The sequence below is a fragment of the Equus przewalskii genome, chromosome 11, assembly GCF_037783145.1.
Source record: "Equus przewalskii isolate Varuska chromosome 11, EquPr2, whole genome shotgun sequence".
NCBI classification, from domain to species: Eukaryota; Metazoa; Chordata; class Mammalia; order Perissodactyla; family Equidae; genus Equus; species Equus przewalskii.
Window position 1 is genome coordinate 13,009,125 of NC_091841.1, and position 72,089 is coordinate 13,081,213.

Here is a 72,089-nt window from a genome sequence, read left to right on the forward strand (position 1 = left end):
TCCCAAGGAACTAGTAAGATTCCACTCTGAAACAAATTGTCTTCTTCATGCGGATTAAAATGTAAATAAGTAGTTACATAATTTTCTGTTCTGGGAGAATTTATGTCCCTAAAGTATGCCTTACCTTGGGAATTTTATTGTTGAGAAAGAAGTAAATTAAAATGTTCTTACTATCTTAAAACTCTTTTAAATATCCACTGGGATGAACTTATTTGTTTTCTGTGTTTGACTGGGTAAACTACTAATTTCTTACCTCCTCCTTAAACAAGGAAATATGTACAGTAAGCATTAGTGCAATAATGTAACAACTGCTGAGTTTCCCCCAAAAAACTACCACAAGATTTCTGCAACTGCTCAGCTAAAGTACATTGTCGTAGAGGATCCACTACAAGGAAACCTTATTTGGCATTGTGATAGTTTATCTTCTTTTTCTAATACTGACAGGAAAATCATTATCAGAATGTGTGAAGAATTTACATGATATTCATACAGGTTTTTTCATGAGAAATTGAGAGAGGTTTCACTGACAAATGCAAGCCTTACTCTACATTTTTAACCTTTTATTAACACAGAAGAGTGAACAAATCTTAAGTGTATTGCTCAGCGAATTATGACAAAGTGAATTCATGCATATAACCACCACCCAAATAAGGAAATAAAACATCTCTAGTCCATATGTTTTATTTCTGTTAGTAGCCCATTATATTGATATTCCACAAATGTTTACTTCATTCCTTTGTTGTTGGGCATTTGAGTTGTTCCCAGTTTTTAAATTTTTTGAGCTTTTCTCCAACAAACATTCAATAAACAGCATATCTTTTGGAGTTCATAGCACGCATTTCTCTTGGGAAGATATGTGACCATAAAATGTCTTTGTAATAGAGTACATATATGTTAATTTTGATTGGTAATTCAAGAAATGTGTCAAAACCCATTACTTACATTTCCATAGGTAGTGGTTGAGGGTCAATATTTTTCATTTTAACTGTCTTGGTGAATGTATAATGGTATCTCATTACACATTTAACTGCCATTCCCCTGATTTCTAGTGAGATAGAGAAGCTTTTCAGTATTACATGCTATTTGCATAACCACTTTCATGAATTGCCTGTTCAAGTGCCTTCCCACATTTTTTCAGTAGATTGCGTGTTTGTTTTTTTTATTACAATACTTATTCATATACTCTGGATGTCAGTTATATGCATTGTAAATACGTTTTCTCCAGCTGTGGTTTACACGTTTATGCTCTTAAGGGTAAACTTAAGTTCTCAACTTTAATGTGGTTCAGGGAATAAATACTTCCCTTCAGGTTTAGTAATTTTGTAGCCTATTTAAAAAAAATTCCAAACATAAGTCATAAAGATATTCTCCTATATTATCTTCCAGGTGCTTTAATTCCTTGACTTTCACATCTTGATCTCAAACTCATCTGGAGAAGATCTTAGTGTGTGTTGTGAGATGGAGGCAAAGTTCCATTTGTTTTCATGTGGACATCCAATGGATCCAACATTATTTTTTTAAATCCTTTCTTTCTCCACTACCAGCAGTATCAACCTTGTCATAAATGAAGGGTCCATGTATTGGATCTGTATATTCCTTAATAATAAAGCTATTATCATACATTGATTAATATACCTGGACTCTCTATTCTATATCATCGGGATATCTGTCTATTCCTGATCCTGTCTTAATTACTATACATTTGTAAGTCTATGTCCAGTAGAAGAAAACTTTCTTCTTGGATTGTCTTCTTCAAGTGTAACTTGAATACTTTTGTCACTTTGCATTTCAATATAAACTTCAGAATCATGACAATGTTTCAGGAAGGTTTGTCTGGATTCAATTCAGGGTTGCTGCTTTCATCCTATTTGACATACACTGACAGCTTCCTTTCCCACTGTAGGAGCATTATAAGATTCGAACAGACTTGAGTGATTTGCCATTCCCTCACAGACCCATATATCCTTCCTTCCTTTTACATCCCTTCTGACTTCCCCTTCTAACTGACTGAAATATTAGAAGTCAAAATTCCATCTGTTCTGAAAGGTATGGCTTAATTATAACCTTACGGGAATGCTTCCTCAATTCTTCATAGACAAAAATAATTACACTCTTTGCTCTTCAACTCTCTTGTCTCTCTCTGTCACTTAGAAATGCCAAAATACGGTATTCTTTGTTTGTGCATTATTTCTTTTGCTAAAAAACAAAACTGTAATAAGTCAAGGATTATACCTTAATGGATTGAACTGACATTATGAAAGGCCCCCTAAATATATCCTTCTGTTTCCTGCGTTGCTGAGAAATTGAGCATGCTAATTATACAGAAAGAACCTTGTTGTCAAACCAATTCATTCCAAGTGTATCAGTATTTCCAAATGGAAATACACTAAAATGGACAGAAGCTACTTATCAGAATCAATTTATCCATTTGCAAATACCCTCTTTCCAAAGTACACTGCATGAGAGAGCAGAAGTGATTACCTTTGATAACTTTACCCCAAACTCATTTTAGTTACATAGTTTTAGAAAATCTTATTGCAATTATCCTATTACGTAATAACTTTCTAAATCATTTGTCCTCATTTTTCTCTAGAAGAATAAACATATGTGAATCCAGAGAGATTAAAGAGAAAAAAAAGAATGATATGCTGTCCCTGCTAAGTGGCCTTACCCTGGCTACATGAAAAGAATCAGTATTTGGCGGAATCCGAGTGGGGTCAAACACCATCTCCTCCATTTAGCAGATGCCTGATCTGAGGTATGTGGCTCAAGTTCTCTGAAGCCTCAGTTTCCCCAGCTGTAAAGTGGATCTAATAAGTCATACCACAAATGGCAGCTAAAATATTAAATGAGATGTTTACAAAACACTTAGAGCAGTGTCTATGATTGAGTAGATCCTCAGCAAATATATGATAATAGCATTATTATAAAAGAATACATATTCTACACTAATCAGTGCTTTAAATAATTGTATTAACGTGGAAACAAACAGAAAAACACCCACAAAATATAAACAATACAGGCCCAGGAAAGAAAACACACACACAGTCACACACACATCATACATCAGCAAGAACAAGCTTGGATGTCAACACTTCCCTTTTCTGATTACTTGTCTTTGTGATAGCTGTATATGCTGTGAGCATCAGTGTGCTTGGCAGAATTTCTAAATTGGTCCTGCAAAGATCTCTAATCTTTACCCTAGTAGCTGGAATCTGTAAATTTGGGAGACATCCCTCATGTGATTATGTTATATTAAATGGTACAGTTAACCTTAGAAGAGGGAGATTACCCTGGATGACGTGTAAGCGTTCAGAGCTTCCTCCAGCTGAGAACAGAAGACTCAGAGAGGTTTGAAATGTGGGAACTAGATGTTTGTCTGCTGGTCTGAAGATGGAGGGGGCATATGAGAAGGAATGCCAACAGCCTTAAGGAACTGAGAGAGGCCTCTAGCTGATAGCCGGCAAGGAATGGTCACCACAGCCCTACAATCACAAGGAAGTGAATTTTGTTAAACACACAAATGAGCTTGGATAGGGAATCTTCCCTGGAGCCTCCAGAAAGGAGCCAAGACTGCTAACGTGTGGATTTCAGCCTCGTGAGATGCTGAGCAGATTCAGGCCATGATGGACGTGGACTCCTCACCCATGGAAACTGCGAGGTAGTAAATTTGTGTACTTTTAAGTTAGTAGCTTTGTGGTGATTTTTAATTCAATAGTAAAAAATGACTACAAGAGAACATGCATCTTTAAAATGGTTGTGATAATATACTAGTTGTGTGGAAATCTATAATACTATAGAGATCAGAGATAATAATTCTACAAAGCATATAACATGTTTCCTGGTACACTGTGGAAGTTTAGTGAGCATTAATTATTATCAGAATTATTCAGCAAATGGAATTCTGTTAACTGATCATCAAAATAGAATCATTTAAGAATGACTGAGATCCTAAACTAAACTTTAAGTAGAAATAATACCTGAATTTAATCTATTCCGCTCTCCTGGGGTATGCTAAAAAATCAATTCTAAACTGAGATTTTATTGAAGAAATTATTAAAGAACAAAATGAACACTGAATAATTTTGTAGGCAAAGAAAAATTGGACAATATATCAGAGTTCCTTGGTTGCAAGCAACAGAAATAGGAAATTCCTAGGAAGTATATTACATGGCTCACAGTACCAATGAGAGAACAGACTAAACTGGACAAGGATGAGGGCACCTGGGCGTCCTGGTGGCAGTGACTGTCCATCTACTCAGGGAACTTTAGCTGAAATGAAGGAGATTCAATCAGTTTTCTATCATTGTCATTCTTCTTACATCTCAAGATCCAGAGAGAAATATTTCAAGCTTACATCATAAACCGATACCTTGTTGTGGGAGGCAGGGACCTCAGTTACATCCATCCAAGACTGAAATCTGTACATGAGAGATAAGTCTCCAAAGGGAAATCAGGGTATTATTATAAACAGAAATAGAGTAAATCGGTGTCTATAACAGGAAAACTACATATCACAAGGAACAAATGCAAAACATGAGGCTTTACCAAAAAACTCATTCTGATATCTTATCACTAGAACTGCCAGATAGCGATATATGGAATAAAATTATAAAGAAAAAAAATCAATTCATTCTTTAAAAGTTATAATTTTTTATTATATATTGCAAGCCAAGCTCTATGTCTTTAGGTACCTATGCATGTTCATTCAATTCTGATGAATTTTTGCATTTTGCAGATACACCTTTCATCCAAGAAAACATAGCCAGAGTTGATCATTGAAACTATGTCTGTCAAACTATACTTTCCACGGAATAAAGAATGTAGCATTGACCATATATTAATTGTTCAATCAACAAATATATATTGAGCATGGATTACATGCATGACTGTGGTGCTAAGCACAAAGTAATGAACACAAGACGTCCTTCTCTCATACATCTCATCTTCTGTCCGGAGAGAAACACAATAAACAAGCAAGTAAAAATATTTGGGTGTTTCTAAGTGCAGCAAAAATAATAAAGAAAAAAGATAAATGGTTGAAATATGGAAAGACAGATAATTATTTTAGGTAAGGAGGTCCAGATGGCCTCTTTGATGATAGGACATTTGAGCAGTGACTTACATGAGGTAAACAGTGAACTGTAACATGGCTCCAGTTTGAGGAAACAGAAAATGTAAAAGCCAGATAAGACTGAAAGTATAACTGAACAAATTCCACAGAGGTAGCCTCTGGATTGTGTACACACCATTTCAGGGTAGTGCACCCTAAGCAGCGATTTTTTGTTTTTCTAAAGGAATCAGATAGCGCTGTTGAAGACTACCAAGATAATCTGCATTGGCTTTTTGTTTTGTTTTATTTTCATGGCGCATGGGGACTTGGAGTAACTAAGAAACAGATCACAATTATTCTAACATTCAGTGCCTAGGAAGGTCTTAATTTATGCAGCAGAGTCACTTGGTGAAAAAGCAATGAGTAGTTTAATCTGTTCAGAAGAAGAATCATTTTTATTAGTAGTCATATGGTTCATAGTAAATTCCTTCTCCCAATGAAACATTACATAATGTCCTCCTACTTTCAACATCCTCCAATTCCAAAACACTTACATCATATAAATGAATTAAAAAATTATCCTGAGAATCAGAAAAATTAGCTTCAAAACTTTTCCCTCTGTTTTGGAATATCCAGAAGTGCCTGTTACTATTCTGCAGGACCCTTTCTCCTTTTATGATCCAAATAGTGACATTCAGACTTCACGGAAAACCATACAATGAACAGAATTTCTTTATCTTTCATAATTTCTACCTTCTTTAAAGAGTTTTTTCTTTACTATCCTTGATAAAATATACTCCTTTACGCTGTATTTTGGTTCCTTGCTTATTTTTGTCACAGAAATTGCTATGGATTTACAAATTTTTTTTTTTTTTTGATGAAACTTAGCCCTGAGCTAACTACTGCACATCCTCCTCTTTTTGCTGAGGAAGACTGGGCCTGAGCTAACACCCATGCCCATCTCCCTCCACTTTATACGTGGGATGCCTACCACAGTATGGCTTTTGTCAAGCTGTGCCATGTCAGCACCCGGGATCCTAACCGGTGAACCCTGGGCTGCTGACAACCAGAACCGGCAAACTTAACTGCTGTGCCACCAGGCCAGCCCCTACAAACATTTTTTAATCTTTGTGTTTGTTTACTTGTCTTTCTATTCCACTAGCCTGTAAATTCCATGAGGGCTTTTCCTTTCAATGTGAATAACACACAGTAAATTATGTCAGGCACATAAAAGGCATATGTAAAAATCTTTTTGGTTTATTATTGGTTGTAGTATTCTTTGACTCTCATTTCCTTGGAATTGAATAGCATTTTGACCAAGAAACTATCCAACATACACACCAAAACTGGCAGAAAACATGGTGAAAAATAAGCAAAATAAAGAAAAACAAAATTCCAGGGCATTAGAGAATATTCACATCCTTAAAGTCAGTGGGCCAAAACTAAACACCTTTTAAATAATGCCTTCAAGATAAGACAAAATGTGGGTCTCAGTGAGTCTTACAATTGTACAAAAACATAGTTTATCCCTTTATTTCTTGGATTTGTTGATATGTTACAGAAAATAAAATGCAGATTCATGGTTGAAAGAATATTGTACCTGGAGAAAATAAAAGTATGAGACTAAATTAGGAGGTCATGGAAAATCCACTGATTCTTCATAGTTGTCAGGCTCATTAACTGTAAAAATAGAATTAATGTCCTGCCTATGACATAAAAATCGATAAATAACAATAGTAATAAGTAACATTTTATTAAAGAACTGCAATGTATTCCACATTTTACATGCATGAATCATGCACTTAGAGTGGCAAAATCCCAATGAATTATTGCTTTGAGCAGAGAGTACAGGGGATATTAAAGACATTTGTAAAATGTCTACTCCAAACACAAAGGTAATATTAGAGAATGCTGTTGTTGCATATTCCTTGAATAATGTACATTTTTTAAACGGGCACTTGAAAAGATGTTCAACACCACTAATTATTAGAGAAATGAAACTCAAAGCTACAATGAAATATTGCCTCATGCCTGACAGTGTGGCTATTACTAAAAAGACAATAAATAACTAGTATTGGAGAGCATGTGGAGAAAAGGGAACTCTCATACACTGCTGCTAGGAATGTAAACAGGTACAGACACTATAGAAAAGAGTATGGAGATTTCTCAAAAAATTAAGAATAAAAATACTATATGATCCAGCTATTCCATTTGTTGGTCTTTATCCAAAGAACACAAAAACACCAATTCAAATTGACATATGCACCCCTATGTTCATTGCAATTTTATTTAAAACAACCAAAAGATGGAAACAACCTAGGAGCTTATAGACAGATAAAGGGATAAGGAAGATGTTATACATATGCACAATGAAATACCACTCAACCATAAAAAAAAAAAAAAAAAACAGATGAAGACTTGCCATTTTTGACAACATGGAAGGACCATGAGGGTATTATGCTAAGTGAAATAAGATGAATGGAGAATGACGTATACCATATGATTTCACTAATATCTGGAAGATAGAAAACAACAACAAAAAACAAACACATAGAAACAGAGAACAGATTGGTAGATAGCAGAAGGGAAAGGAGTGAAGGGAGGGTGAAAGTGCTAAAGGGGGACTTTTGTACACTGATGGATGGCAACTAGACTTTTGGTGCTAAACACAATGTAGTATATAGAGAAGTTGAAATTTAATGATGTACACCTGAAATTTATGTTATAAACCAATATTACCTCAAAGAAAAAAGATAATTCAATTTTTACCAGTTGTATTAATACTATATAATTGACATAATACATTGTATTAGTCCAAGGTGACCAACAGAATGATTTGATGTATATGTAAATTACAAGATGATTACTACAAGTTTAGTTAACATTAACCAACTTACACCACTACATTTTTTTTTTTTTTGAGGAAGATTAGCCCTGAGCTAACATCTGCTGCCAATCCTCCTCTTTTGCTGAGGATTGCCAGCCCTGAGCTAACATCCGTGCCCATCTTCCTCTACTTTATATGTTGGATTCCTACCACATCATGGCTTGCCAAGCGGTGCCATGTCCACACCCAGGATCCGGACCGGCAAACCCCAGGCTGCGGAAACAGAACGTGCGCACTTAGCCGCTGCACCACCAGGTCGGCCCCTACACTTTTTTTGTGTGTGTGAGGTCATAACATTAATGTCTGTTTCTTGTGAAGAGTATTTTTAATATCTTCTCTTTTAGCAATTTAGAAATATACAATACAGTATTGTCAACTATAGTCACCGTGCTGTATATTACATCCCCAGAACTTATTTATCTTAAAACTAGAAATGTTTATCTTTGAACCATAATGCACTTTTTCACAGTTTATGTTTAAAGAGTGAGGGCCAAGATCACAGACAATTGAGGGATCTCAACACCTTGTACACAAAACCGAAGTAATGTTGTCAAAGGTTATAGCATTTATTTGGGATTTAACAAAGAACCTCTCAAATCCTAGTCACAAAACTTGAAAATATCTGTTAAAGTTTTGTGGTTCAATAATGTACTCATCTCAGTTTAGAGTTTTAAAACTCATTCCTGCTAAATGAGAAATGAGTAACCAAAAATGAAAGATTGTAACCTAAAGACATTGTGTGACTTTTCAATAACAGAGAGTAAGAAAAATTGAATCTTAGCATAAAAGTAGGACTCCCAACACAAAGCCCATATTCTTCTATGTTGCATATCTTTAAATATCAATCTTTAGTATGAAAGGCATCTGCATTTTCCTATGCATGAGAAATGTCTTCCTTGCAAATGCCCTTCTGAATGAATCCTTCACCTCTTTATTTCTCAGGCTTAGATGAGGGGTTTCAATATGGGAATCTTTGCCGTGTAGAACACAGAAACAAGTTCACTGATGTTGAGGGGGAAACTACAACTTGCACATGCATAGATAAATAAGAGTCTCCCATAAAGGATGGAGACAGCTCTCAGGTGTGAAGAGCAGGTAGAGAAGGCCTTGTGCTTCCCATCAGCAAAGTAGATTCTCAAGATACTGATAACAACGTAAAATGTAGGAGAACAAGATGACCACACCACTGAGAACTCCTAGACCCCCAGCCAAGGTGAAAAGTAAAACCTGTTTGGCTTGGGTGGCTGCAAATGCCAGGGAGAGAACAGGAAGAAGATCACAGAAGAAGTGATTGATGATATTGGGGCCAAAGTAAGGCAGGTGAAAAGAAAAAGATGTATTGGTCATGGCACTTAGAAGATCCACCCTGGGGTCAGCCCCATGGCTGAGTTTTTAGGTTTGTACACTCTCCTTAGGTGGCCCAGGGATTTGCCACTTCAGATTCTGGGTGTGGACTAGCACCACTCATTAAGCCATGCTGAAGTGGCATCCCACATAGCAGAACCAGAAGGATCTACAGCTAGAATATACAACTATGTACTGAGGGTGCTTTGGGGAGAAGACGAAGAAGAAGAAAAGACTGGCAACAGATGTTAGCTCAGGTGTAAATCTTAAAAAAAAAAAAAATGACCCATGGTAGAAAGCCCTACCACCAGCTGCACTCAGACCCACTGGGACAGAATGAGTGTAGACAACAGTGTCTTGCAGAAGACCATATACCGATCATATGCTATGGAAGCCAGGATGAAACATTCAGTCACAGCAAAGTGAACAAAAAACATAACTGGGAAGCACAACCAAAGAAAAAGAAAGTTTTTTTCTCCATAAATATGTCAGTCTACATCTTGGTACCAATAACAGAAGAGGAGCACACATCCACAAAGGATAAGTGATGAAGAAAAAAGTACATGAGTGTGTGGAGCCAGGAGTCCATCCAAATGAGAGTGATTAACCCCAAGTTTCCCAGAAGACAGATGAGGTAAATCAAGAGAAATACCACAAAGAGGACAGCTTGGCGCTAGAAGTGATGTGTCAAGCTCACAAAAAACAACCACAACAAAAATACTCAATCACCAAAGTTTGGCTTCAATAATTAATTTGTCTGATTTAATCTGTCATGAGAAAAAGAAAAAAAATGTTCTTTGCAACTAATTCATAAGTAAATGTTTCTTAATTCTAAATCTGCATTTAACTTCTATTTTTTTGGGTTAAATAGGATAGCCTGACACCTAATTCTCTTGAGTTCTATTCTTTGCATCATGCTGTCTATCTACAAACTATATGTGTGATCCTGAGTAAGTCACTAATCCTCATAGGGGTCTTCTGTTTCTTCCTTGGAAAGAGGATTTTTGAATAGAATAAGAGAACTTTAATCTAGTAGCGATCATTGGGGATTATCTAAAACAAGTTCTCTAATTGTGCCAGCTTATATTTCTGAAACTATTTACTTTTGAACAAAAAATATTTTAAGAAACACTTCATTGAAAAAGGTACTATGAGAATTCACTGAATTCAGACTGATACCTATTCTCACTGCAGATTAAGGGTAAACAGGTGTTCAAGATGTAACTTCCTCCTCAACTCCTTAGATTCTATAGGAATATTTAATTGAGTTGTCTAAAACATATTTTTGATGTCTGAAGAAGGAGAGAAAGCTGAGATAACACAAGGTAGCTTTGTAACAGGGTTCAAAATCCTCAAAAGTGCATATCCTCTGTGTATCCTTTCCCAAAATGCCTATGTTCCCTCTTATCCAGTCAAACTCCATTAAGCTAGTCAAACTCCATCAAAGTTTTAAGTCCATCAAAGAAGAGCCTAGTTCTTACATAATGAATAGGTGGGGTGACCCACTTAGTGTTTTTAGGTGCTTGAGAGAGAAATATAAATATTTTAAAGATGACAGGGTGCACCCCTGGGCAGTTATCCCAGAGAAATGAATATTTATGTCCACACAAATAAACCTGTACAATTTTGTTGAAACAAGCTTCATGTATAATGCCAAACATTTGAAGTAACCAAAATGTCCTACCATAGGTGAATGGTTAGACAAACTGTGGTATATCCATACTATGGAATACTATTCAGTAATAAAGAGAAACAAATTGATACATGCAACAACTTGGATGCATCCAAGGGTATTAGATTCAGTTGAAAAATGTCAATAAAAAATTTCAATATAAAAATACACTGTTTCCCTTACAGTCAGTGGACTAAATTTAAATACCTTTTAAAGAAGGCGTTCAAAATAAGACAGTGTGGATCTCAGTGAATCTTACAATTGTACAAAACATGGTTTGTCCTCTTATTTCCTGGATTTCTTGCTATCTTCCAGAAAATAAAACACCCAATTATGGTTGAAAGGATATTGTACCTGGGGAAAACAAAAGTGTGGGACACAAATATGAGGTCTTAGAAATCCATAAATTCCTCATGGCTGTCAGGGTCATTATGTATAAAAATAGTATTAATGTCCTATCTATGATATAAAAATCAATAAATAACAATGCTAATAACCAACACTTTATTAAAGAACTGAAATACATTTTTGTACTTCAAAAGCAAAAATCATATAATTACAGTGGCAAAATCCCAACAAATTATTACTCTGAGCAGAGAGTATAGGGGACAGAAAAGGCCTTTGTAAAATGTCTATTCCAAATGCAAAGGTAGTATCAGAGAGTGCTATGGTTACATGCTTCTTGAATAATTCACTTTTTTAACAAGAACATAAAAAGATGTTCAATATCACTAATTATTGGAGAAATGCAAATCAAAATCACAATGGGATAACACCTCACACAATAAGACTGTCTGTCACTATAAAGACAAGAAATAACAACAGTTGGAAAGGATTTGGAGATAGGAGAATTGTCATAGACTGCTGTTTGAGATGTAAATTGCTGCACTCACTACAGAAAAGAGTGTGGAAATTCCTCTAAAAATTAAGATGGAAATAGCATATAATCCAGCAATTCCATTTATGGATATTTATCCAAAGAATAGAAAAACACTAATGCAAAAAGATATAGGCACCCCTATACTGCAGCATTATTTACAGTAGCCAAGATATGGAAACAACCTAAGTGCCCATCATGTTGAATGGATAAAGCAGATGTGGTATATGCAAATAATGGAATACCACTCAGCCATAGAAAAGATGAAATCCTACTGTTTGTGACAACATGAATGGACCTTGAGGGTGTTATGTTAAGTGAAAAAGTCAGTTGGAGAAAGACAAATGCCTTAAGATTTCACTCATATGTGGAAGATAGAAAAACAATGACAACAAACAAAAACATAGATGTAGAGAACAGATTGGTGGTTAACAAAGGATAAGGGAACGGGAGGAGGGCAAAAGGGGAAAAGGGAGACATTGAACAGTGATGAATGGCAACTAGATTTGGTAGTGAACATGATGTAGTATACAGAAGTCAAAATATAATGGTACACACTTGAAACTTGCATAAAGTTATAAACCAATGTTACCTCAATAAAAAACTAAATAATAATTCACTTTTTCTCCAGTTTTATTAATACTATGTAATAGACACAGAACATTGCATTAGTCCAAGGTGTACAAAATAACGATTTGATACATGTATATATTGCAAAATGGTTACCACAAAAAGTTTAGTTAAGATGAACCACCTAAAGTAGCTACAATTTGTTTTCTCGTGAAGAAAACTTTTGAGATCTGCTCTTTTAACAACTTACAAATATAAAATAAAGTATTGTAAACAATAGCTACAATTCTGTACGTTACATTCCTAGAAATTATTTATCCTTTAACTGGAAGTTTTTGCCTTTGGGCCATACTAGATTTTTAATAGTTTATGTTTAAAGAGAAAAGATCATGTTCAAAGACAATTGAGATATCTCAACACCCTGTAAGCAGACCAGACGTACTATTAAATCACTGGTTCTAACACTCATTTAGGACTTTAAAAAGACCTCATATCCTAGTCATAAATCTTGAGAACATCCTTTAAAGTTTTGAGTTTCAATAATCCACTCATCTCAGTTTAAAATTCTAAAACTCATTCCTGCTAAATGAGAAATGAGAAAATCAAAATGAAAAAATCATAACCTAAATACAATGCATGACTTTTCAATGACACAGAGTAATAAAATATGTATCTCAACATAAAAGTAGGACTCCCAACACTCAACCCATATTCTTGCATCTTGAAAACCTATTAACTCTCAATTTGTTCTAACAATTGTATTCAAGTTTACTTACCAATAAGAAACTTCTTCCTTTCAAATGCCCTTCTGAATGAATCCTTGACCTCTTTGTTTCTCAGGCTATAGATGAGGGGGTTCAACATGGGAATCACTGATGTGTAGAACACTGAAACCACCTTATTGACGTCCAGGGAGAAACTAGAACTCGGACGTACATATATGAAGAAGAGTGTCCCATAAAGCATGGAGACAGCTGTCAGGTGTGAAGAGCAGGTGGAGAAGGCCTTGTGCCTCCCATCAGCTGAGTGGATCCTCAGGATAGCAATGACAATGTAAATGTAGGAGACCAGGATGATGGCACCACTGAGTACTCCTAGAACTCCAGCCAAGATGAAAAGTAGAAATTGATTGACCTGAGTATCTGCACATGCTAGGGAGAGAACTGGAAGAAGGTCACAGAAGAAGTGATTGATGATTTGGGGGCCACAGTAAGGCAGATGAAAGGCAAAAGTCGTATGGGTTGTGGCAATTAAAAGACCCATGGTATACGGTCCTACCACCAGCTCCACACAGACTGGCTGGGACATAATGAGCATATACAATAGTGGCTTACAGATGGCCATATATCGATCATATGCCATGGAAGCCAGGAGGAAACACTCAGTCACAAGAAACTGAAGAAAAAACCATAACTGGGCAGCACAACCACAGAAAGAGATTACCTTTTTCTCCACAGAGATGTCAGTCAACATCTTGGGACCAATGACTGAAGAGGAGCAGACATCCACAAACGACAAGTGGCTGAGAAAAAAGTACATGGGAGTGTGGAGTCGGGAGTCCATCCAAATGAGGGTGATCATTCCCAAGTTTCCAAGAAGACTGATGAGATAAATCAAGAGAAATACCACAAAGAGAACAACCTGGTGCTGGAAGTGATTTGTTAAACCCACGAAAAAAAACTCAATCACCAAAGTTTGATTTCCACAATCCATTTCTTTGATTTAATCTGTCATGAGAAAGAAAAAGAAGTTTCTTTGCAGTCTAATCGTAATTAAAGACCTCTTAATTTTAAATCTGTATTTAACTTTTATTTTTTTAAGTTAAATAGGATAGCCTGAGACTTAACTCTCCTGAGTTCTACCCCTGGCAGTCATGCTATCTATCTGAAAAATATTTGTGTGATCCTCAGCAGGCCACTATACCTCACAGGGCCCTTCACTTTCTTCCTTGGAAATGGGATTTTGGAATAGAATCATAGAATTTTAACCTAGAAGTTAACATTGGAGATTATCTAAGGCAAGTCTTCTAACTGCACCAGATTATATTTCTAAAAATATTTACCTTTGAACCAAGGATATTTTAAAAAGCACGTCATTGAAAAAGGCACTGTGATAATTCAATGAATTCAGACTAATACCTATTCTCACAGCAGATTAAGGGCAAACAGGTGTTAGGGATGTGACTTGCTTCTGATAACATTGGGTTCTATAGCAATAAGTAATTGAGCTGTCTAAGGAGTAAGTTCTGATATCTAAAGAAAGAGGGCAAGTGGAGACAAGAAAAGTTAGAAGTTAGCAAAATCCTCAACAGTATAACCTCTGTGACTCCTTTTCCAAAATGCCTATGTTCCCTCTTATCCATGGTGTATATTCTCATGTATTTCATTGAACTACATTGAAGTTTAAGTCCATCAAAGAATAGATCAGGTCTTAAATATTGAGTAAGTGTTGTGATTCATTTAGAGTTATTAGGTACTTATGAGAGAAATATAAATATTTTAAGGATGATAGGAGCACTCCTGGGCAATTATACCAGAAAAATGAATATTTATATGCACACGGAATCCTATATAATATCGTTAATAGAAGTTATTTTTAATGCAAAACGTTTAAAATAATCAAATGTCTTACCACAGGTGAATGGTTAAACAAACTGTGGTGTATCCACACTGTGAAATACTACTCAGTAATAAAGAAGAACAAAACATCATACATACAATGACTTGGATGTATCTAAGGGTATTCGGCTGAGTTAAAAAAAGTCTCAAAAGTTGACAACTCTATGATTCTGCTTATATAACACTCTCAAAATGGCAAAATTATAGATTGGAGAACAAGTGAGTGGTCCCTGGTAATTAGGAATGGTGGGAAGGAGGTCGTGTTGACTCTATAAAGGGGTAGCACAATGGAGATTTTTGTAGAGACTGAATAGCTCCGTCTACTGATTGAGGCATTAGTTAAACAAAGCTAAACATTAAAGAGAAGAATATGAACTTATCATCCAAATGTCAGTTTCCTGGATTTGATGTTATAGTATAGCTCCGTAAGACGTAACCATTGGGGAAAATGTGGTGAAGGATGTGTGGGGCTTCTAAGTATGATCTTTGAAGCTTCTTGTGAATCTTAATTTCAAAATGAAAAGTATTTTTAGGAAAAAAGTGAGTGAGAAGGGAGAGGAAAGGATAGTGAGAACAATGCGAAAGAAGCAGAAGCAGAAGCAGAAGCAGAGGAAGAGGAAGGAGAAGGTGAAGGACAAGAAGAAGAAGGGGGAGGGAGGCATCCACTTTGGATCTTGAAATAATCATCCTGATTCCAGTAGCACAATCACACAAAAACGTGAATGGATGTGCCATAGAGAAGCATTGACTGAAATCCAACAACATTCTTTCCTGGAAAGAAAGCTTGAAAACAGTTTTACTTAACAGGACATTAGTGAAAAAGCCACTCACCTGCTACAGTCTCAGAGGCAATGGAGCTTGGAAAAAAAAGACAGAATGGTGAAATTTAAGATGAGTCAGAAAAAACTACACATTAGTAGTGAAATGTTTCAAGAATTTCATACTATCTAAACTCAGAAATACATTACAGATCATATATATTTGTATTATCTATTACTCAGGGAAGACGTAAACAAAGCATTTTATGTGTCATAAACTAAGGATATGAAAAAATTTTATAAGGGTTAAACTAGAATATAGACATCTATCATCTCAACTAACTGCCTCTGTAAACAAAAGTGATGAAGTATATCCATCAGTGATAATTATTATATATTTCAAATTTTGTATTCAACTTGAAAGGCTGTGTGAAAACAATAGTTTCTGACTATGGAAATACATATTACACTAATTTTCCCCAGCTGTACTCAAAACAAAGATTCTAATACAGAAAAATCATGATCTCAGGTATTGATGTGACTATGGGCATGAAAGGTATGACAATTTCAGTCAGTTCTTTTCTGCTTATACTATCCAATTTAGAAAAAGTGAAGAAATTTACCCACAGAAGTCAATGGTTCTTAATTGGAACATTCTCTGAGCCTATAAATCTCATAGTACAGCTCAGTATCTCTTTTCCAAATACAGAATTCCACCAAAATGTACATTGAAGTTGTGTCATTTAAACCAAAAGACACAGACTGAATATTATGTCTTCCAAATCATTCTTCATCATAATCTTAGAGATAATATTTTCCCAGGTTTCTAACTCATTTTCCATATCTGGCCTCCTAAAGGCAATTGAGGAAGTCACTTAACTCACCTGTCTGAAGAAATATTCCCTAGATTGTTTGCCTGCTTATGGCAAAGTGAATTGCAAAATTAATTTGCCCTGAATGAAAATGAATTACTCTGCAAATGATGACTTGTCATTCTTCTCATCTTCTTCTGATATCCAGAAAGATAAACAACATATTGTACCATCCTGAAACATATGCATTTCAATAGCAATTTCAAAAGGATTTCATTGACTCAATTCTGCATTCATACAGCAGAGGTTTTCCTAAAAGCCTGTTGTGTAAATTGGAGCTAACTCCCTCAAGGAACCAGAAGCTCAGGAGACCAGTCCCAAAGAGAAGATATTAAAGTTATTTTATGAGAAATAATTTGGAGACTTTGAGTCAAGTGTAATGCAAAAATAAATCTCTCTCTCCCTTTGGGATTACCCACACACAATTTGAAATACCAGTTTTTTTCAATTACTGCGTAATGAGCACCACTCCATAGCACTGTGCAGATTTGAGATTCTAAAACAGAGCCTGCTTCAGAGAGATTACAATCAGACAGGGAGCCTGGGTACAAAACTGCACTAGAGACTCAGTGATTTGCCCATGAGTTACTAGGAGAGAGGGATCATTGTAGCCAGTGTTGGAAATAGTCTCTTGGACATGATGAATCTCAAAGAGAGGCTAAGTTATAAGTTAGTAAAAATGACATGGACTGGAGTGTCTATGCTGCAATAGAGAGCTATAAATTTGGACAGCATCTTTGAGAGACAAAGGTAATCCACATTGATGGTTGAAAATTTCAAATTATAAGATTAGAAAAATAGATTTTGACCCAAACTTCATAAATATTTTAACATTAGGCAAAGGAGTCTGAACTTCTTTCTGTAACCAACAAGGAATCTTTCAAGGTATTTCAGAAAAGAGGTGACATTTATCCATATAAAAGTTGCCACAGGACATTAATCTAGTCACTGGAGATCTATACTATATATAGGCATTCTTCAAAGTGCTTTAAGAGTATTAACTCATTTAAGCTTCATAAGAGCACAATGAAATGGATTAATAGAAAGATCTGGATTCTTCTACCGCTCACCACCTCACTCAGTCCACTTTCTATTCTTGGAACAAGAAAAGCAGGATTCTACCTCAGAAGCTTTCTCTTTTCCTTTCTCATTTTCTCTTCATTTCTCATCTCTCTTCTCATCCAGTTTCTCTCTGTAGCCTGCTTTTTCTTCAAAGCAATTACCATTACCTAACATTGAGTTAGTTTACCTCCTATGACTATGACAACTAGAAATAGCAAGCAGTAAGGTATATTGGAGTATAAAAGGAAGCCATTTGGTGTAAACATAGTTCGGCCTGACTTTGTTTTTCCAAAAGGGCCACACATGGTCATTGAGCATGCATTGTATATCTGCTTTAAACATTTACTATGGCAAGAACAAATGCCCTTAAGATAAAGGTACAACTTCCCACCACATTGGCATTTCCTTAAGGATAAGCATCTTTCCTTAGGCTAGGAACTGATTGCTGTGTTCACCTGTGACAACCCAGCTTGGGACAACAGAACTGCCACCCCGCTGTGTCCAGCAAGACAGCAGACCTACTACCTCCTGTGTCCATCAATTGCTGTGCTGACAGAGCAGTCTTGTGACTATTATAAAAGGGGCATTTCAATTATATGTGAAACATCCTCTATAGGGGTATATAACCACTCTGTACACCCCACTACTTTGGTGCCCCTTCTTCCTTCGGGAAGAAAAGCCCCGGGCCATGGTCCTCACATTTTAGTTCAGAATAAACTCACCAAAATTTTCACTTATGGATGGTTATGGATTATTTTCATCCACAACTATAAAAATGGGAATGCTTTTTGTTGTTTTTTCCACACTATATCCCTAGGTTTCAGAATAGTGCCTTGAAGAGTAAATGCTCAATGAATATTTTTAAACAAATGAATAAATGGACAAATAATTCTAAGAGTGTGGCTGTAGGTAGAAAAGCTAGGAGAGTAAGTTCTTTCAGGTGCTGAGTAATTAGAACTTTCTTCTAGAATGGAAAGGAATTAAGGGTATTTCTTTGCGAAAGAGTCATAGGAATATCAAACTTGAATGGACGGTATTTTATTCCTGGGATGTGAGAGAGATGAATTGAGGCAAGGGTGAATACTAAATGACAGATTGAGTGTCTGAGAAAATGTTCTTATATCTTCCTAGACCTCAGTTGGCTGGCTGCCCTTTGACTTCTGCTCTTACATACCCTCTGTAATTCATTTCCACCAAGGTCATAAGTGACCCGACGACTGAAACTTGGACTCACCACACAGATCATTGGGTTTTCCAGATACGAGTCGATTTCTATTACCATTTCTACTATAACTTTAGAGAACACATAAATTTCCTTTTTTTGTATTTGTACTTGGCTCCAATTATTCACTGCTAGTCTCGCCCTGAGAAATCTGGTTGTTCCAGGAAGGTAGAAACAGAGATGGGTCACCCAGATCTCATAAAGGAAGAATGTTCAGCCTAAAAACAAGGAATTCAGTCAGCAGACAGACTTCAGCTGTTAGCTATTTCAGGGTCAGCCACAGCTGCAGAGCGCCACCCTACCCAGGGTCATGCTATTCCCGGAACAGACCCCATCAGGTGACAGAGTAGGCAGGAATATAAATGCCTGGACATTTTGCCTTAGTATGGGACAACTCTAACAGTACTTTCTCTAGAATTTCATCACATTGGTGTGGGTTCTGTCAAGCTGGATTCACAGTTTTACTTCTTTCTTTCCCAATCTAACTTTTTTCTCCTTCCATTCACAGGTTTTGATCCCTGATAAACATCTTGCAATTCAAACTCTGTCAGAAGTTTGTTTCAGGAGAAGCCAACCTGCAATTGCTGTTAGTATCAGTAATCTGAAGGAGCAGGCAAAAAGTTAGAATTGGAGCTGAATCAGTCACTACCAAAGTGATAATGAGAGCCCCATAACTGGTGACAGATGAGAGTTCAGCCATCCTCAGCAGAAGATAGTGGTCCAATGTTATAATTTTCAATAGGCTGAACTGGGAAGGATATACTAGTGGAGGGGTTGCACTAATAGTGAAAGTATTATGTGGTAGGTATTTGAAACATATGAATGGAATAGTAGCTAACGGGAGAATAGAGTTTGATGGCTACTGATAAGCCATTGATCATCTATAATAGAGGGAGAGCAACTAGCAACTGAAGCCAAGTGTGAAAGTGAGGGGGCCTCTTTGGTTACAGACTATGGTATACTCATCTTCATTGTATGTAGGGTCAGGAGAGACCAAGGACCAAGCTCGAGATTTAATAATAATAGAGCCTGAAACTCAAAGATAGTTAAGTTGTCAAACAAGGCAAGTCTGTTATGACAAGGTTTAGTCCCGGGACCACTTGAGTTGGAGATATCTGGGTGGATGCAGCTGAAGATATTGACACCTCCGAAGCATCTAAGCCTGCAGGCATGGCGAGCCCCTCTCTCCTAAAAGCTATAATTCATCCAAGCTGTAAGAAATTGCAGCGATGTCTCTCCCTAGGGCAACACGGCCTCTCTTCAGAGAAATCTGCCTCCTCAGGATACTCACCCTATAATTGAGGTTAAGTCTTGGTAAACCCAAATAGAAGGTCCTGGATTTGACAATGGTGTCAAAACCCAAACTCCCAAAGGATTTTCAATTACTAGATAGATGTATTAGCAGGAGAAGAGGGTGTATGTGCAGGGCTAGGTTCTGACACTGCTTTGTCAAGGGGATCAGAATATAAAATTGGAAAAGGAAAATTTTTTTACTTGGGAATCCTCTTCCAAGATAAGGGCTTTAACACCCAGACAAGGGCCCTAGGAAATGGTGTTAATTCTCTGCTTGAATGGATGCATGAAAATACTGATGACTTATGTTGACTAAATCACAATGGTAGAGAGTGTAGAAATAGATTAAGAGGTTCGGGACATGGGAAATATATAACTTACAGCTGGAAGGTCTTTAAGATGACTATTTTCCAAGGGATGGCCCAGAGGATAAACATTTATAAAAACCATGGGAATATGATGGTCAGAAGGGTACAGATATCTCTAGCAATGATTAGTGGCAGCTCTCCTCTCTAAACTAGAACTGGCCATAGGAGACAGTGTTTCAGAATGACAAACTTGCTGCGTATGATAAGGATAATAGGACCCCAGACAAGAGATGCCAGTGGGTTTTGCTGAACCACCAGAAGATAGGAATGGATGATTGAACTGAAAGAACAAAATATTTTATTCTTCCATTTTTTCCTAGAATTTACTTGATATATGACAATATCATTCACCATTTTTCTGCCACCACAGTTCATAATAAGGAATTCAGTCACATTTCTAATTACTAAAATGTTATGCTATATTTGATATCTGATAGGGTGATTCTCCCTTCATAGTTATCAACCCAATAGTTCATGACTGGTGTCAATTTTCTATACAAGAATACTGAAAACATTTGAAGAGCCAAATTTATCATATACAAATTCCCAAAATACTCATCTATCTGTTTCTAGATATCCCCTTCCATTACATTGATTTTTTTGTTGTTGTTCTACTGGCATGATAACTACTGACATGATAAGAAATTTATTTTTATGGTATAGAATATCATCTCTCACCACACTTTTGCAACTCTTGTCTTTGAAATTTGAGTGAGATCACTGGAACTTAACAGGTATGAAGTATGAGGCCTAGAATTCAAAAAGTCAGAGAATTAAAGTAGCACAATATCAGGGATATAAAGTCTGAAAATTCCAGAGATTTCTTGGTCTAAATGAGCATTCAAGTGCTGGACACAATAAGTTATTTATGAAAAGGTAGATAATTTTGGAAGAAAAACTTTCCCTTTTGTCACCTTTGTTTTCACAGCAATGAAGGGGACATAAATGAAAGGAGATTGCATGTTGGCTTAAGAGGAGAATGGTAGACTATATTTGAGTCCATGTCATATTTCTATTCATTCATTCATTGCATAAATACTTACTGATTATCCACGGCATATCAGGCAGTGTTCTATTTGCTTGGGATGCATCACTGAATAAAAAACTAAAGGAAAAAAACCCTTCAATATAATTAAAATCTCAGCATCACTTCCAGGGAAATATTTTAGGCTTTCATGTGTGTCCAATGTGTTAGCCTGTATAGCAGGGTCTAGAAAAGCCTCTTCAAATTACTCTATCAGCCTCCTAAGAAATAGGTCAGCTAAACTATTCATTAACAATCACATGAACTTGTTTGGGCCCAAGTCAAAGGGCTGGATTAGACACATGTTGTAGCCTGGGTCCTCCTGTTACGTCACTTAGAATATGCCCCACTCCACTTCCCTGAAAACTTATTATCTGTCTCAATAAATTAAAGAGTCTACAAATAAGCCTATAAAAAAGTTTTATTCTTTTTTTTTTCTTTTTTGAGAAAGATTAGCCCTGAGCTAACTACTGCCAGTCCTCCTCTTTTTGATGAGGAAGCCTGGCCCTGAGCTAACATCCATGCCCATCTTCCTCTACTTTGTATGTGGGGCACCTACCACAGCATGGCATGTCAAGTGGTGCCATGTCCGCATCCGGGATCCCAACTGACAAACCCCGGCCCGGAGAAGCAGAACGTGTGAACTTAACCTCTGCACCACCGGGCCAGCCCCTTATAAGTTTTAATATTCTACATTTATTACCTTTCTTAACTGTAAGAAAATAGCAAGCAAGAAAATAAGCATGCCCCTGATACAGAAGAAACCAAAAATCTGAGTTAAAAGATGGATAAAAGTATTAACCAGTTCTTCCCAAACATAGGCAGCCTACAAATCAACATGCACTAAAGCAAACAGCCATAGGATGCAAGTGAATTTCCTGGGAAGGAGGCCGGCTTCAATGAAGAAGGAACACATTATAAAAATGAGGGAATTGACATTTAATAATGGACCATTTAGTAAGAAACCAGGGGCCCCACAAAGTAGACAGGAAATGAAAAAAAAATTCCTTTATAGAAAGATTTTGGTAGTGTAACATGAAGAAGGAACATGGGGCCAATTATTTCTCCTATTTGAGGAGGACTCAACTTAGATGTGATACATCCCCTCCAAAATCAAGGAGAATTTACATGATCTCTCATATATTGATCTCATGAGAAAAAAAAAGAAAACAGTAAAGAAGGGAAGGGAACAGGAAGGAATAGAGGGAAAGAGTAGGGGCAGAGGAAAGGAATGAAAAGAAATCAGAAAAGAATAAACAGTATTTTGGGGAGGAGGATGGTCATGGCCAGCATTTTGAAAAGTGGAAGAAAGAGCAAATATATTTAGTTTCAAAGTTTCATGTAGTAACTGCATAACCAATTAGCACCAACCATATCTAGAGAAGTAGAAATAAAAATTGTCAGAAATATGTGTAGACTCTAAAGTAAAAGCAATTACAGACAGAGAGAATGAGAATTGAGAATCCTAGGAAGTGATCATTTCTGTGAGGAATGATGCGGGTCTTAAATCAGTTTGCATTGAAAAATATCAGTGAGCAGAAGACTGATGAAAGGAATTTATCCATAGAAAACTAGAAGAGAGAAACATCCCTAAAGCACATCTGTTTTCCGTTTGTTAGGAGAGATGGTATTTATGACTTAAGGTCACTGCATGTATTATATTTGTTTTATTTACTCACTCGCTTAAATTTTCTTTCCTGAAAATATACCATGTGTCAGATGCTGTTTTAACATTATGTATTAATTTGTGTACAAAACAAACATGATGTTTACGCCCTGCAATTTTCCATGTAGGGCTTCTAATTTATTGTTTATAAAGGGTTAAAATTTCATTCCACCTTTTGTGCTCAATCAATTTTATCAAAATTTGTATTATTATAAAGTACTGAGTTGAAAAGCCTTCCAGGTAATTGAACTCAAGGGGGAAAGTTCCTAGAAGGGAAAACTGGAAGACTGGTGATATCATTGCTAGGAAGATCTTTTTTGTTTTTCGTTTTTTGTTTTGTTTTGTTTTGTTTTGGCCACTATATGAAAAGATAGCATTCATACGAGTTTGGACACTGTGTAAAATCATAGAATTCTAGAGGAGAAACTAATTTTGATGGCATTGAATTCATTACACTGATTTTACAAATTAAGACATTCAGAACCAGAAATGGTATAGGATTTATATGCTTTTAATCCTCTTGATAATTGGAGGAGGCAATGTTTAAACTATCGCTTTAGACCAAGTCCAGTTCTCTTCTTAATACACACTTTAGCTGCTCTACCTGCACAATGGCAAAAGCTGTCCTCTGAATTACCTAGCCAGCAGGAAATTATTCCTAACAAATGTCCCCTTAGACATATCTTTTACATCTGTGTTCCTCAGACTGTAAATGAGAGGGTTCAACATGGGAATCAATGCAGTATAGAATGCAGAAGTCACTTCATTAATGTCTTGACATGAACTTGAATTGGGCTGAAGGTAAATGAATAAAAGTGTACCATACAAGATGGCCACAGTAGACAAGTGTGAAGAGCAGGCAGAGAAAGCTTTTTGACCTCCCATCAGCAGACTGGGTATTCAATATGGTTTTGAGGATACAAATAAAGGAGACAAGGATGATCAGGGTACTGAGTATTCCTATTAATCCAGCCATGATGAAAAGAACCAACTTATTTCTCTGAGTGTCAGCGCATGCCAAGGAGAGAACATGGAGAATGTCACAGAAAAAGTGGTTGACTACACTTGGACCACAGAAGGACAAGCAAAAAGTGAAGGTTTCATGGGTAATGGCACTTAGAATGCCCATATCATAGGGTCCTACTACCAGCTGCACACAGACCCACTGGGGCATGATAACTGCATACAGTAAAGTGTTGTAGCTGGCTGGGTACCCATGATATGCCATGGCAGCCAAGAGGAAACAGTCACTACAAACTCACCAAAAAAACACATCTGTACAGTACAACTCACAAGGGAGATGAGTTTTCTCTCCAGAAAGGTATCATGTAACATTTTTGGAGCAAAAGAAGAAGAGGAACAGACATCCACAAGGTAAAAGTGGCTGAGAAAAAAACCTACATGGGGAGGTGGAGTCAGGAATCCATCCAAATGAGAGTTATCATCCTCAAGTTTCCCCCCATTGTGACAATATAAACAAAGAGAAATATCAAGAAGAGAATAATCTTCTGTGAAAGATTATCTGTTAAGCCCACAAAAAGAAATTGAGTCACTGCTGTTTGATTATTATCGTCCATTGCTGCGTTTAAAATCTGTAATGAGAACAAGAAAAATATTTTTACAGATTAATAATTACAAAGTCTTCTAGCCTTTTAATCCATTAGCTGTAATTAAAATCCATATTCTTCAGAAATTTAAATATTTACTTTCACAGCTCAATTTTAGTTTTCTTTTAATGCTAAACAGTTCAAACATATAAAAGCAATACAGATGTATATTAAGAACACCCTTATATTTGCTACTCAGTATAGTACGTTATAAATAACTTTTTTAAAAATCATGATAAGTGCAGCAAACATTCATGGAATTAGTCAAAATCCTTGGTTCTAGGGATGGCGATTTTGGTGGTTATCTGTATAATCTAGGGCATTTTATACTGAATATCTGTTGATATTAGTTATTTATTTAACATATATGGAGGTCTAACAATGCCTTCCATTTCTTAATTTCATGATTTTAGACAACGATATCTAGTTTCCATTTTCTCTCAGTTAAATGGAAGAATAATGATTAGCTCTGAATCCACATCCCAGGAAAACTGTGAAAATAAATAAAATGCACAAATTCTTAGTGTATTCAGTTTGGGCTGGTAACTCACTGAGATGGTAGAACCCTTCTACTCCACATCTATTGTCAGTTCCTTCTTCACCCTAACAACATGCTAATAAAAACTCTTGAACTGCTGGTTTTCATCGTATGCAACATACAGAGAGGGAAACAAATCTTAATAGAGAAGGAAAGAAAATACTAAAAATCTTGGATTCATATATTTGTGCACTTATTTCTTTATTCAACAAACTTTTCTTTTTTGAGGAAGATTATCCATGAGCTAACATCTGCCACCAATCCTCCTCTTTTTGCTGAGGAAAATTGGCCCTGAGCTAACATCCTTGCCCATCTTCCTCTATTTTACATGCGGGACATCTGCCACAACAGGGCTTGATAATCGGTGCATAGATCTGCACCTGGGATGTGAACCAGTGAACCGTGGGCCACCAAAGCAGGACACATGAACTTAACTGCTCTGCCCCCAGGCAGACCCCTCAATGAACATTTTTGACTATCCACTGAACCCCACATGTAGTCATAGACACAGCAGCTATATCTGTGCAAATAACAGTATTTGTGAAGTAAGTAGACTTTTTTTCCATTCAGATACAAAACTATCAACAAACACATGAATGTGTAATTAATACATTTGTATATTCATTTTCTAGGGCCTTCTAAAGCTGCCACAACAAGTAATGTTTGGTGTCTTAAAAGAACAAAAATCTATTCTCTTACAGGTCTGAAGGCCAGAAATCTGAAATCAAAGCATCAGCAGGGCCACCTGCTTCCCAAGGCTCTAGGGAAGAATCCTTCCTTGTTTCTTCCAGGTTCTGGGGCCCTCTGGTGTTCCTTGCCTTGTGATAGATTAACCATCTTCCCATGGCCTTCCTCTCTGTGAGTCTCAGTGTCCTCACTTCTTTTTATAGGAACACTAGACATTGGTGGCTCATAAATAGTCCGGTGATTTGGGGCTCACTCTAATTCAGCATGACCTCAACTTAATTACATATGCAAAGTGAGTATTTGCAAACAGGGTCACATTCTGCAGTTCTGGGTGGACATGAATATTTGAGGGACGTTATTTAACCCACTACAATGTGTAAACATATAACATCTCAAGGAGCAAGAAGTATTACGAAGAAAAGAAGGATTCTCAGCTCAAAACCCAACGTATATGAGAGGCAGCACAGTAGAGAGGAAACAGCACAAAGTTAGAACCAAGTGAACCTGGAATTCAACACTGGCTCTGCTTCTTTCTACACTTATGGCTTTGCATTATTAATGCATGTTGAAAAGAAATGAAGAATACTTATCTCACAGATCTCTTTGAAAGAGTGGATTAAATGAAATATGCAAAATACTTGTTATACAGTAATTGCTCCCTAAAAATTAATTCCCTGCTTCTTTTCTTCTCCCTTCTTCTAACTTTTTCTATAACTTCAAGTCATCATTTGTTTCCCCTTCATCACAATTCCACACACCATACCATCCCTTTAATACAGCATTTATCAAGTATATTACATTATTTCTTGGTATAAACAACTTGAACAAAGCAGATCTGCTTTACTAATATCTGTATCCCTGGTGCTTATCAGAATGCATCGGGTGGAGGAATATGTTAGATACTTGAGTAAATGAATGAGAGGGAATGAAAATTATCATTATAATTTCAAGTATATTTTCTCCAACTGCATATCATCCCTAAACTGTATCATTGTATAATTATGAAGACAACGTATATGTCAGTCTGATTCTCAGCACAGAAACATTAAGAGAGCAAGTATACTAACAAACACACAAAGTCAGTGATACATGTGATGCTGGGATCTCATTTGAGAATATGAGTTTTAGGCTAGAGACAAGATCAGGGAACATGCAATCTTGTCTTCAAATACTGAAAGAGCTATTATGGCAGAAAGCTATTGTGAACAATTGTGGTTTTACCTTTTTCTCTGAGTAGCCACAGAAGACAGATGGTGTCCTAGAGTATTTCAGTTGTAAGATCATAAATTTAAGCTCAAGAATGTGAGGAAATGTTCAACAATTAGAAAATTCCAAGACTGAATAGCTGACTTTAGAGCTGCAAAAATCCGCAGCATTTTAGGAGACACATTCAGACAGTGATTGACAGCAATTTGTCAGGAATATTGCAGAACAAATTAAGTGAACGTTGAGAAATTCATCTGTAAAACATTTATACACCTGAGCTTCTGTTATCTTAAGTGTGTTGTTCTAATTCAGAGTAATGGAATTGTTTTGTTATTTTCTCATATCCCCTATAAACAAAATTCAAGACATCATAATGAATATATACACCATTAATATTGATAAATTCCTGATCATTATTGCTGACTCATAGGAATATGAAATGAGGAATACACTATTTCAAAGGATCAAAAGAAATTCATAGAGTAGAACACTGTGGAACAGTCAGCTGAACACTCTTTAGCCTCACTATTCAATATGTGATCCATGAATCAGCAGCAACAGCCTCACCTGGGAGCTTATTAGAAATGCATAATCTGAAGCCCCTCTGCAGTTCAACTGAATCAAAATCTGCATTTTAAGAAGATCCCCAGATGACACATGCACACACTAAATTTTCTAAGCACTAATTTAGAGTCACTTACATTTCTCTACATGTGAACTTCCTAGTGAATCACCTGTGTAAATAAGGACAATATAAAATATCTTTGTCCTATGATGTCTAATAATTTTAAATATGAAATTTAATTGCCCTTATAGCACAACAGTAGTTGGCTAAAGTAGTGGTAGCTGCATATTTTACCTCTGCAATAAATTACTTATGGAAGCTCCCTAGAGATTCATCAATGGGATGAATGTCACCTAATTATATTGCTTACACAAATCTAAGCTTCCAGTAGAAGCACGATCCATTACAGATAGTATTTTTATTTGTCAGTGAGTGGGCTCATATAATGGTAGGAAAAATAATAAAATATTACTTAAATAGAATTCATTTTGAAGGAGTATATATAAAAGAAACACCAGTAGTGGATTACTGGCCATGTTATATCACTGGATTCTCATTAAAATGGAGAGATTGAATGAATATTTTGGTAACTTGAAAAGACCAAATTAACTTGTTATTTAGATTTAAGAATCATGCAAGTTTTCTGTGTAGTATGAAGCATGCACAAGAATATTTGACCCAAGCTATACTGTTTGGAAAGTTTGAAAAACTAATTTCGGCCATATAATCATGATAATATAATTTTGTAAATGTGTCTTATCCAAAATTCAACAAACTCACCTCTTTGGTAAAATCTGTTATTCATATCTTTTAATTACTTCAAAATTTTACCAAAATGTGTAGACTTCTGGCGTCAGACAAAAATAATTAAGAGACTCTAATGTGTTCTTCTTGAAGTATCATGAATTCTTATTATCTTCTGGAGAAAATGAGTTAGTTTGTCCTGATTAACCTGGGGTATCCTACTACACATGAAATAATTCCTTACCCTTTTCTGACTCTCATATGGCACAGGATGAAGTACTTATTTTTCTTGAAAGTTTTGAGTCTATTAGAATCTGGTCCCTGAAGTACCTTGAACCTTAAGAGTATGAATCCATGGAGAAGAAATTAAAGTAAAATATATGTTATGGAGTTTAAGCAAATATTACCTCACATTGGGATTTTATTTTTCTCAAAGGAAGGCTTTAGAAGAAAAAATACTCTCATCTTGGAATGACCTTTGAATAATAGAGAAGAGTTCTATTAAACAAGAACTATATACTAAGAGACAGAAATTCACAATTTGAAGACTATCCCTGAAAGTTGGTACAGGTTGTTTTGGGAGGCTGGACATAAACATGGAAAAATCAAATATGTAATAAAAACCTAACTGCACACTTACTTAGAAATATCTTGTTTTAAGTTTATTTGGAATGACTAGGGAAAGCCCTTAACTAGGGAAAGGTCTCAGAGACCACTTGCAGGTACACCTTTCTACAACCAATATACTCAAGTTAAAAAACTCCATACCAATATTTCTAGTTATCAGCAAAGTATACTACATGTTTAACTTTTAAATAATTTGTGTTAGATTATGCCCAAGAACAGCTTTACAAACTAAATTCCATCTAAGTTCTAATCTATATGCAATTAGAAATTAAAACACCTGAGAAATTTGACGACAGCCACAATTCTGTTTCGCATAATAATTTTTATGAGATTTTAAGAGGAGGAGTTCATTTTGGTTTGGAATGATTAGTTTTGGGCCATAGGTTGTTTAATGAGAGGGGAAAACTTTTACGTGTTAGATGTTTGAAGTTTAAAAAATATCCTCTATAATTGGTGTTATGGACTTAATTATGTTCCCCCAAAATTCATATGGAGAAGCCCTAACACTTAACGTGACTATATTTGGAGACAGGGCCTTAAACTATGTCATTAGGCTAAATGAGGTGATAAGGATGGAAGTCCAGAGTTGTAAAAAATTCATTTCTGTTGTTTATGCCACCTAGTCTATGGCATTTTGTTATGGCAGCACTAGCAGATTAACACAGTTGAATAAAAACTTTCCGGAAAGAAATGAGTGTTAAAAATCAGATGATAGTAAAGTTTTCAAAGGGAAAATAAATGGGTATTATACCCAGGACTAATGAGATTATAAAAACCTGGGCAAGAAAATGTTGGCTCTATTTATTTGAAAGACAGGTTTTCACACATTTCCCTCACAAAGTTATCTTCACCTGATACATACATGTGTCCGAACTTCAGGTATACTCAAGGCATTCTATGTAATTCTGTTTAAAGCCAGTCTATCCAATCCTTCATCTGACTCCACGACCTCATGCTTACTCAAGAATTTCTAACTTTCATTTGGCCACACTCTATGTCTTTAATTTTCTCTCTTTATCAAAGCATCCTGATCAGATATAATTATTTTATAATGTCTAATATTTAAAGAAAACTACTATCTGGTCCTCATGCATGTTGCAGGAACTACCCAATCATTATCTTCTACTTTATAATATTTTAGTTCTGTCTCCACTTCCTCTCCTGACTTTCACTCTTGAACTCACTCTAGGCAGCCTTTCACCCCCATCACTCCACAAACTGCTCTTGTCAGGGTCTCCAATGATGATCACATTGCCAAATGCAATGGTAAATTATCACTATTTATCTAACATAATGCAATAATGGACATTGTTGATTACTTCCTCTTTCTTGTAATAATTTCTCTAGCTGACTTCTTAATACAACACTCTCCTGATTCTCATCTTTCTCAGTTTAATTTACTGGATTTTTCCTCTCATTCCCAATTTCTAAATGTCACAGAATGCCTGTGATCACTCCTTGGACCTCTTCCTTTCTTTGTCTTTCTTCATTTCCTAGAAAATATCATTTACTCCTATGACTTAAAATGTCATCTCTATGCTAATACTCCAAAATTTTATCTCTATTTCTCCACTCTTTCTTAAATCCCAGAATGAAATATTCAACTGCTTAACCAGCATCTCCTTTGACTTCCAATGGTGAATTAAAATAAAACATGTAAAAATCAAACTGTTGACTTCTTCTTCAACCAGGTTACAGTAATGGAGACTATATTTACTTCCCAGCCTGAAACAACTCTTCTAAAAAAGACAAAGAAGTGAAAAAGCACATGAAACAGCAGTTTTCAAGCCACACAACATCAAAGGAGAATGATCCATGAGTGATACAAAAGTATTGAGGTGAGTCCTAAGACTACTCTAGCTTGCTGCCATGAAAGAGTTTCCAGGCTGGAGCACAGAGAATGAGAACCCAGGCAGAGTTCAGCAATCTCCCTGAGTTGAGAACATGGAATTGTGAGTGTGAGGAGACCAAGGCAATTATAGTTCACATAACAGAGTACTGTAGAGGAGAAAGTTGCATAGGGAGAGAGAATCTGGATATCTGTAGATACTCCTCCTTGAGTACTCAGCAGAGTACTTATCAGAGCATGCACTTTAGGAAACTCCCATAAACTAGGAAAATATACACTTGAATGCATTTGAGCTAACAGTATTTGGCCCTCAGGCAGGCCTGGGAATAATGCAAATCCCCACCTACCAGATGATATAGTCACAGAGCAACAAGTAGGAAACTCAGAAGATCTTGACTTATTAGTGAAGAATAATTAGCCCGAGACCAAGTGGTCCTCTGGTCCAACCTACCAAATCTTAAAAGCAAATCATAAAGGAAAAAAATGACTTTAAATAATGTAGCTTTGTCCCAGAATAAAGCTCAAGAAGATTTATAGGAATACTTAAAGATTCAGCACCAAAAAAATAAAATTCACAATATTTGGTATGCAATAAAAATTACAGAAAATGCAAAGAAGAAAGAAAATATGGCTCATAAACCAGAGAAAAACCAATCAATTCAATATGACCCAGAATTGGCACAGATGCTAGCATAGGTAGTCAAGTACATTAAAATAACTATAAAACTGCTTTCCACATGCTTAAAACATTAAGAAGAGAAATGGAAGATATTTAGTCCAAAATAAAACTTCTAGAGATGAAAATTACAATGTTTGAGATTAAAAAAGTACACGTAATGCAGTCAACATGAGCCTAAGGAGACATCAAAATTAAGTGCAATGTGTTGTCCTAGACAGAAAAGGGATGTTAGGTAAAAACTAAGGAAATATGAATAAACTGTGGACATAATAATAATAATATATCAATAGTAGTTCATTAATTATAATGATCTACCAAATGGATGTAAAATATAGGGTAAACTGGATGAGAACTCTCTGTACTAACTTCTTAAATCTTCTGTTAATCTAAAGCTATTCTAAGAACAATGTATTTAAATAAAAGTGAAAATTGGTCCATCCCCGGTGGCATATTGGTTAAGTTTGGCATGCTCCACTTTGGCAGACCAGGTTTGGTCCCTGGGCACAGACCTATCAGTGGCCCTGCTGTGGGAGCAACTCATACAAAAAAATAGGGGAAGATTGGTAACTGATGTTAACTCAGGGTGAATATTCTTTGGCAAATAAATACATAAATAAATATAAATTAAATGGGATTAATGGAACATTAGCTATTATAGAAGAAAATATTAGTAAATTTTAAAATAAAGCAATAGATATTATAATAAATGAAACACAGAGAAAAAGAAATAATTTTAAAAGTAACAGCATCTGCAAAATGTGGGATAACTTCATTTCACCAAATATATGTGTAATTGAAGGTTCCTACGGGAGGAAGTTGGGAGGAGAGGAGAAAATACATTCAAAGAAAAATACGGACAAAATATTTCCAAATTTTATGAAAACTATACACTTACAGATTGAATAATCTGAAAAACACCTTAACCACAAGAAACATGAAAAAAAACGATGCCAAACTCCATAATATTCAAATTGTTCAAAATTTGTAATAACGAGAAAATCTTAAAAGTGGTCACAGACGAAAAAGACACTTCTGAAGTCCTTCAAGAGAGGGAACATCACACTGGTTGGAAAACTGGATTTACAGAGAGGAACAAAGAACCCTAGAAATGGTAAACACATAGAAAAATATATACTTTTTCTTAATAATTTAATATCTTTCAAAGGTAAGCAACTTTATAAACAAAATTAATAATAATGTAATGTCAGCTTTATAATATTCAAAGAAAAATCTAAGCATCACACAAAGGCTAAGAAGGGAGAGATAGAAGTATGTTATTCTAAGGTGTTTACGCTACACATGAAGTACAAAGTTAAAGATGTATACTATAAAATACGTCACCATTAAAATAACAAAAAGAAGAAATATGGTTAATAATCCAAAAAAGATATAATAAAATCATTTCAAAATACTCAATCCAAAATAAGGCAGAATAATAGGAAAAAGGAAATCAAAGATGGTACCAATAGAAAACATATATCTATAATAGACAACATAACAGTATAAATAAACACACTAAAGGTAAATTGTCTAAACATCTAGTTAAAAGGCAGGAATTATCAGACAAGGTAAAAACATATATCCCAACTTTATTCTACCTATCAGAAATATAATTCAAATACAGATATAAATAGGTTAAAAGTAAAAAGATAAAAAAAACATGCAAACACTAATCAAAGGACAGCTAAAGTGAATATATTAATATCCAACAAACTACATTTTAGAAAAATAATATTACCCAGGATAAATAAAGTCATTTCATAATGATTAAAGGGTCAATTAATCAAGACAAATAACTATTACAAAGGCTAATGCACGTAATTGCTGAACATCAAAATATATAAACCAATAATATATACAAATTAAATCAAAAAGAAAATCCAAAATTTGATAATCATAGGGAAAAAGAATTACATCAAATAATTTGAACACCTTAGTCTGACATACGTCCTTGATTAAACATGTTCTAAGATCCACAACACTATAAAAAAATCCTAAACTTCACTCAATAATTGTATTGTTAGTAGTAATTTTGCCTTTATAATTTTAAAATCATTTTATGTATACTGTAGAATAAAGAATTAAATAAATTTTAAAGTTATTAGTTACCACAATTTTCATTATAAGAGCAAAAAGTAAAAATATAAATAAAAGAAGTTAAGAAAATAAACTGTAATGTTAAATTTGAATTACAAATATAAATTTAAATGTATTTTTCTAAAAACATATTTTCTATCTCTCCTCACCAAGAGGGGGCAAACATAATGACATTCCAATTAGAAGCAATGACACTTTAATAGCGTTCAGCACCAGAATATCCAAATCTTGATCTCTTCTCTAAAACACAGTTCTCTAAAATGAATGTGGGCTCCTTAGCAAAAAAGTTGAATCACAATCTAGTTCATAAAATTAGTTGAGCCTTGACACTATTTATTGTGCCAGAGAGAAAGGAAGATTTCAAAAATTAACGGCATGGTGTCAAAAAGAAATACAATGCAGTTCTGCTTCTAATAATAGCAATCTAGTTAATTTGGATGCTCTCCTTCAACAAGAATAATAGAAAAAGTTGAACACAATTTCTTATCTGTTTGATAGCATAAAAAACTAATACTAATGGAAAGAAATACCAGGATAATTCAGGAAAAGAAGACTCAGAGTGATGAGCCCAGCACTTGGAGCTATTCTTCCCAAGGTGTCAGCCAATTCTAGAAAAAGTGATCAAAGCTGAGAATCTCTGGGACAAAAAGGCAGTTCAGGGGCCTCCAGGAAGAGGTTCTTGGCTGGCAATCTCTATGCAACACACAAAAAGTAGAGTGAACCAAAACTACTTGGGCTCCTTCTGACAATAGCCCAGCTTCATCTCATCTCAGTCCTTGATTGACTTACTGTTATCTAAATTGTTACTTGCTCTATTAACCTGGCAGGAGCAAACACAAATCCTTTCTAGAATAAGATATTACACTAGACCTCAAATTATCACTTTAATTTTTCATTGCCTTGGATGGAATGATAAATTACCAGGCATCTAAGATTATACCACATGGTTAGAAACCAAGAGACAAAATAGACAATAGAAACTGACCAGACGAGATCCACATGAAGGGGTTTTCAGACACCAATTTAAAATAACTAACACCAATATGAACAAAGAAACAAAAGATTGAGAAGTCTAGCAAAGGGAAAACTATTAAAACATGCAAAATAGAAATTTGAAAACAAATTAAAACCTAAATAGATGAATGTAAGAACAGATTAAACAAAGATGGTAAAAGAATCTCTAAACTAAAATGAGAGATCAGAAGAAAACAAGCAGAATGAAGCATGGGAAGAAAAAACCCTGTGAAATACAAAAGAGAAATATGTAATACAGTAAAAAGGCCTAAAATGGGTGAGGAAAGTGCTAGAAAAGAAGAAAAAATGGCAGTAGGCCAAGAATTTTTCAAAAAAGATGAAAGACGTCATGTTGTAGAGTCAGAAAGCACAATCAAGCCCAAGCATGATAAATACAATAAAAGAAAAACACACATAACCATATCATATTAAACTTCCAAGAACCAAAGAAAAAAAGAAAATCTAAAATGTATCCAGTAAAAAGAAAAAAAAAGATTAAGCTTGAAGGAGCAACAATAAAATTGAATTCTGAACAAAAATAAATCAGAAGAAAAAAACAACTTTAAAGTGCTGGGAAAAAAGTAACGTCCAAGTGAGAATTCTTCTCCAGGTAACACTGTCCAAGAAGGTGAAACAAGACCATCTTCAAAGAAACAGAAGAGAATTTTGTATATGTAGGCCTAAACTAAAGATAATACTAATGAGGGTTCTTTATTCAGAAGGAAAATTACTTCTTATGGAATCTTAGGCATACAGAAAGGTATGTATTTTAATGGAGAGATACATATGTAAATAACTTTAAATAGATATTAAATAATAAAAATAGTAATGTCTTCTATAGAAAACTGAAATAAATTATAACTGTAATATATAAATCAAAAGTGATGGAATGGAATTAAAGTATTCTAAGATCCTCCCATTATCTGGAGAGACATTGAAAAACTCATTTATATTACACTCTGATACATCAAGTATGTATCTAATACAATGTATCCTAGCCACCTAAAAATAGCATGAGAATGTTTTACAACCAAGTGGTTGTGAGATTGTCATTCATCACATGAGTTAGAACATTTTTCTTACACTTAAAACCCATACCATTTGACCATTAAGTATTTACTAGCAAATACTATGTCTAAATAGTGATTGAGATTCATCAATTTAATCAAATAACATGCTCACATAGAGCTTACATTTTAATGAAGGAAGAAAATAATACATTTGAAAATCAATTTAAGTGTCTTATAGATTGGAAGGTGAGAAATATTATGGATAGTAGAAAAGGTAAAGCAGAGTAAAGAGAATATACATTTCTTGGTGTGGTAGTGATGGTAAAAATTTCAGTGTTAAATGTTAGATTAAATCTCATTGAGAAAAAGAGCTTCAAGCAAAGGCAGAAAGATGTGGAGGTGATATATGGATTTATAATATCTGATCTCAAAATTTGCAATAGTTCATTTGAATCAGGTTTCTAAATTCTCCTGAAATTAGACGCAGTCATTCAAAAAGAGACATGGTCACTTATTCATCGGGCAAGACCAGTGATTCATGCAATTTTCCTTCCAATTACTACCTAGAAAGAAGGAGGTTTTAAAATCAGCTTTTGACTAGACAGCAGGCACTAGGGGATGTTTCAAGTACACACTGTTTCCATGTGTTACATCGTTAATATAGCAGACTCCCAGCCTCACCCTTATCATTTCTGTGCATTGCAGCCCAGACTTCAACCACCAGCACCTAAATTTCCTTACAAGAAGATTTCTCTTCCTTCTTCTTTATTGTCTGCTCAGGCAAGTCAAAAGTGACAGAAAATTAGCACTTCTCAGGTGCAGCTCTCCAATAAATACTGGCTTGTGGACACATTCTCCAGCTCCCCTGGCCTTCAGGTGGGATTACTCCGATGCATGAGTTTTTCACACTGGCATCCAGAGGTTTCTAGCAGGATTAGCACTCAATTGCCCACTGAAGCAATCTGCTCATGATCACATAAAAGTGATAATTCAAGACATAGAAATTTTCTCCTTATAATCCTAAAGGCAACCACTAGAAAAGAGAAAAACACATTAGAAAGTTTTCAAATTATCAGAATAAATACATGTATTTACACTACTAATCCAAAAATAAAAATAAGAAACTCATACTAGAGAGCGTTTGTTCCCACTCACTCTCTCACTTCCTAACTCCTATACTAGTACTTCCTTTGCCTCCCAAATAAGCTGCTTGCACTTGAATACTTATCTCAGGATTTGCTTCTGGGAAAAATCAAGCTAAAACAGCTGGTACCGGAAGTAGTCCTTTGGAAGCAGATTCTTGGGATGAGATTCTGGAATCAGATTACTACTGGACAGATGGCAAGAAGAGCTCATTGCTGGTGGAATGGGGTGGTCATTAACCACTAGTATGCCGTGGCATTGCAATGACTAAGACCAACCTACGGTGGACTTGGATGGGGTACAAAATGCACATTGATTTATGCAATTATCTTTAGCATGTAAGGGATATGGGAAGCAATGGAAACTATTCTACTACAAAGTTGGTTGTTGCTGAATGCCACTAACATGCTGAAGGATGAAAATAACAGACTCAGGTCAGACAATTTCCAATTCAGAATATGATGTCAAAGTCAGAATGCCAGCATCTAAAAAGATGCTCATCTCCTCTAATTAGAGTCTAGACAGCATAAAAACTGAACTCAAGAACATTACAGTCAGAAAGAGAATAATAAAGAAGCTGAAGTCACAGCCACTTCAAGTCTCCTGTGCAAAAGTCAGTTCTCTAATAGGAAAGGAGTTGGGCAGCGAGAATTGGGATTAAAACATTTATGTGGGTGTGTTTGAGATATTCCAGTTACCCTAAAGTCTCTGCAACTGCAGGATTGACCCTCTCCCACATGCTGGAAGACAGCAGTCTTCCTTTGCCCCAAGAACATAAAAAGGCCTCAAGTGTGTCACAAGAAAAGAAGTGCTTTTCTCAAGATCTAGTCCCACTTCCCTCACAGCTTTTAGGCTTAGTACTCAGGGCAAAGATTCAGAATGGTATGGTTTGATGACAAAGGAAAATTACTCCTGCTTTGGAAGGAAAAGGATTATTCACCAGAAGATTTATAGGACCTGGCTAATAAATACAAGCCAGAACTAGGAAAACATGTGGGGTTACACATCTTGAGGGTAATGAGCTTAGGGTGGGAGGAATATAAAGCTGGATAAGGAAGAATTTACTGACATGGAATAAGTCCAGTGCTCAGAAATTAGCTTGTAAGCAAGACATCAGGAGCTGATCCTAATGCACTATTGGGACGCCTGCTTGAAAACTGGAAAAACTGATAGCCTACAGTAAGAAATGTGGAAATGCCATTACTGCCAAAGCAGAGTGTTGAAGATGGGGGCCAAAGGCTCAGAGATGTAGGGATGCTTGAGAAAGATTTAGGGTATAAGACCAGAGAAAGTTTCAAGTGACTGTGTTCCCTGAGAAGACACAAAGGACACTCTTTCCACTAAAGCAATCAACAAAAGCCCTAGAGAGAGGGATTCCAGTTTGATAAGAAGCTCAGAAGTATGAGATGCTGTTGTTATGAATCTAGGCTCCCTAGAGTCAATGGGGATTATAAGATTCCAGAATACTTCAATCCAGAAGTTAGTTCCACCACCAAATGTATAAAGGATGCAGCGAAGGTAGTCACATTGTCTCTCTATTTAATTCAGCAGTCTGGCCCTCCGGAAACCAGGTCGATCCCAGAAAATGGCTATAGACCACAACAAGTTCAATCACCATAAGTGTTAGCCCCAATAACAGTGCTTTCCTATACATGGGATCATTTATAACGTGTCTCTAGTACATTGTATAAATCAGTTATTTGGGGAATACAATTAACATTTATGTGAGATGAACAACAATATCAATTTACAATTTTGCCTCAATGCAATGTTAACATTCCTGCCTTCCTTCATTATACAGACTGAAGATACCTAGCCGCCTAAGCATTCCTCAAAACATTATACTGACCCCCTACAATAATAACATTATATTTATACAAGAGGTGACACAAGCAGTTGGTAGAACTTTGGAAGTCCTTGGTAAAACACATGTGCTCCAGCAGGTGTAAGATAAACCATATTAAGATTCTGGAATTTGACACTTTGGGAAAGTTTTTACAGATACAGTGGTTAGAAGCATGCTGGAACACCCCATCAAAAGTAAAATTCATGAAGAAAGAAGCACAGTAACAGTGCCCTGGTAGGCTTCTTTGGGTTTTGGAGGCAACATATTCCACAGCTATGAATATGTTTTCAACCCAAATACCAAAATGGCACAGAAGGCTGCCAGCTTTAAGTGAGATGCAGAACAGGAAAGGGCTATTCAGAAGATCCCAGTTGCATTATAAACTGTCCTGCCACTTGGCCACATGATATAACAGATTCTATGATGAAAGTTGTAGTAGTGGGAAAGGAAACAGTGTGGAGCTTCTTACAAGCCTTAGTGAGAGAATAACATAGGTCCTGGGGTTCAGGTGCAAATCCTTGCCATTTTCAGCAAAGAATCCTATGGCTTTTGAGAAACAGCTCTGGGTCTGTTTCTGGGCCTTGATAATGAAGAAACGCTTGAACAAGGGATGTCATGTGATTATGCATCCTGACCTCCTATAATAGGCTAGGTGTATATTTCTGTAGTCTAGATTTCTAACAGACGTTTGTAGGTCAACTGCCATATAAATTTGTCACTTTAGTAAAAACTACAAAATTATTTTATGGAAATGGAGCAACTCAATTTATCAGCAAGGAATAATGAGTGTACATAGACAAATAAGAACCTCACCATCATCGAAAATTATCAATGGTTCATCTACATTGAAAGACATTGCACTGGCATTTTAATTTCATTTTATTTACTTGACCAATAATGATGTTGAACATTTTATCCATACGTTCTGGCAATTTGCATTCCCATATCACTGAATATGATGTTCATTTGTCCATTTATATACTGTTTTTCTTTTTCCTTTCTTTTTTTTTTTTTTTTGCTGAGAAAGCCTTTCACTGAGCTAACATCTGTTGCCAATCGTCTTCTTTTTGCTTGAGGAAGATTTACCTTGAGCTAAGATCTGTGCCAGTTTTCTTCTATTCTGTATGTGGCTTGTCACAACTGCATTTGTGATGAGTGATGTATGTCCATGACCAGGATCTGAACCCATGAACCCAGGCTGCTGAAGCAGAGTGTGCCAAACTTAACCACTAGGCCATGGGGCCAGACCTTACTGTTTTTCTTTTTGACTGTGAATTTTGAACTGTTCTTTGAATATTAGAAATATTATTGCATTCTTGGGCACATGTGCACAAATATTTCCTCTCTTTTTATTAATGCTTTGTAATATTTTTATGGTGCTTTGATATTTCTATTACAACTTTTAGTTTTCATGTTTGGATTAAATAGTATTCACACACCAATGGTTGTACGTATATCATCCAAGTTTTCTACTATTATATTTTCACATTTGTATTCTCAATAGATCTCAATATTATTTTGAAATACAATCACATCACAGAGAACAAGACTAAGGCAGAAAAATATTTGACAACTATTATATTTTTAAAAAGCTGCGAATTAGCACAGCCAGGATTCACATACAACTTCTGATTTCCAGCATAGTGTTCTTTTTGCTATATATTCTGCAACAACATCTATTGTGCAACAGAGAGTTCTATGTTACTTACCTATTAGAGAATTTTTCCTTTCAAACTTCCTCCTGAATGCATCTTTTACTTCCTTGTTTCTCAAGCTGTAGATGAGGGGGTTCAACATTGGAATTACCACAGTATAAAATAGAGATATCACTTTATTGATATCTAGGGAGGAATCTGAGCCAGGCCGAACATAGATAAAGAAAAGAGTCCCATATAGGATGGAAACAACTGCCAGGTGAGAAGAACAAGTGGAGAAAGCTTTCCGCCTCCCATCAGCTGTCCGGATCTTCAAGATGGCCGCTAGGATGCAAATGTAGGAGATGATGATGATCAGGCCACTGAGTACTCCTATAGCTCCAGCCAAGATGAAAAGCAGTAACTTATTGATCCGGGTGTCTGCACATGCGAGGGAAAGAAGTGGTGAAATGTCACAGAAAAAGTGATTGATAATATTTGGACCACAGAAGGGTAAACAAAAAGTGAAAATTGTATGAGTCGTGCTTATAAGACCTGTGGCATAAGGTCCTACCACCAGCTGCACACAGACCCTATGGGACATAATGAGTGTATACAACAAAGGCTTACAGATGGCCAGATACCGATCATATGCCATGGAAGCCAGGAGGGAACATTCCGTTGCAATAAAGAGAGCAAAGAACCACATCTGTGCAGCACAAGCCATGAAAGAGATGCTTTTTTTCCCCGCAAAGTTATCACACAGCATCTTGGGGGCAATGGAAGAGGAGGAGCACATATCTACAAAGGAGAGGTGGCTAAGGAAAAAGTACATAGGAGAATGGAGTTTGGGATCAAACCATATGAGAGCCATCATCCCCAAATTACCCCCCAGTGTGACAAGATAGACACTGAGAATCGTGACAAAGAGAACAATCTGCTGAGGGAGATGATCTGTGAGTCCCAAGAAAAGAAATTCAGTCACTGCTGTCTGATTCTTATCTTCCATTGTCTGTAGTAATCTGTTACAAGAAAGGAAAGTAATTTTTATCATAAAAATTCAATAATTAGCAGTTACAAATGATATTTTAGGCTAATAACATATATTTTAAACAGGTCTATAACAATTACAGAAATATTGTTGAACTGGAGGATGATATTCTTAAATATTAGGCCTGGAAGTTCTACAAAGATCTTGTGTAAACTTAGGCAATTCACGCTTGATCTCTTTGGATGTGGTTCTCTTCCCTATAAATAGAAGAGCCCAAATATACTAGCTATAACTCCTACAAGATATAAAATGATATTTGAAATGTGAAATATGAGAATTACTCTCCATGTGTCATCTTACTGTATGATGGGATAAGAAAATACCACTTAGGAATGCCCTTACTGGGAATACCATATAAACCAATGAGATATTCAGATCTCAATATTAGACATTGAGGAAAGACTGAGATGAGTCCCTATTCTTATTGAATGACCAGTACCATTCTACTATTAAGACATAATTTATAAATGTGTTTGTCAGTCTGTTTCCTACTCCCACTGACAATGGAATGTGGTAAGGATAATGTTCACAATTGACAAACATGTTAATCATTCTGAAGATTAGTAGAAACAAGTTATAGCTGTTCAAAAATAGTCAAAGATTTAACCTATGACAGATGTGCAGACATAAGGGCACCAAGAACCAAGAATACAAAATGACAATTGAGGGCAAAAAGTGGGGGTAGAAATTACGCCCAACCTTATAATTTCAATAGAGAAATATGGCCCCAGAAGGAATGGAGAGGCCCTGCCTTTGAGATCAGTAATCCGGCAAGTGTTGGACAGCAAATTGCCACGGAAATTAGAAATTTAAGCATCTGTTGCACCAAAATAATGTAGAATTATTTTATGTGATTTCTGCTATTTTGTGTGAACTTATTTTAAGGGGCTTATCCTAAAATCTGTCAGGCAATATCAATTATAGAAATAATATATGTAAAATATCAAATGTATATTACCTTATGCTGAGAACACCCTCAAGATAATATTTCTTGCTGACTCATTAGTCAACAAAGAAATAATCAAGCTGTTTAAAATTCCTAGAAAAAGATCATTATATAGGAGAATTTAGAGGAAAAAGAATCTAGCTTTAAATAATATTTGTTAACATTTTAATTTAGTCCTCTCTAAATAAAATAAAAGCAATGCACTACTCTTGAATTATACAATAAGTATATGTGGCATTTGATATATAATAAAAAATAGTGATTGCATATTAAATTCATGATATTTTATCATTATTATGATTATTTGCTTAATGCTATGTGTAGTTATTTTTCAGCAGTCATGAAAAATTCTAGGCTTATTAGGAGCCTTATCCATTGCATGAATCTTTTTATTTATGCCCATCCAAATATGTCAATATAGGTGTGTGGATGTAGGGGGTTATAAAGTTTGCTACCAGTTTTGGTGCAGCCATTCAGCCTGCTTGCCTGCCTGTCTTCTTTCCTTCCTTTTTCCTTCCTTCCTTCCTTCCTTCCTTCCTTCCTTCTTTCTTTCTTTTCATATTTGAATATAAGTCGTTTTGAGTCTTCTATAAAACAATGAGGCTCATCTCTATACCTCTTTCATATGTAACACTCTGTGACCTTAGAGTTGCTCATGGACACTGCAGTATCTCTATATTATAAAGAATTAAACAGGAACTTCAATTCAGAAAAAGTCACATGAACCAGTTGTTTAGTCTCATAAGGATGTGGACAAAATGCCAAAGTCTGTTCTCTTTAGAGAACCTGGGGAGGGGAGGTTATATTCCTAAAGTTGAAACACATGCTGATGTTTCTCCACCATACTTCAAAAGCTTCATATTATCCAAAATGCAAAGTACTCACTTCTTTAAGGATATTCTTTATGTAGCTCCTTTAACTGCTTCAAAGGAAATGGGCAATTTCTAGAGGGAGGCTTAGAACATTCAACTCCCTTCATGGTGGTAACCTTTCCAAGGGGCATGACTTTCTACATTCTTGATGAAAAGGACAAATCTCCTATCTCGAAGACCTTGGGTGTACAGAGATGCTCTTTGACCAGCACATTGATTCATCTACTGCACAGAATAAGGGACATTTTATTGAGAGTTTTCAATAATTTAGAGCCAGGTCTCTAAAGAACTAAAATCTCAAGAGTTTATACCAGAAGGGACAAAATTAGCATGATTTTGGTGGCAATTGGACAAAATATTATTTCCCAATTGTGTGCTTTCTCAAAGAGAAGATTCCTAGGGAAATAATGTGGCTCCCCCCCCCCCACCTTTGGATCTTCTTTTGCCAAAAGACAGCCATTTTTTCTATCAGTAGGGAGTGAGGCTTGAGCAACCAGCGCCAGCTGGGATGTGGTAATTTGCTGCCTGGATTCTGGAGCCACATTGATTGGGTGTAAATCCAAATTCCATAGGTTTCTTGCTGTGTCATTTTTACCAAGTTTTTAAATCTCTCTGTGCCTCCTTTTCTTCATCTCTAAAATAAAGATAAATGATTTCTAGTTCACAGAGATGTTGGAAGGAGTCAATGAAGTAATACATTTAAAGCACTTCTAAGAGTGTACAGCATAGAATCAGTGCTCATGAATGTCATTTAGTATTATCAGAAGTCTATAGCATAGTTGGGGAGACAATACCTAGACACAAAAATAAAACAGCAGCTGGAAGGAGTATGTGCTTATCTCTAGGCAAAAATGAAAAAGTGGCCACTGCACTCCAAAGGAAGGACAGATCACTGTAAGCTGGGGTAGATGAGAAAACTTTCAGGGAATGAACTGGACTCGAAAGAAAAGTAAAATTTAGATAAAGTGAAGTTGAGAGGAAAGGCTTTCTAGGCAGTGATAAGGAGAAGCGCTAAGTGCTAAGAGAAGCAGGGAAGCAGGAACTGAAATGGGGAAGTTGTTTGAGGTGGAGAAAGGGGTGGGGATAGCATAGAGTCTAGTGACAGGTTGAACTATCTCAATAACCACCTTCTATGAGAACCTTATTGTTTATCCCAAGAAGAGCTGATATCTCATTCTATGAACCCCCATAACATTGCTTTGGTAGCTCATTAGCATTTCAAAGTATCTATCTCAGAACGTTGTTAATAATTTGCGTTGTGCGATTTTTTTGTTGAATTAGTGGAAAACAAACCATTAAAATCTATAATTAATAATTGTTTATATTTAGTAATGAAAATTATATTATATATTTTTGATTAATGATGTCAGAGAAAAAGTGCTTCTACCTGTTATTCTTCCTAAAACCTATTAACGCAATAAGAAAAACAGCAAAAACAAATTAAAAAAAGAAAACGACATCCATTAAACCTAAAAAGGAAAAAGTCATATGGAAAATAATAGAAGAAAAGTAAGCTATTAACAGAGAAAATCCTCTTTACATTTTTAAAAATAAAAATACCCACTCTGTGGAATAGCTGTACAGATCCTGTATAAACTTAGGCAATTCGCCCTTGTTCTCTTTGGATTAAGTACTCTTCCATAAAACAAGGAGTCCAACTATAATATCTAGAACACTCACAAGTTATAAAATTGTATTTGAAATGAGAATTACTCTCCATGTTTCATCTTATTGTATGACGGGATAATAAAATCCACTTAGGAATATCCATGCTGGCAATACTATACCAAAAAAAAAAAAAAAAGAGATATTTGAGTACTAATGATAGACATCTGGGAAAGACTGAAAGAGCAGTCCTTGTTCTCATTGAAAGATCAGTACCATTGTAATATTATTAAGACACAATTCATATATGTGTTTATCAGTCTACTCCCTACTCCCACTTATCATAGAATGTGGAAAGGATAATCTCTGCAATTGAAAAAGAAGTTATTCATTCTAAAGATTAATGAAATAAATGATAGCTGTTTATGTTCATAAAGAGCTGCCCTGAGAAACAGTCAAAGACTTAACATTTGGCAGATGTGAAGAGAGAAGAGGCACCAAGAACCAAGGATATAAAATTTCAGATTGTTGAGCAAAGGATGGTTGTAGAAATTTCTCCCAACCACATAAATCGATAAAGGGATATGCTGCCATGGAATGAACAGAGAGGTGCTGCCGTTGCGATCAAGTGATCTGGTAAGTGTTGAACAGCAAATTGCCATGGAAAATTAAGCATCTATTGCACAAAATAATGTAGAATTATTTTATGTGATTTCCCCTATTTTATATAAACTTATTTTAAAACACTTATACTGAAATTTCTCAGGCAATAGCAATTCCAATAGTACTATACGTAAAACATCAAGTGCAGAGTATTTTATGTTGGGAACACCCTCAAGAAAATATTACTTTCTGATTCAACAGCCAAGGTAAAAAAAATCAAGCTGTTTAAAATTCCTAGTAGAGATCATTATAGAATAATTTATATGAAAAAATGTGGTTTTAAACAATATTTATTTTCATTTCAATTAATGTCCTGTTTAAGTAAAATGAAAGTAATATACTATTCTTGATTATACAATAACTAGTAGGTGAAGCTTACTTACTTACAATATGATATATTGACTGTATTAAATGTATGATCATTTAATCTTTATCATGATTATTTGCTTAATGCTATGTGGAGTATATTTTAATGTGTCACAAAGAGAATCATAGGCTTCTTAGGAGCATTCTCCATTGCATGAATGATTCTGGTTTATCCTCATACAAATATATTGATATAAGTGTGTAGGGGTACCTCTTTTTTATTCATTTGAATATGTCATCGTGAGTGTTGTATAAAATGAAGATGATAATCACTACATCCTTTTCATATCTAGTATTCTCTGACCTTGGAATTCCTCATTGGTTCTGCAGTATCATTATATTATAAAGAAATAAACAGGAAATTCAGTTCAGGAAAAGTCACACGACCCTGTAGCTTAGTCCTATAAGGATGTGAACAAAATGGAAACTTTGCTCTTTTTAGAGAATCTAGGGTGTGGAGATTATATTCTGGAAGTTAACCTCATCCTGATGATTATCCACCATACTTAAAACAATTTGTTATTATCCAAAATGCAATGAACTCACTTCTTTGAGGATATCCTTTATATAACTGCTTCAACTACTTGAAAGGAAATGATCATGTTCTAGAGGGAAGATTAGAACATTCAACTATCTTCATTGTTGTAACCATACCTGAGAGGCAGGACTCTCCAGCAGCTTGGTGAAGACAAATCCCCAATCTGGAAGACCTTAGGAGTAAAGAGATGCTCTTTGACGTGCACTTTGATTCACATTCTGCACAGAATAACTGTCATTTTCTTGAGAGTTTTCAATAATTTAGAGCTAGGTTTGAAAAGAACTAAAACCTCAAGGGTTTACCCTTGAGGAGACAAAATTAACGTGTTCTTCGTGGCTTTTGGACCAAGTATTACCTCCTAATAGTATCTTTTCTCGGAGAGGATTCCTAAGAAAACAATATGGGGTTTTTCCTCCTTTACATTCTCCTTTGCCAAATAGAACCCTCTTTTCTATCAGTGGGGAGTGAGGCATTGAGCATTCAACAGCAGCTGAGATGAAATAGTTTGCTGCATGGCTTCTGGTGGCACATTGCCTGGGTGTAAATCACAATTCCATAGTTTACTGACTGTGTCACTTTGAGCAAGTTTTTAAATCTCTTTGTGACTCATTCACTTAATCTCTAAAATAAAGATATACAGTTTCTAGTTCACAGAGATGTTGGAAGGAGTCAAGGAAGTAATACATTTCAAATACTTAAAATTGGAGTGTCCAGCATAGAATTAGTTCTCATGAATGTTATTTAGTATTATTAGAGGTGTATGGCATAGTTGGGGAGACAATACCTAGACACAAAAATAAAACAGCAGCTCAAAGGAGCATTTGATTATGTCTAGGACAAAATGGAAAAAAAAAAATGGATCACCGGACTCCAAAGGAAGTACCGATCACTGTAAACTGGAGTAGACTTTCAGAGAAGGGATCATTTTGGAAAGACAGGTACAATTTACATAAACTGAAGCCAAGAGGAAAATCATTCCAGGCAGTACTTAGGAGATGAATAGCAGCAGAGAAGCAGGAAAAGGACCCAGGAAGTCATTTGAGATGGAAGGGTCACAGTAAAGAGAAGAAATTCTAGCGTCTGATGACATAAGTTGAACTATCTTCATCACCACCTTCTATGAGAACCTTATCGTTATCCCAAGAAGAGCTGATATCTCATTCTATCAACTCTCATAACATTGCATTGGTAATTCAAAATACCTATCTTATAAGGTTGTCAATAATTGGAGTTGTGAGATTATTTGTTGAATTAGTGGAAAATAATGCACTAAAATCTATCATTCACAATGGCTTATATTTAGCAATTAAGATTACACTATTTTCTTTTGACTAAATATGTCAGGAAAAAAGCATTGCTCCCTGTTATTCTTCTTAAATTCAATTAAAAACAATAAGAAAAACAAAATAAAAAAGAAAGAAAATGACAGATAATTAAACCTAAAAGGGAAAAAGTAATATAGAAATAATAGGAAAAATGTATTTTATTAACAAAAGAAAGTAAAGGAGAATCCTTCTTTATTCCATTTAAAAAAATATAAATGTCCATTTTGTGGAATGGCAAAGTTGAAAAATAATAACAAAATTATATCAGGCTATCAGACGAATGCTGAGTGAGCCCAGGAAAGAAAATGATATGAGAATTGTTATCACATCTATCAAAACAGAAAAACAGCCTAGACACTACTTAAAACAACCATGGAAGTCATTTGAAAAAATTTAAAAAGAGAAAATATACAAATAAACTATAACTTCAAAAGGTTTATAAAGCAAGTGATTAATAAGGCAGAAAGGGAAATGCAACATACAAATAATTGCCATCTCTGAACAGTAGAGATGTAATATGTAAAAAACTTTGTAAAACATAAGAAGACCTGTGTCTATGGAATAAAAGAACACAATTATATCTTAATGAAAATTTAGGAGATAAATAACTCATAGTTTATTCTAGTAAAGTGTCTAGACTTCACGTTTTTTTCTTAAATGAAAAGAAACAACTAAAACTATTCACAAAATCCTCCACAATATCATTCCACACTATACTCATTACGGTGAATACTCTTATAATTGAACTGAGATTGGAAAACCATGGCAATTAAAGGAAATGGTGATATGGCCATAGTAATATAATCAATAGTGATACTAATACTACTAGTAATAATGTAGCAATATAATCAACACAAACTTGAAGTGAAAGAAGAGAGAATTTTACAGATGCTCTTAGCCCACCAATCTTTTCTCCTCAGTGTAGGGAGTTATTAAATACTGCTTAATTGTGGCTTTGAACCCACGTCTACCTGACTATCCTACTCATCTCTCCTTTTTCCACTGTACCATTTTGCCATGAGATAGCAGGTTACTATAAAAGCAGCATTCAGTATCCAACTTTTACATTAAAAGTGCAAACTATATATAATATATCATTTTTTAAAAAGTGGGGTCATTTATGAAAAATACTAAACGAAATGAAAATGAAAGACTTTTATTGCTCATGAATATAGACATGAAAATCTTTAACAAACCAGTGGGCAGAGCAAAATGGCGGGGTGAGCTGACCCGGGATTCTCTCCCCTCCAAAATACAACAAAAGATTGGAAGAACTGAATTTCAGAGAATAAACATAATGCCAGCTCATTAGAAATCTACAATACCAAGAAGGCAGAGATCATAACCTTGCTTACACCTTCGGAGGCGCCGGAAGGGTAGGAGAGAACATCGCCCCCTCCCCTAGAGTCTGCGATCGCTGCGGCGCGGGTCGGGAAGGAGCGGGGGAGGGGCTGCACGACCAGGGGATCATCCAGGACTCCTGCCGCTGATTCAGTGGAGACCCGCTGATGGGGGGAAAGCTTCCGTTGGTGGGGACCCTATAAATCAAGGGCCTTGGGAGACCAGAGAACAGAACTGATCTGAACCAAGACCAGCGTGTGTGAGTAACAGCCCCTCCCCCTGGCAAAGCCAGTGGGCGCAGCCATCTTGCCCCAAAGGCGGAGAGCTAACATGCCGCTCTCGACCCCCATCTAGTGGTGACAGGCTGTAACTGCAACCGAATTCTACCACCATGAGAAAAAACTGCTCCTCTACCATCCAGCAATTTATAAAAGCCCCAGACCAGAAGGAAAACAATAAAAACACAGAATTAAGTCCTGAGGACTTGGAATTAGGTAAACTAAGTGATAATGAATTCAGAGCAGCTATAATCAAAAAACTCAATGAGGTAGAGAGAAAGATAGAGAAACAAGCCGAGTTCTGGAGTTACTTCACAAAAGAGATTGAAATCATAAAGAAGAATCAAACAGAATTACTTGAGATGAAAAACACAATGGACCAGATAAAACAGAATACGGATTCCCTGAATGCCCGTGTAGACAACCTAGAGGAGCAAATCAACATAATCGAGGACAGACAGGCTGAATGGCGCCAGACAGAGGAAGAAAGAGAACTAAGAATTAAAAAAAATGAGGAAAATCTCCGAGAGATAATGGATTCAATGAGGAGTAAGAACATAAGGATCATAGGAATTCCCGAGAATATGGAAAAGGAAAATGGAGCAGAAAGTGTGCTTAACGAAATTCTTGAAGAGAACTTCCCAAATCTAGGGATCAACGGAGAAATGTGTGTAGAGGAGGGTTTTAGATCTCCTAGATTTGTCAATGTAAAAAGACCCACCACAAGGCACATAATAGTAAAGTTGGCAAATAGGAATGATAAGGAAAGAATACTCAGGGAAGTAAGAAAAAAAAAAAGAGAATAACCTATAGAGGAGCCCCTATCAGACTATCAGCGGATTTCTCTACAGAAACCCTACAAGCTAGGAGAGAATGGAGTGATATATTCAAATCTTTAAAGGATAAAAACCTTCAGCCAAGAATACTCTATCCAGCAAGAATTTCCTGCAGATATGAGGGAGAAATTAAATCTTTTCCAGACAAACAAAAGTTAAGGGAATTTGTAACTAAAAGCCCTCCATTACAAGAAATCCTCAAGAAGGCTCTCATACTTGAAAAAAGAAAAAAGGGAGAAAGGGGACACAAGCCACAGACTAGGGAGACCGATGGATAGAACCAGAACAGGATAGCAAATATTCAACTATAGCATTAGGGTAAAAATAAGGAAACTACCAAAACAAGGACGATCTTAGCACTCTAACTACCAATTAATAAGACGAGTTGGAATAAAAAATGAAAATAATTATTTAGGAGGGGAAGAACAAAGGGTCTAAATCAGTATTGGTCGAGTAAGTAAGAGACCACCAGAGAACAGACTATATTATACACGAGATTCTAAATACAAACTTTAAGGTAGACACTAAAATAAAGTACAGAACAGAGTCACAAATCATAGATAAGGAAAAATCTAAGAAACCCAGCATAAGAAATTGCAGTATTAAATGGGTAGTCTAAAGCACACAGGAAAAGAAACACAGGGAAACAAGATAATGAGCGACAGATTGACAGCATTAAGTCCACATGCATCAATAATCACTCTCAATGTGAACGGATTGAACTCTCCAATAAAAAGACACAGAGTGGCAAAATGGATTAAAGTACAAGATCCAACAATTTTTTGCCTCCTGGAAACACACGTCAGCCCCAAGGACAAAGACAGACTCAGGGTGAAGGGGTGGAGGACAATACTTCAAGCAAATAGCAAGGAAAAAAAGGCAGGTGTTGCAATTCTCATATCAGACCAAGTGGATTTCAAAATAAGACAGGTAAAGAGAGACACAGAGGGACAATATATAATGATCAAAGGGACACTTCATCAAGAAGAAATAACGCTTATAAATATCTATGCACCCAACACAGGAGCACCAAGATTCATAAAGCAACTATTAACAGACCTAAAGAAAGATGTTAAAAGCAACACAATAATAGTAGAGGACCTCAACACCCCACTCACATCAATGGACAGATCATCCAGACAGAAAATCAACAAGGAAATAGTGGAGCTGAATGAAAAACTAAAACAATTGGACTTAATAGACATATATAGATCACTCCACCCTGAAGGAGCTGAATACACATTCTTCTCAAGTGCACATGGAACATTCTCTAGGATAGACCATAAGTTTGCAAACAAGGCAAGCCTCTACAAATTTAAAAAAATTGAAATAATAACAAGCATCTTCTCAGATCATAGTGCTATAAGGCTAGAAATTAATTACAAGGAAAAAGCTGAGAAAGGCACAAAGATGTGGAGACTAAACAACACACTACTGAACAAGCAATGGCTCACTGAATAAATTAAAGAAATAAAAAAATACCTGGAAACAAATGAAAATGATATCATGCCATACCAACTCATATGGGATACAGCAAAAGCTGTATTAAGAGGAAAATTCATTGCTATACAGGCACATCTTAACAAACAAGAAAAATCCCAAATAAGCAACCTTAAAGCACACCTAACTGAACTAGAGAAAAAAGAACAAATGAAGCCCAAAGTCAGCAGAAGGAGAGAAATAATAAAAATCAGAGCAGAAATAAATACTATTGAAATGAAAAAGGCAGTAGAAAGGATCAATGAGACAAAAAGCTTGTTTTTTGAGAAGATAAATAAAATTGACAAACCCCTAGCCAGACTTACAAAGAAAAAAAGGGAGAAAGCTCACATAAACAAAATTAGAAATGAAAAAGGAGAAATAACAACAGACTCTGCAGAAATACAAGGGATTATAAGAGAATACTACAAAAAACTATATGCCAACAGAATGGATAACCTAGAGGAAATGGATAAATTCCTGGACTCCTACAGTCTCCCAAAGCTCACTCAAGAAGAGGCAGACAATTTGAACAGACCCATCACAAGGAAAGAGATTGAAACAGCAATGAAAAAATCCCAAAGAATAAAACCCTAGGACCAGATGGCTTTCCTGGGGAATTCTACCAAACTTTCAGAGAGGATTTAATACCTATCCTTTTCAAGCAATTCCAAAAAATTAGGGAAGATGGAACACTTCCTAACACATTCTATGAGGCCAACATCATGCTGACACCAAAACCTGACAAGGATACCACGAAAAAAGAGAACTACAGGCCAATATCACTGATGAACATAGATGCAAAAATTCTAAACAAAATTTTGGCAACCAGAATTCAGCAATTCATCAAAAGAATCATACATCAGGATCAGGTGGGATTCATACCAGGGACACAGGGATGGTTCAACATCCGCATATCAATCAACATGATACACCACATCAACAAACTGAGGAATAAAAACCACATGATCATCTCAATAGATGCAGAGAAGGCATTTGACAAGATCCAACAGCCATTTATGATAAAAACTCTGAACAAAATGGGCGTAGAAGGAAACAACCGCAACATAATAAAGGCCATATACGACAAACCCATAGCCAACACCATACTCAAGGGGCAAAAACTGAACCCCATCCCCCTGAAAACAGGAACAAGACAAGGATGCCCTCTATCACCACTCTTATTTAACATAGTACTGGAGGTCCTGGCCAGATCAATCAGGCAAGAAAAAGGAATAAAATGAATCCAAATAGGGAGGGAAGAAGTGAAACTCTCGCTGTTTGCAGACGACATGATCTTATATATAGAAAACCCCAAAGAATCCATTGGAAAACTGTTAGAAGTAATCAACCACTACAGCAAAGTTGCAGCATATAAAATCAATTTGCATAAATCAGTAGCATTTCTATACTCCAGTAATGAACCAACAGAAAAAGAACTCAAGAATACAATACCATTCACAATCGCAACAAAAAGAATAAAATACCTTGGGGTAAATTAAACTAAGGAAGTGAAGGACCTATATAATGAAAATTACATGGCCTTTCTGAGAGAATTGGTTGACGACATAAGGAGATGGAAAGACATTCCATGTACATGGATTGGAAGAATAAACATAGTTAAAATGTGCATTCTACCTAAAGCAATCTACAGATTCAACGCCATCCCAATCAGAATCCCAATGACACTCTTTACAGAATTAGAACAAAGAATCCTAAAATTCATATGGGGCAACAAAAGACCACGAATTGCTAAAGCAATCCTGAGAAAAAAGAACAAAACGGGAGGCATCCCAATCCCTGACTACAAAGCTACAGTAATCAAAACAGCATGGTACTCGTACAAAAACAGGTGCACAGATCAATGGAACAAAATTGAAAGCCCAGAAATAAAACCACACATCTATGGACAGCTTATCTTTGACAAAGGAGCTGAGGGCATACAGTGGAGAAAAGAAAGGCTTTTCAACAAATGGTGCTGGGAAAACTGGAAAGCCACATGTAAAAGAATGAAAATTGACCATTCTTTTTCACCATTCACCAAAATAAACTCAAAATGGATTAAAGACCTAAAGGTGAGACCTGAAACGATAAGGCTTCTGGAAGAAAACGTAGGCAGTACACTCTTTGCCATCAGTATTAAAAGGATCTTTTCAGACACCATGCCTTCTCAGAGAAGGGAAACAATAGAAAGAATAAACAAATGGGACTTCATCAGATTAAAGAGCTTCTTCAAGGCAAATGAAAACAGGATTGAAACAAAAAAATAACCCACTAACTGGGAAAAAATATTTGCAAGTCATATATCTGACAAAGGCTTAATATCCTTAATATATAAAGAACTCTCGCAACTCAACCACAAAACATCAAACAACCCAATCAAAAAATGGGCTGGAGACATGAACAGACATTTCTCCAAAGAAGATATACTGATGGCCAATAGGCACATGAAAAGATGCTCATCATCGCTGATCATCAGGGAAATGCAAGTGAAAACTACACTAAGATATCACCTTACACCCGTTAGAATGACAAAAATATCTAAAACTAATAGCAACAAATGTTGGACAGCTTGCGGAGAAAAAGGAACCCTCATACACTGCTGGTGGGAATGCAAACTGGTGCAGCCACTATGGAAAACAGTATGGAGATTCCTCAAAAAGCTAAAAATATAACTACCATACGATCCAGCCATCCCACTACTGGGTATTTATCCAAAGAGCCTGAAGTCAGCAATCCCAAGAGTCCTGTGCACCCCAATGTTTATTTCAGCACTGTTTACAATAGCCAAGACGTGGAAGCAACCTAAGTGCCCATCAACAGACGAATGGATAAAGAAGATGTGGTACATATATACAATGGAATACTACTCAGCTGCAAAACAGAACAAAATCATTCCATTTGCAATAACATGGATGGACCTTGAGAGAATTATGTTAAGTGAAATAAGTCAGCAAGAGAAAGATAATCTGTGGATGACTCCACTCATATGAGGAATTTAAAACTATGGACCAAGAACAGTTTAGTGGATACCAGGGGAAAGGTGGGGTGGGGGGTGGGCACAAAGGGTGAAGTGGTGCTCCTACAACATGACTGACAAACATTAATGTACAATTGAAATTTCACAAGATTGTAACCTATCAATAACTCAATAAAAAAAAATCTTTAACAAACCATTAGTCAGTCAGATCAAGCAATTAACAAAAATACGTCACAACCAAGCAGGTTTCATCCAAGTAATGCAAGTCTTCTTCATTTGAAAAGCAATCAATGTAATTCACCATATTAATGAACCAAATAAGAAAAAAATATGTCATTATATCAATAGATGAAGAAAAAAATCACAAAAAAAAAATTAGCATCCCTTCATATTTAACACCCTTATCAATCAAGGAACAGAATGAACTTTCTTAGCCTAATAAAAAATTTATAAATAAGAAACAACTAACATAATAATGGTGAGAGACTAACTAACATTTCCCTTTGTGATCTAGAGTGAGGCAAGCATATCCTTTTTAACCATTTATTACTCAGTATTGTTCTGGAAGTCTTAGCTAGTGTAATAGACAAAAAATTAAAAGGCACACAAATTAGAACAAATAAACCTATCCCTATATCCAGGCAACACAACTGCCTATGTTAACATCCCAAAGAATATACAAATATCTCTTGGAACTAAGTGAGTTAGCAAGCTCATAGGATACATTGTCCACATACAAAATGAATTCCATTCATATACACTAAAATAGAAAAATGAAATATAAATTTAAAAAACACTTAGAACATATTTGCATATAAATTGAATGAAATATTTGCCAGTTCTGTAGGCAGAAAACTACACAACAATGAAGTAAAAGAATTTCTAAGTAAATAGATATACATTGCTCGTTGATTAGAAGACTCACTATTGTTAAGGTGTCAATTTCTCCAATTTGTTGTTTAGATTCAATGCAATCACAGTCAAAAACCTAGCAAGCTTTTTTGAATAAATCCCAACAAGATGATTCACAAACTCATATGAGAAGAAAAAGCAACTATAATAGCCAAAATAACTCTGAAAAAGAAACACAATTTTGGAGGACACATATTACCCAATTGTAAGGCTTACCATAAAGTTAAAGTAATCAAGACCTTGTGGTATTCGTGGACTGAACGTGTAAACAAAATCAATGGAACAGAATACCAAGTCTATAAAGAGATCCATAAAAATATATTCGATTGAGTTTTAACAAAAGGGAAAATAATTTAATGGAGAAAAGATAGTGTCTTTAAAAAAAAAATTACTGGAACAATCAGACGTCCATTTGCAGATAATGAACCTAGACCCATAACTCAGTTTATACAAAAAAGTAGCTGAAAATGTATCATAGATATAAATGTATGTTTTCAAGGTAATTTTAAAGAACCTAGGAAGAGATACTTAAGTCCTTTTTGCTAAGGTGGAAAGAATCCACAGAATACATGAGCTTTTTAAGTAAACAAGTATAGCTAGAAAGAATGGGCGAGTGAGGACAAAAGAATGTAAGAAAAGAGAAAAGGAACATAGCAGATCTCATGAAGAAAATTCTGAGATCTGAAGGACACGTAAAAACATTGACTAAATAAAGACTGAGGGAGACTTCTAACACACAAAGAAAAAAACTTTGAAAAACAAACATTAATTGGATTGTAAGAAATAAACTAATCATAAGTAGATCTCCGAGAATCCCTTGGCAGTTTGTACTTTAGAGGCAAAGCAAACTTACAGTTTGCATTAATTTTCAGTACCTACGTTATGAATTTTGGTTATTTTAATACATTCATTACTTTAATCTTTTAATCATTAAATAAGACACCCAAGGAGACATTAATGTACAGAGTAATGAATAGTGATAAAGTAAGCTCTCATATAGCTCTTATTCAAGACAAAAAATAACATCACAGTCACATGCTATTTCTACCTGCAAATGTAATTTCTATCTCATAAGAATAGTTTATATCTTAGTTTCCTCATCTGTGAAATGGAATTGCCATTAGTATCTATTGCATAGGATTGTTTTAAAGAAAAATAAGCTAAATTCTGCCATGAATCAGTTCATGTAAGACACAGAGTACTTGTTTACAAAATATCTGCTATTGTTACTGGTGCTCAGAGAGCAAAGCAGAAGCAAGCATTAGTTTTGAATATGAATATAAAAATAGGAAAGCCTATTGGAAATGATACAAGACTAGAGTAAAATTACAGAATATTAATTTTCACTGTGGACAAATTATTTTAATGAGCATTTTGTAAACCTAAAATATAAGTGAAGGAATGTTCTAGGGGAGGAACATCAGCAACATGAGGGAATGAACTGTTCTCTTTATCTCTCCTCCTCTGAATTACAACTAAATGGACATTCATTGACCAGAGAGGATATCCACACAGCTCAATAGGATGCGTGAAAGACCCACAGAGCTACACATCTGAAGGTGGATGGACTAGATCCCTAGGAAGCAGTGGAGATAGGTGTGTGCACTCCTCTCCACCCCTGGCAGCAATGAGCCAGATCACAGAGCCTTATACAGCAATTGGCATGATGCTAAGAGGAGCAGAGACCACCCAGCCAGTGTGTGAATGATATCCCAGTCAATGGCAGCACCCATTGTGCCAAAGCAGGCCCCACCAATGGGAATGCTCCCCACCCCCTCCAAGAGGTAGTGGCTTGGCTCCTGAGAAGTAGCCCCACCCACTGGGCACAGCAGACAGTGTGATTGTAAGAGGAAGTGGGGGCAACCTGGTGTGAATGTGAACACTATCCTGGCCTAGGAGACTGCCCATTATGCTAAAGCAGGGCCTACCAGTGAGTATGCTCCCAAGAAAGTGGCCATGGCCTGGCCCCCACAAAGATGCCCTATTCACAAAGCTCTGCCAAACCACCCGTAAGCACAGTACAAGCCTGCACCTGCACAATCCACTTGCTGAGCACAGAGACACAGAGGCCCTTCCCCCATGAGAGCGACCTGCTGAAAGGCTGTCACCAGACTGCACTAATGCAGAGTAGCCACACCCACATAACTTCCAGCAGAAAAGGCAGAATCAGAAACATAGCTCTCACCTTCCCTCAGCAGTGGGAGGTGAAATCTACAATGTGATACCACCACAAACGCAGTGGCAGAGGTTCAGTTTATCTAACACCATGAAAAAACAAAGTAATACTTTAAAGCAGAAGGAAAATGACAAGTTTCCTGAAGCCAATCCTGAAGTCACAGAAGTTTATAATCTAAATGATAGAGAATTCAAAATAGTTGTCATAAAGAAACTCAGTGAGTTACAAGAAAACACAGAAAGACAGTTAAATGAGCTAAGGAATAAAGTTAATGAGAAGAAGGAGTACTTCACAAAAGACATCGAAACTATTAACAAAAACAGAAATTCTGCATATGAAGAACACAATGAGGTTAAAAAAATAATCAAGAATCCTTAAAAATAGAACTGACATATGAAGGACAGAATTATTGATTTAGAGGATAGAAATATAAAAAAATGTTTCATGTGTAGAAGGAAAGAGAATTAAGACTTAAGAAAATAAATTCATTGAGAAATATCTGACTCAATGAAGAAAGGCAACAAAAAGATTATAGGTATTCAAGAGGGGGAAGTGTGGTAGAAAGGAGAAGAGAGCTTGTTCAAAGTAATAATAGCTGAGAACTTCCCAAACCTGGATAAGGAAGTGGACTTAGAAGTACATGAAACCAATAGAACTTGTAATTACATCAATGCAAAAAGGCTTTATCCAAGGCATTTAATAGTAAGACTGGCAAAAGTCAATGACAAAAAAAAACCATTAGGGGCAGTAAGGAAGAAAACAATCTATGAAGGAACTGCTATCAGGCCTTAAGCAGATTTCTCAGCAGAAACCTTACAGACTAGGAAATAATGGAGTAATATATTCAAAATACTGAAAGACAATACTTTCAGCCAAGAAAATTCTGTCCAGCAACTATCTTTCAGATACAATTGAGAAATAAAACTTTTCCAAGATAAATAAAAGCTGAGGTTGTTCATCATTAGTAGACATCCCTTATAAAAATTGATCAAGGAAGCCCGCATACCTGAAACAAAAAGGCAAAGGTCTACAAAGCTTTGAGCAAAGAGATAAATAGACAGACAAAATCAGAAAATTGAAGCTCTCTTTCAGAATAGGTTGGCAAAGAATTATAACATAAAAGATAAAATGTAGGGAAGCAACAAAGATAGCTATAAACACTTTAATTTAGTCACAAGCTCACAACACAAAACAGAATATGTGGCAACAATAACTCAGAGGGGGAAGAGGAAAAGGAAGTAATCTGCCTAGGCTAATGCAGATAAGAGACTATCAGAAAATGGACTATCTCTTCTATGAGATCCTTTATACAAACCTCATGGTAGCCACTAAACAAAAATTCAGAGCAGAGCCATAATTCACAAAAAAGAGAAAGCTGAGAAAACTACCATATAAAACCAAGGAACTGAAATGGCAGTCAGAAATACAAGGAAAGAGAAACAATGGAAATATAGAACAACCATAAAATAAGAAATAAAATGGCAATATTTAGCCTTCATACATCAATAGTCACTCTAAATGAAAATGGATTGGATTCTCCAATAAAAAGACACAGAGTAGCTGGATGGATTAAAAAAACAAGACCCAACCAGATGCTCCCTCCAGGAAACACATCCCAGATCTAAAGACAAACATACGCTCAGAGTGAACGAATGGAACAAGTTACTCCATGAAAATGGCAAACAAAAGAAAGGAAGCATTGCTATACTTATATAAGACAAAGGAGACTTCAAGATAAAAATGACGATGAGAGAAAAAGAGAGGCAGTATGTAACGATTAAAGGGACATTACACCAAGAGGTCATAACACACCAATGTATATGCACCTAACACAAGAGAACCAAAGTTTGTAAAGTAACAACTACCAGACCTAAAGGGAGAAATTAACATCAAAACAACAATAGTAAGAGACTTCAACACGCCACTTCTACCAATTGATAGATCATCTACACAGAATGTCAACAAAGCAACAGTGGAATTAAATGAAACATTAGATCAGGTGGGCTTAATAGATATGGATAGGACATTCCTTCCAAAAACAGCAGAATACACATTCTTCTCAAGTACACATGAAGCATTCTCTAAGATACACTATATTTTGGGGAGCAAGGCAAGACTCAATAAATGTAAGAAGATTGAAATCTCATCATGCAACTTTTACAACCACAATACTATGAAACTAGAAATCAACTAAAAGAAAAAAGCTGGGAAAGCCACAAATATGTGGAGACTAAACAACATACTACTGAACAACCATTGGATCAATGAAGAAATCAAAGGAGAAATCAAAAATCATCTGGAGACAAATGAAAATGAAAACATAACATACTAATTCTTATGGTATGGAGGAAAAGAAGTTCCAAGAGGGAAATGTATAGCAATACATGCCCAGCTCAACAAACAAGAAAAATCTCAAATAAGTAATTTTAAACTACACCTAACAGAAGTAGAATAAGAAGAAAAAACACCCGAAGACAGCAGAAAGAGGGAAACATTAAAAATTAGAGGAGAAATAAATAAAATAGAGACTAAAAGCACAGCAGAAAGGATCAAAGAAAATAAGAGCTGGTTCTTTGAGAAGATAAACAAGATTGAGAAGCCCTTAGGCAGAGTCAATACGAAAGAAAGAGAAAGCTCAAATAAATAGAATTAGAAATGAAAGAGGATAAATTACAATGGATGCAACAGAAATATAGAGGTTTGCAAGAGAATCTTATGACAAACTATATGCCAACAAATTGTATAACCTAGAAGAAATGTATAAACAACTCCCAAAAATGAATTGAGGAGAAATAGAGAATCTGAAGAGACCAACAACAAGTAAAGGGATTGAAATTGTAATAAAAACCTCCCCCCAAATTAAAGTCCAGGATTAGATGACTTCTCTGCAGAATTTCATCAAAAATTCAAACAATGTTTAATATCTATCTTTCTCAAACTATTCCGAAAAAGAGAAGAAGATGGAATTTTTCCTAACTCTTTCTATGAGGCCTAAATTACCTTGAAACTAAAAGCAGAAAGGGACAGCACAAAGAAGGAAAATTACAGGCCAATATTGGTGATGAACATACATGCAAAAATTGTCAACCAAATATTGGCAAACCACTTACAGCAATACATTGAACAGGATCTTACACCATGATCAAGTAAGATTTATACCAGGGATGCAGGGATGGTTCAACATCTGCAAGTCAATCCATGTGGTACATCGCATTATCAAAATGAGGAATAAAAATCACATGATCATCTCAATAGATGCAGAGAAAGCATTAAACAACATCCATTTATGATAAAAAGTTTGAATAAAATGGGTATAGAATTAAAGTATCTCACATAATAAAGGCCATATATGAGAAACCCACAGCCAACATCAAATAGCGAAAAACTGAAAGCCATCCCTCTGAGAACAGGAACAAAATAAGGGTGCCCACTCTCACCACTCTATTGGACATAGTATTGGAGGTTGCCGCCAGAGCAATTAGGCAATTAAAAGAAGTAACTTGTATCCAAATTGGAAAAGAGGAAGAGAAACTCTAGCTGTTTGCAGGTGACATGATTGTATATATAGGAAACCCTAAAGAATCCACAAGAAAACTATTAGAAATAATCAACAACTACAGCAAAGTTGCAAGATCAACATATAAAAATCAGTTGCATTTCCAAACACTAATAGTAAACTAGCAGAAAGAAAACTCAAGAATACAATCCTATTTAAAATCTCCACAAAAATCCTAAAATATCTAGGAAATAATTTAGCCAAGGAGTTGAAAGACCTATATACTGAAAACTATAAGACATTATTGAAAGAAATAAAAGACGACATAAAGAAATGGAAAGATATTCCATAATCATGGAATAGAAGAATAAATATAGTTAAAATGTCAATATTACATAAAGCAATCTACAGATTCAATGCAATCCCAATCAGAATCCCAATGATATTCTTCACAGAAATAGAGCAAGAATCCTAAAATTTACATGAAGCAAGAGAAGACCCTGAATAGTCAAAGCAATCCTGAGAACAAAGAATAAATGTGGAGACATCACAATCCCTGACTTCAAAATATACTACAAAGCTATAGTAACCAAAACAGCATATTACTGGCACAAAAACAGACACACAGATCAATGGATTAGAACTGAAAGCTCAGAAATAAAACCACAAATCTATGAACAGCTAATCTTCAACAAAGGAACCAAGAACATACAATGGCTAAGGGAAAGTCTCTTCAGTAAATGATGTTGGGAAAATGGTACAGCCACATGCAAAAGGATGAAGATAGATCATTATCTTACACGATGTGCAAAAATTAAGTCAAAATGGCTTAAGACTTGAAAGTAAGACCTGGGACCATAAAACTCCTAGAAGAAAGTATGGGTGTACATTCTTCGGCATCGGTCTTAGCAACATCTTTTCAAATATCATGTCTACTCAGGCACTGGAAACAAAAGAAAAAATAAATAAATGGGAATACATCAGACTAAAAAGGTACTGCAAGGTAAAGGAAACCATGAACAAAACCAAAAGGCTACTGACCAACTGGGAAAACATATTTGCAAATTATATCTCTCACAAGGAATTAACTTCAAATTTATATTAAAGAACAAACACAACTCAACTGCAAGAAAACAACCAACCTGACCAAAAAATAGGCAGAGGATATGAACAGATATTTTTCCAAAGAAGATATATAGATGGACAATAGGCACATGAAAAGATGTTCAATGTCACTAATTATTAGGGAAATACAAATCAAAACTAAAATGAGACATCACCTTACACCTGTCAGAATGGCTATAATTAAGAAGACAAAAAATAATACATGCTGGAGAAGATTTGGAGAAAAGGGAATCATCATACACTGCTGGTGGGAATGCAAACTGATGCAACCACTATGGAAAACAATGGAGATTGCTCAAAAAAAATTAAAAAATAGAAGTAGCATATAATCCAGCTATCCCACTACTGGGTATTTATACAAAGAACTTGAAATAAACAATTCAAAGAGATTTATGCACCCCTATGTTCATTGCAGCATTATTCGCAATAACCACATGTGGAAGCAACCCAAGTGCCCATCAACTGAAGAATGGATAAGGAAGATATGGTATATATATATATATATATATATATATATGTGTGTGTGTGTGTGTGTGTGTGTGTGTGTGTGTGTGTGTATACAATGAAATATTGCTCAGTTTAGAAAAAAAAAAGACCAAATTTTCCCATTTTCAACAACTTGGAAGGACCTTCAGGGACCTTAAGAAAAATTAGCCAGACAGAGAAAGACAAAACACGGCCTGATTTCACTCATATATGGAAGATAAACAAACGCATGGATAAAGAGGACAGATTAGTGGTTAGCAGAGGGGAAAGGAGTGGAGGAGGGTTGGACAATAGGGATAAAAGGGCACATATGTATGGTGATGGATAAAAATTAGACTATTGGTTGTGTGTACAATGCAGTATATGCAGAAACTTAAAAATAATAATGTGCCTATGAAATTACACAATGTTCTAAGCCATTATGACCACAATAAAATAATTGGAAAACAATAAAATTCTATGTATCTATAATTTTCCAGAAATTCACCTTAAATGAAAATACATTAAAGAACACACATTCTTCCCCAGAGAACATGATAAAAACACTATGTGAGAATGGATGGAGATCATTTCTTAAGGACCGGATCTAGAGGTTTTCCCCAGATTTTAGCAAAGAGAAAAAGAAACTAAAATTGCATAGTAGCAGATCTCAGACATCAAGGATTTTTAACCAATGAGATTCTAACAACATGCTGCAGAGTTACCTTTTTTGCAAGGCATTTATAATCCAGTTGTAGAGTTGCCCTTGTAATTTCAATCTAAAAGGATACTAACTAGTGAATTGATTACTTGGGGATGTATAATAATTAACTTGAACTAAATAAGCAATGTCTTGGGAGAAAACAAATACAACTTTAGGATAAAATCCTTACCTAAAATTTTACTTACTATTTGGAAAAGAAAGTACTCTTCATGCTTTCAAGTGTTTTTCTGCAGGGTGACTTCTCATCATTTATTTGATTTATTGGTATGACAAGTGACAGTAGTTAGTAAAAGGGTATGAATTTTATAGTTTTTATGTATAAATTGGGGGAAATTAGAAAAGGAAACTCATCAGTAGCACTCACTATGCTGAGAAAAAATTCAAGTCATAAACTTCAAAGGAAATAATTTAAATGGCTAAACTTTAACTACTAGGTTAAGAAAATGTATAAATTAGTCAATAATTTTAAAATAGGCTACACTCTAAATTCTGTAGTCTAAGAATTTTTGGACTAAAAGAGCGCTAAGTTCAATGAGGATCTGGTTGTCCATTAAGGGAGTAGACATATTCTAGAAAAGTAAGATCAAAGTCACATAAGAATCCTGCTATTTTATTGGATGACTGCAGACAAAAAAAAGGATACACTAATAGAATTTGAGGCAGAAGGTCAGTAAGACATTGGCCAAGAAGAGCATAATTTTAATTCTGAAAAAGAAATCATGATAGAAATGGTTCTTAGAGATAATTGAGGCTAGCTCTCTCATTCTACAGCTAAAAGAGTTATGAAACTAGAGTATACAGGGTCACAAATTTAAGAAGCAGCAGTGTTAGGGCATGCACCCAAATATTTTTCCTCCTATTTTTCTTACATGGCGAATAGCTGAGGATGCAATATCACTACTCATGTTTGAGAGAATGAGAAATACATTGCTTCCTACAGAAATCTGGGAGCTGTGCATTTGTTACTTTCTAGCACTGGCATAATTATGTCAGAATCCTGAATTGATTTGGTTTGTGGTTTTCATACACTTTAACCTTACTTACAGCTTTATATTTCCATTCACAAATTTTCAATTTAAATTTGAGTGCTTAAAATGGAACAATGATTGAGAAGATATCCTGGTTTTGTCTAGAAGATTCAGAAATGAATGCAAACTTCAGAGTTGGGATAGTCAAGGTGAATGATAAATTTATCTTCTTACTTCAGTTTTTCCCTTTTGAGAGGAGGTATAGTGGAATGATTATGAATGCAGTCACTAGAATCAGAAAACTTCATTTATAAACTCCAGTACGCTATGCACTACTTATGCTACTATGCATAAGTTCCTTAACATCTATAAACCTAAAGTAATTTTGTCATTTTGCTTTGTGTATGTTAATTTTAACACAATACCATAATGTGTACTTTTATTCTTTTAAAAGATCTTTCTCATGTTTGATCAAAATTGAGTCTTAGAACCACTCTGAGTTATGTGGAGCAGGATGCATTTCCCTAAGTTTCAAATGAAGAAAAAACTTTCTAAAAATTTAACTGACTTGCAAAGATCATATCTAAAGTTAGTGGCTTAATTAAGACATGTAACCAGGGATTGCCTCAAATATACGATGAATGATTAGATGGTACTCATGAATTTTTTTATAACCTTAAAATATGTAACAGTTAATCACGGTAGTTTTATATCTGTGAACAACTTGAATCAAGGGGGAATGCCAGGTAGAAAAGTAAGCATAGATGTAGCTTTCGGAACCAAGACAACTAGACAGTCAAGTAATATTTTTTGCAAACTCCTAATACATGCAGATGGATTGATGAATTGGCTTTGCCTGAGAACATTCCCAGTCTTCCTTTATTTGGACACTTAAAATCATGTAAAAGACTTAATATGCTTGAAGGGGGATAAGGAACATATTTCAGGTATGTTCAATGAATAATTCAAGGCAGTAGTATATACTGCACTATTTTATTCAAGTTAAAATAAACAGCCTTTCTTACTTATTGCCTAATTTTACTGTAGTTTGATTTTGGAAATTATCGGAAAATATTTCTCAATAATTTATCCTTAAACTAATTAAAATTCCTAAAATTCCATTATGGAAATGAATACCTTTGTTTTAAAATTCTCTCTCTATTACAATGTTGTTACTCATTGTGTGGGTGACAAATATTAACTCAATCAGTTATGAAGGAGAGTTAAGGCGAAAATTTAAGTAAAAGAAGCTAGGTATGAGGTTAGGGATGAAAATATATGTTATAAAACTGCAGACACAAAGAAACATTGTAAGAATTTATCCTAATTCTTTTTATTTAAAATAACAAAAGTGTTTAATGGAACACATTGCTAGTCAATCATTGTCAACTTCTCTGCAGCATCCAAGACTTTATTGTAGATTAATCAAAGGCATTTATGTTGAGTAAGCAACATTGATCATGATATCCTGGAAGATTTAATGGAAATCAGCAAGTATGTGTTCACACAGAGTCTTATTAGAGAGTCATTTTAATTGAATACCTTATTTTTATTCTCTTGGACACTTAAAGGATGCATATTAAAACTAATTAGTTCCTTGAATATAATATGATCATTGCTCTTCTCCATAAAGATTTCTAAATATGGGCTCATGAAGTATATCATTTCAGGTGATTTATGCCTCTATGCTCTGCCATGCAAAAAAGCAACAATGTCGCTGTATTTATTCTCTTGGAACTTTCCAAAAACAAGAACATTGAAATCCTCTGCTTTGTTACATTATTTTTATTTTGTTACATTTCTGTTTGGGTAGGAAACTTGCTGAGGATGATTTCAATTACAAGCAGTAAGCTAGTTGACCCACCCATGTACTTTTTCCTTAATTACCTCTCACTCTCCAACCTTTGGGAAACATCCACTGTGACACCCAAACTAATGACAGACTTCTTGACAGAAAGGGAGACCATTTCCTATAGAAACTGCACAACACAGGTTTTGATGACTCATTTCTTTGGAGGCACTGACACCTTTATCCCCACGGGATGGCCTATGACTGTTATGTTGCCATCTTCAGGACCCTGCACTACGCCATCATCATGAGCAGACAAAAGTGTAATGCAATCACCATAGTCTGCTGTACTGGGGGATTTATATACTCTGCCAGTCAGTTTCTTATGATTTCCTTACAATTCTGTGTTCCCAATGAGATAGATTACTATCTCTGCAATGTGTATCCATTGCTGAAACTGCCCTTTTTAGTACACACATCATAGGTCTCTTAATGTTGTTAATTCAGTGCTGTTTGCTTTGGTGACCTTTGTTGTCTTGTTCTCTTATTTCTTTATATTGTGCCACATCAGGGCATATTATTTGGAGAGACACAGCAAAGCTCTTTCCACTTGCACTTCTCATATGACAGTAGCAGTTTTGTTTTTTCTACCCGTGTTATTCATTTACATTAGACCAGCCACAACTTTCCCAGAAGATGAAGTGTTTTCTCTTTCTTAAAACATCATTTTCCCCTAGTTAAACCTTCTGATATGCATGCTAAGAAACATGGAGATGAAGAATCCTTGGAGAAAATTTGGCGTCATCGTATACACTTGGAAGGAAAGTAACTTTCCAGAACTTGTTCTGCATTTCAGCCATGGTTCCATGAAACTATGACTATGAATAAGACCCATTCTCATCATTCTCCTGGGCTTACAGCTTGGGGAAATTAAGTTGGCAAGCAGGAAGCATATAATCTCTGTAGTTTTATGCTTTTACAACAACACTTCATCAACAAATTGAGCATTATTCTTATTCATACTTTCCTCCATTTGACTTATTATTAAGAATTGTGCTCATATGGTATGAATTAACTAGGCAATATCATAAAAATAAACAATTATATCATCTTTCTGTCACTGTATTGTAAAAAAAAGATACAACGGATCAAGTGTTTTCCACAAACAACTTAAAGCACAAAAATTCTGAATTAAATATTTTCTTCAAATTTTAAACTTTTTACTCTATACAGCTATATTCTGTACAACTATAAGTACAGAAAATTGCACATATTCATGCCTGCTCAGTTCATAAATTATAACAAACTGAGAAATATCATGTAATCAGCAACAAGATTGTCAGAAATTACCTGTATACCTGAAGTCCTCCTCATTTCTCTTTATAATCATCACCACCCAAATATAATCAATATCTTCATCTCTAAATCAATTTTGCATATTTTTGTACTTTGTAGAAAAATAATGATACAGATTGTAGTCTTCAGTGCCGGTCTTCTCATTATTATGTTTGTGAGATCTGTTCCTCATGTTTTTCTGTATTTTCTTAATGTTTTCATTAATCCATAGTCTCTCATTGTATGAATATGTGACAAGTAATTTATGTGTTGGCTTGTTGGTAGACATCCGGGTAGTTTCCCACTCAAGGCCATTATCAGTAGCACTGTTTTGAACGTTTTGAAACATGTATTTTGGTGAGTATATGTATACTATTATATCTTTAGCAGGCTTCATATTGTAATTAAAACAAAATTTTAAGATAGTGATTTTACACTAGTGTTAACAGTCTTTCTGAATATATTCCTGACATAAAATAAACTGTATTAAATAAAAAATAATTATCAATAGAAAAACACTACAATAAATGCAATAGATGGTTTTGAAAGAGAGAAACATATGGCAATTCTAGGACCCATGCAATGGGGTATGTGATGTATTGATTGATGTAAATCAAACCTGTTAATAATAAATAAAAAGAAAAAAGCTCTTAGAAAGTTTATACGATGGAGCTGAGAAAAACTACCAGGAATAGAGCATTAAGTTATGCTAGCAAATTAACACATTAGTAATCACAATTGGGAAACTTTAATAAATAGGATATTCACTGGAGGATATGAAGTTGCTTGTTATAATAAGAAAAACTGATAAAAGTCTTTATTTAGCTCTTAAAAAGTAAAAAAATATATTTTTATTGGTTCCAAATAAGAGCAGTGGTTCCAGGTGAGGAAGGCGTGCTATAAGTGCATGCTAATGTTGGACTGACAAGCACAAAAACACACATACACATACATTTGCAAAGACACACAGCATAGAAAACAAGATCTTCCAGAGACTTCTGTTTCTTCCATAATTGAAATAAACATGTTTGAATAGAAAACCAAAAATGAAGGAGGAAATATTTTATTTTTTCGCAAAAGTATGTGATTGCATACCCAAAAATCACTCATATAGGAGGCAATTATGTTGGAAACAGCTATTGCAGAGTATGTCATATAATGATTGCCTTTATTGAACTAATCAGGCACAAATATAATATGAATGTTTATTATATAAAAATAAAAATAATTTTAAAAGCATGGTATAAGAACATGAATCTCAAAATTTTCCAGGTTAAACAAACAAGCAAGATAATTTAAGATATAAAAAACAATATTTTAATTAGAAACTCGATGCATAAAACAGAGTGGCTATACCTTAAGAAAGATTCAATGAATGGAATTTTAGATACTGACAAATCATCCAAACACAGAATTAGAGAGACAAGGAGATGGGAAAAAAAATTAAATAGGTATTAAGAGTCATTATGAAAGAAGTAAAAGAGAGGAACACACGTCTATCAGACTCCAGGGTTTCAATAATAGTGAGAAAATAATATTTAAAGAGATAATAACTGATAATTTTCCGGAAACGATGAAATGATCTTTAGAAAATATGCATAGGAAATAAAAAGTGTTGTTCTTAAATAGAGTCATAGAAACACTACTGCAAATTAATAATAATTTAAATTATACAAAGAGTAGTAGACAGAAGAAAATCGAATTACATAATGAAAGTAAAAGAAAATGTCACCCTTGACTTCTATATTTTTTCAAGAACAAGGATAAAATGAGGAGTTTTCAGAACAATAAAAGATAAAACAAACAAACAAACAAAGGCAAGACTTTACTACAAACTCACCCTGACTAAAAGAAGTTGCAAACAATGTTTTCATAAGAAGAGAAGATGTCTAAGAAAGGAGATAGGAAATTTCAGGAGGAATGAGGAATGAAGAAAATGGTAGTCTTATGTAAAACTAAATTGCATTAAAAATAACAATCTTGTCTAATATGTGAGATAAAACATAGAAAAGAGAACAGAAATCCTGGTCCACAACATCAAGAAAGTTGGAAGAAAATGAGGAGGAAAAAAGTGTTCTATTTTAGCATGTACTATTCAGCGGGAGGGTATATGTTGATGAAATTCAGACTTGTTAACATTAATGTACAGACATGATTTCTTACAGCTAAAATACTAGGAAAGAGATGGATAGATAGATAAAAATGTATTGAAGGACTAAAAGGAGTCCAATCCAATTAAAAAGCAAGAAAAGAGGGAAGAGGGGCTGGCCCTGTGGTGCAGTGGTTAAGTTTGCACGTTCCACTTTGGCAGCCTGGGGTTCCCTGCTTCAGATCCCGGGTGCGGACATGGCACCGCTTGGCGACAGCCATGCTGTGGTAGGCGTCCCAAGTATAAAGTAGAGGAAGATGGGCACGGATGTTAGCTCAGGGCCAGTTTTCTCAGCAAATGGAGGAGGATTGGCAGCAGATGTTAGCTCAGGGCTAATCTTCCTCAAAAATAAAAATCATTCACTTCATAAATGTCAGAGCTGAGGAGCTGAAGAATTATGAATGAAGTGACAATTTCAATAGCAGCACTTAGATTAGGTAGGTGTTTATGTGCGTTAAAAATATTCTAGGCTACAGGAATGATGACTGTTCCATATAGAGTAGGTGATTCTGAGGCTGATCATGAATTTCAATAATCATTTGCATGCAATATTTATACATGGAGACCTCTAGACAATTTTGGCATTCTGTAGAAATGAAGTAGATTTAAAGTCATTTTCAGAAATTAAAAACGAATATTTTTTATTATTGAGCTTTATTTTCCAATAGAATATTCAACTAAATCTTATATACTGGCAGTGTGAAATAAATTATGTAATGAAAAAATTCACAGAGATTATTGGGTTTAAAGTGTAAAGAAAAAAGGCATCAGATTTGTTTTCTGGGAGCTGCAGTGCCCACTCCCCATCTGCCTTAAAATGTCATGAGGGGGCCAGCCCTGTGGCTGAGTAGTTAAGCTTGTGTGCTCTGCTTGGGTGGCCTGGGGTTTTGCTGGATCTTGGGCATGGACATAGCAGTGCTCATCAAGCCATGCTGAGGTGGCATCCCACCATAGCACAACCAGAATGACCTACAATTAGAATATACAACTGTATACTGGGAGGCTTTGGGGAGAAGAAGCCTGGAAAAACAAAAGATTGGCAACAGATGTGAGCCCAGGTGCCAATCTGGAAAGAAAAATTTGTTATAGGCAGGGACAAAGTGACTGAAGACTGTTTATGTTTCTGTTATGATGTTTATTGCATCACATATACTAAAACTATGGAAAGAGTGGATGAGAAAATTGATAGATCTTATCCCTTTCTAGTAGCTCAATCACTCGAGTGACTACAAGACTGCATTTGGGAAGAAACTGCACATATCAGCTTCTCCTGATATGTAGACATGAGAAAATAATTCAATACCCATCTAGTGGTTCAGAATAAGCCCAAGTGAAATTCTTTATAAAATGAATTTTCCTTTAGAATAAGACTTTTTGCATATATTTTATTCCCTCTTAAGGTGAGAGAAAAATAACAATAACAAAAGCAGAACTATTGGTGATATTAAGAAACATACTACCATGGTACAAGTAGAAATTGCTTTATTTGTAGGTATGATTCTGCTCACACAGCATATTGGAAGCCAACTCCAGTCTTTGGTTACAGATGTGAAAGAAGAAAAAGAGGAAAGAAAGATATATGGAAATTATATAAGGACTTGAGGAAAAATTAAAAGATGTTCAACTGCAAAAGTTTTTAAAATTATTTTTTGGAAATTTTCTAAATCCATATAAGATAGTTACAAGCTATATTAGTTTACAATTTTTCAGGAAATCTGCCTAACTCATATTTGGAAATAAACTGAAATTCATTCTAATTCTCTCAGAGAATACCTTAAGGATGCTATGTGAGGAGAAATGAAGACCATTAGCTACCATAAGGACTGCTACCCAAGCAGTCATTTACTCCTCAGTCAGTTTATAGAGATTATGGAAAGGATCTATCTCTCAATCAAAATTGCCCACATTTGTTTTATCACAAAACTCTTTGAGTAAAGTGCAGAGGATTTTAGTCATTGTGGCCCAGGAGGAATATCTAATGACTGAGATTTCTAAAGCAGAAGCAAAGTTAGTTATGACTTGCATACTATTTATAATCCAGAGTCTATTTTAGCTGCAGCAGCTCTGATAACTTAGATATAAAGGAAATCCACCTGGTAAGCTTAGATTTGAGAAGGTAAATCCAAACAATTTGGAAG

At 35.4% G+C, this 72,089-nt stretch overlaps 2 protein-coding genes and 3 pseudogenes across 2 annotated transcripts; 1 reads left to right on the forward strand and 4 right to left on the reverse strand.

Annotated features, from left to right (window-relative positions):
- Window positions 1-8,774: 8,774 nt before the first annotated feature.
- Window positions 8,775-11,386, reverse strand: LOC103567156 (olfactory receptor 5G25-like; annotated as a pseudogene).
- A 1,785-nt stretch (window positions 11,387-13,171) lies between these two features.
- LOC103567157 (olfactory receptor 5G25-like) lies at window positions 13,172-14,116 on the reverse strand. Its single transcript, XM_008543770.1, has one exon. The coding sequence runs from the start codon at window positions 14,114-14,116 to the stop codon at window positions 13,172-13,174; it is 945 nt and encodes a 314-aa protein (XP_008541992.1).
- Window positions 14,117-23,919: 9,803 nt separating this feature from the next.
- LOC103567159 (olfactory receptor 5G3-like) lies at window positions 23,920-24,863 on the reverse strand (annotated as a pseudogene).
- A 15,736-nt stretch (window positions 24,864-40,599) lies between these two features.
- On the reverse strand, window positions 40,600-41,541 carry LOC103567160 (olfactory receptor 5G3-like). Its single transcript, XM_008543771.2, has one exon. It carries the CDS (start codon window positions 41,539-41,541, stop codon window positions 40,600-40,602), a length of 942 nt encoding a protein of 313 aa, XP_008541993.1.
- A 25,003-nt stretch (window positions 41,542-66,544) lies between these two features.
- Window positions 66,545-67,345, forward strand: LOC139074617 (olfactory receptor 4P4-like; annotated as a pseudogene).
- Window positions 67,346-72,089: the final 4,744 nt, after the last annotated feature.

Coding starts and splice junctions, on each gene's coding strand:
- LOC103567157 (XM_008543770.1), bottom strand. CDS start 14,116: ATGGATTGTGGAAATCAAACTTTGGTGATTGAGTTTTTTTTCGTGGGT.
- LOC103567160 (XM_008543771.2), bottom strand. CDS start 41,541: ATGGAAGATAAGAATCAGACAGCAGTGACTGAATTTCTTTTCTTGGGA.